Genomic DNA, 72,089 nt, shown 5'->3' with positions numbered 1-72,089 from the left:
TCAAACCCTCTCGCTACGAAGGCCAACATACCATTTGCCTTCTTAACCGCCTGCTGCACCTGCATGCTTACCTTCAGCGACTGCTGCACAAGGACACCCAGGTCTCGTTGCACTTCCCCTTCTCCCAATCTATTGCCATTCAGATAATAATCTGCCTTCCTGTTTTTGCCACCAAAGTGGATAACCTCACATTTATCCACGTTATATTGCATCTGCCATGCTTCTGCCCAATCACCCAACCTGTCCAAATCATCCTGTAGTTTCTCGGCATCCTCCTCACAGCACACACGCCCACCCAGCTTTGTGTCGTCTGCAAATTTGGAGATATTACATCTAGTTCCCTTGCCTAGATCATTAATATATATTGTGAATAGCTGGGGTCCAAGGACCGATCCCTGCAGTACCCCACTAGTCACTGCCTGCCACTCGGAAAAAGACCCATTTATTCCAACTCTTTACTTTCTATCTGCCAACCAGTTTGCTATCCAAGTCAATTACTTGCCCCCAATCCCATGTGCCTTAACTTTACACGCTAATGTCTTATGTGGGACCTTATCGAAAGTCTTCTGAAAGTCCAAATACACCACATCCACTGGTTCTCCCTTATCTATTTTACTAGTTACATCCTCAAAAAATTCCAGTAGATTAGTCGAGCACGATTTACCTTTTGTAAATCCATGTTGACTTTGTCCGATCCTGTTGTTAAATCTGTGAGTTGTTCAAGTAATTAATACTGAGACTTAATCAGTAACAATAAAACAGGTCTTTACTGGTTGGAGGTAGGGACTATACGCAGGTCTTTACTTCATGCCCACAGGCGGGAACTGAGGGGAGATCAGTACCCACAGTACTATTTATACCCCTATGGCCAGGAGTGGTACTGCGTATCACTACGCCCAACAAGTAGTGCAGTCCTGTCCATAGGTTCAAAGTAGCACACATATTACATACACAACACCTGTCAGTTTTCCAAGTGCTCTGCTATTACATCTTTTATAATGGACTCTAGCATTTTCCCCACTACCAATGTCAAGCTTACCGGTCTGTAATTCCCCGTTTTCTCTCTACCACCTTTTTTGAATAGTGGGGTAACATTAGCTACCCTCCAATCCATGGGTACTGTTCCAGATTCCATCACATGTTGGAAGACTATTTCTAGGGCCACTTCCTTAAGTATCCTAGGATGTAGAATATCAGGCCCTGGGGATTTATCGGCCTTCAATCCCATCAATTTCCCTAACACCATTTCCCTACAAATATTGATTTCTATCAGTTCCTCCCTTTCGTCAGACCTTATGTTCCCTGACATCTCTGGGAGGTTATTTGTGTCCTCCTTTGTGAAAACAGAACCAAAATATGTATTTAATTGGTCTGCCATTTCTTTGTTCCCCATTATAAATTCCTCTGATTCTGACCTACGCTTGACTTCACCAATCTTTTACTCTTCACATATCTATAAAAGCTTTTACAGTCAGTTTTTATGTTCCCTGCAAGCTCACTCTCATATTCTATTTTCACTTTCTTAATTAGTCCCTTTGTCCTCCTTTGTTGAATCCTAAACTGCTCCCAGTCCTCTGGTTTACTGCTTTTTCTGGCCAATTTATATGTCCTCTCCTTGGATCTTATGCTATCCCTAATTTCCCTCGTTAGCCACGGTTGAGTCACCTTTTTTGTTTTATTTTTATGCCAAACTGGGATGAACAAATTCTGTAGTTCATCCATGCGGTCTTTGAATGTTTGCCATTGCCTATCCACCGTTAACTCTTTGAGTGACATTCCCCAATCAATCCTACCCAACTCGCGCCTCAGACCATCGTAGTTTCCTACACTTCAAAAAGTACTTCATTGGCTGTAAAGCACTTTGAGACGTCCGGTGGTCATGAAAGGCGCTATATAAATGCAAGTCTTTCTTTCTTTAGAAGCATAAAGGGGTAGGTTAGAAAACAATTTTTCACACAAGGCTATTATTAGAATATGGAATGCATATTCTGAGTTCAAACATTTAAAACAAAATCAGATACGCACCTTAAGAATTTTTTTTAGGAGATAGGGAAACCACAGAGATTAAAGTAGATCGTTCCCATGTGAAGCTAGCACTGGCACAGGCACAGGCACAGTGGGCTAAATGGCTTCCTTCCATCCTGAAAATTTTATGATCTCAGTGAAACAATGGTGCATGGAGCAGGAGAATCTGATAGAAAGGAGATAAAATACATGTAATAATAAAACAGAGCACTGGAGAAGGCAGCGAGTTGGACTTTAACCTTTTACGTCTGGCACCTGGATTCAAATCCAGTGGGCTGACAGATGAAAGTCTCTCGATGCTATCTGTAAGAGCCCTATATAAAATGAGTTTGCATAGGGCTCAACTCAGTCTCAATTCCTACTACATGTGGGCTTACAGTACAAAACTGCCTAATACAGCACGAGTTGGCACAAAATTGACAAGCTCATTCAAAAATGTGTGGGGAAAGGAAAGAACATACTAGTGCAGTCGGTGAGTGCTTTGTTTTTCAGATTGGGATGGAGGTATTTTTATGCAGGCAATTTCAGGGGAGCTTGAATCTACATCGAAGGGGCACTAGCCTGACTTCCAGTGGGGAACCTTGTCCACCGGTAACACAAACCAGAAATATAATCTGGCGAAGAGGGAAAGTGTGGGGAATCATTAGTTTAAAATTGTCACTAAGGAGGGAGGTTAGAAGAAATGTCTTTACTTAGAGAGTTGTTGTCACAGGGAGAGGTTGAGGCAGAGACTGTTGTATCCTGTAAGATAAACTTGGATAAACATTTGAAACCGTTAAAGATACAAAGCTGTGGGAAGAGAGCTGGGCAGTGGTATTCATTTTGGATTGCTCTACTAAAGAGATGGCACAGGCAAGATGGGCCAAATGGCCACCTTCTTTCTTGCTGTAAGCTTTGACGGTTCTGTTGTACCACAGCCATGCCATTAGTGAAATCCAGCCACTTTTTTTTGTAATCACAAAGAATGCTAACTTCTTGAAGTTAACACACTCTACTCAGCAAATAGGTACTTTGTACTCACGTCTTACACATCAGATACCATTGCATTATCCAGCCATCTCACTTATTGTGTAGCATTTGCACGCTGGTTCAAACAATGGAATTTCCTGTGATGTTGTTGCAAAGTTAGTATATTTAGCATACACTCTGACAAATATTGCTGTTATTTTTTTGAATGTGATGCTTGTGTGTGAGCTAGCTGCAAAACCAAGAATTATCTAATTGTTTCCTCCCCCACCCACCCACCACCCCTCAACAAATGTCTCTGGGGGAGAAATTCGGTATATCCCGTTCGGGGCGCAATTATCGGCCGGGCGCAAAGTTTAGCGCCTGGCGCCAATTATCGCCTCCGACTGCAAACTTGGCTTCTATCGCCCCTGGAGGTGATTGCAGTGCTAAATCAGGCGCTACACACCTCTCTTAAGGCGCTAACGCCGAGGAGCGAGGCGCTACCTCAGAGCGCTAGCGAAGCTCATGTGATGTCAGTCAGCAATGGAACACAGACACACTGGCGTCGGCCAGTTCTTAAAGGGGAGGGTCGATCTTGCTCTCCATCCACACCCTGCTCATTGCAGCCTTGAATCTCGGCCTGGAGAGACCTGTACATCAAATCTGTTGGAAAGAACAATGGAGAGGCCCAGGGAAAGAGCTCAGAGTGCAGCCCCCACAGTCTCTTCTAAATCGATGCAAGGAAGGTCAAATCAAAATAAACCTGCAAAGTGCTGCTCAGTACCCAAAACTCCTTCACACAGCGTTGAATCTCTCCAGAAGTCTCTCTCTCTCTCTCTCTCTCTCTCAGAATGCGTGGTGCAAAAATGTCGCCGACAAAAAAAGGCAGGAAGCGGTCGCCTTTAAATAGCGCTCCCCCAGTCCCTTCCCGACTGCAAAACGCTCCCCTCAACCTGTCGTTCCTAGCGGCAGGCGGTAAGGCAGGGGGCGCCACTCAATATCCGGTCTGGGGCGTTGCACGCTCGACTGACGTCACGATCTGCGGGCGCAGGGGATCGAGGCGGTAGTGTTTAGCGCCGCCGCAAAATGTCTGGTCAATTTCGCGAGCGGTGCAAACATCACCGCGCCCGAGCGCTAGTTGCTTTGCGCCCCATTAGTGCCCTCTTAGGGCGTTAACAGGAGGCGCAAAGCAACCAAATTTTTTCCCCTCTGGGTCTCAAGCACAGACCAGCGGACGTCTCAAAGTGCTTTATAGCCAATGAAGTACTTTTGAGGTGGAGTCACTGCTGTAATGTGGGAAACGTGGCAGCCAATTTGTGCACAACAAGCTCCCACAAACAGCAATGTGATAATGATCAGATCGTCTGTTTTTGTTATGTTGGTTGAGGGATAAATCTACCATCTCCCCTCATGCCCTCTGAGCTTATAATGTCCATGAGACCCACCTCCTGCTCCATTGACCCCATTCCCAATAAACTGCTGACCACCTAACTTTTCTTCCTGGTCCAGCTCTGGAATTCCTACATTAAATTCCTGTGCCTCGCCAAATCTCTCTCGTCCTTCCTTAAAACCCATCTCCTTTTCACCCCTGGTAATGTCTCTTTCTTAGCCTCAACATGCATTTTTAAAAATTAATTAAGCCTCTGTGAAGTGCCTTGGGACATTTTAATGTGTTAAAGGTGCTATGTAAATGTTGTTTAAGTTGCTGCTGCTGGTGGCGGTAGGGGTTGTACTCTCCCATGAGTGCTGGGCATCCTTCTGCACCTCACCCAAGTGGCCATCCTTCATGTGTGAGTCCAGGCACTGAAGGTTGGCAGATTATTCCACTGTGACGTGCATCGCCGTTGAGCCAAACTCGTCTTCATTTGGCAACCACACGCATACATTTCCAGCAGGATTTACTGGCTGGCAGTCACGTGCGGGAACACTGGTTGATTTCCTTCTCTGTAAGCCAGCCGTGCAGAGGCCAAATGTAGCGGCCCTAGTACACCACAGCTGAAACAAGCCAACTGACACTGCAAATTGCACTTGATCAGCAGAAAACAACTACCCACTGGATAAACGCACTGAACCACACGGGGAGCTCTGCTTTTTTTTCTATCATTGATTCTCTCAGTTCTGTCGGGCAGTCTTTTGGAGTTGCCATGGTTACAGCTGGTGTTCCCTGCTGGTGAGTGCACACTTTGTGGATTAACTTTAAACTGGCAGTGGCTTAAGAAAGTGATTCTGGCTGTGTTGCTATCTTCCAGACATGGAATAAATTCCATATTTCGTATACGGGAGATGACAAACATATATCGGGTTTTTCTGGCTCCCACACATTGGCCCAGAACTTGCTGGAGCGGGGCCATCTTGCGGCGTGCCCCATTAGTTAGACTTTTTCCATCGCCCTTCGGCTCAAAAGTTCTTTGCCTCGTAAATTGCCAGAAGTGCGAGCTGGTAACGGCACGGCGAGGTCGCCGAGGCATCTGGGACCTTGGTGAACGACGGGACCGACAGTCTATCTCCTCAACCAACGAGATTTAAGGATAAACAGAAGAACGACGGGGAAGGAAATAGGATGAATTAGTGTCAAATTAGGTACACAAAGAGAAATAAAGAGAGGGAAACAAGTAAAAAGATTGGATTAAGAGAGAGAGAGAAAGGAAAAGTAAGAAAAATAATTTAAAATGTTAAATTAGAAATGTTTTAAATCTCCGAAGAACAAGTTACTACCTACAGGAATGAGACTCCTCAGTTTCAATTATTCCCATTTTGGCTGGAGAGGTTGAGTGTCAATGCAGGAACATAAATCTCGTCATTAAAAGGTACTTACGCTGTTAAGTACCAGTCCTAACTTTCTGCGGCGCGTTTAGTTCATATTTACTGCGTAACAGCAGGAATTTCTTGAGACTCATCGGGCGGTTGAAGGCAAGCCGTTGTTTTCACAAGGCTAATGGCGGTGTGGCGCAAATCGCCCAGCAATTTGTGGTGGTTCTCAACTTACGGTGTATCTCGTCCTCGCCACAAATCGCTGGACGATTTATACACTAATAATGGCGGGCACATTAAACTCGTCATCGTTGTCCCAGCAAATTCTGGGCCAATATGTAAAAAAAAAATTTAAATGAATAAAAATTGTCCACCTATTCCGAAGCCATACCTCATTTACGTTGAGATTTGATGCCATAATCAAACTCAGTGTACGTATGTTTGGCATGTGGTAGCCCTTTTTATACTGCCCTGCGGATCCGCAGCCAACTGTGATTTATATTCATATATCCTCAAAGGCACGACCTGTATGTTACCTGCCATATATTGCCTGTTGTACCCAATGTACATGGCAGTATACAGTCGATGGGTGGGTGATTGGAGTCAACAGGTGGTAAAAGGAAAGGTGCTGACTGGGAGATGAAGGATTGTATCAGCTGGCATGGATGGAGGCATTCAGGTCACAAGTCATAGAATTGTAGAATGGTTACAGCACAGTAGGAGGCCATTTAGCCCATGCCGGCTCTCTGCAAGAGCACTTCAGCTAGTCCCACACCCCCGCCCTTTTCCCTGTAGCCCGCAAATTTTTTTCCTTCAGGTACTAATCTAATTCCCTTTTGAAAGCCGTGATTGAATCTGCCTCCACCACCCTTTCAGGCAGTGCATTCCAGGTCCTAACCACTCGCAGCGTAAAAAAGTTTTTCCTCGTGTCGCCTTTGCATCTTCTGCCAATCATTTAAAATCGGTGTCCTCTGGTTCTCAACCCTTCCACCAATGGGAACAGTTTCTCTCTATCTACTCTGTTTAGACCCCTCATGATTTTGAACGCCTCTATCAAAAGTCCTTTCAATCTTCTCTGCTCTAAGGAGAAAATCCCCAACTTCTCCAGTCTATCCACGTAACTGAAGTCCCACATCCCTGGAACCATTCTTGCAAATCTTTTCTGCAGCCTCTCTAAAGCCTTCACATCCTTCCTGAAGTGCGGTGCCCAGAATTGGACACAGTACTCCAGTTGTGGCCGAACCAGTGTTTTATAAAGGTTCATCATAACTTCCTTGCTTTTGTACTCCATGCCTCTATTTATGAAGCCCGGGGTCCCATATGCTTTTTTAACCGCTTTCTCAACCTGCCCTGCCACCTTCAACGATTTGTGCACATATACCCCCAGGTTTCTCTTCCTGCACCCACTTTAGGATTGTACCCTTTAGTTTATATTGCCTCTCCTCGTTCTTCCTACCAAAATGTATCACTTTGCACTTTACTGCGTTAAATTTCATCTGCCACATGTCCACCCATTTCACCAGCCTGTCTGTGTCCTCTTGAAGTCTATTACTGTCCTCACTGTTCACTATACTTACATGTTTTGCGTTGTCTGCAAATTTTGAAATTGTGCCCTGTACGCCTAAGTCCAAATCATTAATATATATCAAGAAAAACAGTGGTCCTGGTCCCAACCCCTGGGGAACACCATTGTATACCTTCCTCCAGTCCGAAAAATAACCATTCACCACTACTCTCTGTTTCCTGTCACTTAGCCAATTTCATATCCATGCTGCCACTGTCCTTTTTATTCCATGGGCTTCAACTTTGCTGACAAGCCTGTAATGTGGCACTTTATCAAATGCCTTTTGGAAGTCCATGTACACCACATCAACCGCATTGCCCTCGTCAACCCTCTGTTACCTCATCAAAAATTCAATAAGTTAGTTAGACACGATTTGCCTTTAACAAATCTGTGCTGGCTTCCCTTAATTAATTCACACTTGTCCAAATGTCTGTTAATTTAGTCCTGGATTATCGTTTCTAAAAGCTGAGGTTAAGCTGACTGGCCTGTAGTTGCTGGGTTTATCCTTGCACCCTTTTTTGAACAAGGGTGTAACATTTGCAATTTTCCAGTCCTCTGGCACCACCCCCGTATCCAAGGAGATTTGGAAGATTATGGCCAGCACCTCCGCAATTTCCACCTTTACTTCCCTCAGCATCCTAGGATGCATCCCATCTGGTCCTGGTGACTTAACTACTTTAAGTACAGCCAGCCTTTCTAGTACCTCCTCTTTAATTTTTATCCCATCCAATATCTCAACTACCTCCTCTTTTTCACTATGACTTTGGCAGCATCTTCTTGGTAAAGACGGATGCAAAGTACTCATTTAGTACCTCAGCTATGCCCTCTGCCTCCATGCGTAGGGCTCCTTTTTCATCCCTAATCGGCCCCAACGCTCCTCTTACTACCCGTTTTCTATTTATATGCCTATAGAAGACTTTTGGATTCCCTTTTATGTTAGCTGCCAGTCTGTTCTCATCCTCCCTCATTTCACTTCCCCTCTGAACTTTCTGTATTCAGCCTGGTTCTCACTTGTTTGCTCAACCTGTCATCTGTCATACGCCCCTTTTTTCTGCTTTATCTTATTCTCTATCTCTTTCGTCATCCAGGGAGCTCTGGCTTTGGTTGCCCTATCTTTCTCCCTCATGGGAATGTACCTTGACTGTACCCGAACCATCTCATCTTTAAAGGCAGCCCATTGTTCAATTACAGTTTAGCCTGCTAATCTTTGATTCCAATTTACCCGTGCCAGGTCCATTCTCAACTCACTGAAATTGGCCCTCCTCCAATTAAGTGTTTTGGGGGGAAAATTGAGTCGCGCCCCCTTTGGGGCGCTAACTTCGCCGGGGTGCTACTTTTAGCGTCCCGAAAAAATTAGCACCCCCGCGGCCAAAATTCATCAGTAGCGCCCCAAGATGGAAGCGGGACGCTACTGGAAGTGGCCCGCCTCCCTCTTGGGGCGCTGCGAGGGAATATTGCAGCGCTACGTGCCGCGGTACTGCAGGCCTTTCTTCCCTTCTTAAAGGGGAGGGGCCTTGCGCAGCGCGACCCGGAGCCTAGCTGGTCCACCAGGGATCGGAGTGCCGGAAAAAGAGCCCGGAACTCAAAAGAAGTGCTGGGCTCACGGAGCGCAGCCGGCACTCTGCGGGGCGGGTGGTGGGGGTGCTGAAGAGGAGACCGGGGACGGCAACGGGGGCAGGTGCTGGCAGCCGGCCAGCAACAAAAATGGTCGCCCAGCACCTCGCCTTTAATTAGTGCTGTCCCGGCCGCAGGTAGGCCCCCCTGACCCCATCGGACATAGCGTCCGGCGGTAAGTCAGGGGGCGCTACCGAAGATCATGGCGGGGCGCGAGCGGGACGCTGCACATGGCGATGATGTCATCGCCGGCGGCGCAGTGCCGCAGGGCGCTAACAGTTACCGCCGCCGCTAACCTCCTGCTGAATTTCGCGGGAGGCATTGGCAGCGCCGTGACCGGCTGCTAGTTGCTTTGCGCCCCATTAGCGCCCTCTTAGGGCACTAACGGGAGGCGCAAAGCAACCAAATTTTTCCCCCTTTGACTCCAGATTGCTCTTTGTCCTTTTTCATAGCTAACCTAAACCTTATTATTCTATGATCACTGTTCCCTAAATGTTCACCTACTGAAACTTAATCCACCTGACCCACCTAATTTCCCAGAACCAGATCCAGCAATGCCTCTTTCCTTGTTGGGCCGGAAATGTACTGATCAAGAAAGTTCTCCTGAACACATTTCAGAAATTCTTCCCCCTCTCTGCCCTTTAAACTATTACTATCCCAGTCTATATTAGGATAGTTGAAGTTCCCCATTATCACTACTCTATAGTTCTTGCACCACTCTCTAATTTCCCTGCAAATTTGCTCCTCTATATCCTTCCCACTCGTAGGTGGCCTATAGAATACACCCAGTAGTGTAATGGCACCTCTATTGTTTCTCAACTCTAACCAAATAGATTCTGTCCTTGACCCTCCAGGACATCCTCTCTCTCCAGCACTGTAACATTCTCCTTAATCAATGCTGCCACCCCATTTCCTTTCTTTCCTTCCCTATCTTTGCTGAACACTTTATATCCACGAATATTTAGTACCCAATCCTGCCCTTTTTTAAGCCAGGTCTCCGTTATTGCCACAACATCATATTCCCATGTGTCTATTTGCACCTGCAGCTCACCAACCTTATTTACCACGCTTTGTGCGTTTACATACATGCACTGTAAACCTATCTTAGACCTTCTTGTACTTTCTCTTAGACAGTACGGTGTTAGGTGGGGTCAGACTCTTACTCTAGTGCTATCTGTCTCTCCCACTCTTGTGCACCATGTTTCTCCTTTTTAATGCTACATCCTGGTGCCCATCCCCCTGCCAAATTAGCTTAAACCCTTCCCAACAGCACTAGCAAACCTCCCCCCTCCCCCCCGCGAGGATATTGGTCCCGGCTCTGTTGAGGTGCAACCCGTCCGGCCTGTACAGGTCCCACCTCCCCCAGAACCGGTCCCAATGTCCCGGGAATCTAAAGCCCTCCCTCCTGCACCATCTCACCAGCCGCACATTCATCTGCTCTATCCTCCTATTTCTAATCTCACTAGTGCATGGCACCGGGAGTAATCTGGAGATTACTACCTTTGAGGTCCTGCTTTTTAATCTCTTTCCTAGCTCCCTAAAATCTGCCTGCAGGACCTCCTCCCTCTTTCTACCTATGTCATTGATACCGATATGGACCACGACCTCTGGCTGTTCACCCTCTCCCCTCAGAATGTTCTGCAGCCACTCAGTGACATCCTTGACCCTGGCACCAGGGAGGCAACATACCATCCTGGAATCACATCTACGGTCGCAGAAATGCCTGTCTGTTCCCCTAACTATTGAATCCCCTATCACTATTGCTATTGGGTTTTTTATCTGGTTTTTCGCCTCTCCCAGGAGATCACGTGGGTTCGGGTGGGATGGAGAGTGATAGAAGATTTGAGGTTAGGATCAGATCAGCCATGATCTTATTGAATGGTGGAGCAGGCTCGAGGGGCCGATTGGCCTACTCCTGCTCCTATTTCTTATGTTCTCAATCTTCCTCTCCCCCCCCACCCTCGTACAGCTGAGCCACCCGTGGTGCCGTGGACTTGGCTCTGCTGGAACTCCCCAGAGGAACCATCGCCCTCCAATATTCAAATACCGGTTAGAGAGTGGGATGCATTCAGGGGAGCCCTGCACTACCTGCCTGGTCCTCCTTTTCTGTCTGGCGGTCACCCATTCCCTCTCTGCCTGTACACCCTTACGCTGTGGGGTGACCACCTCCTGAAACGTGCTATCCACGTAGCACTCAGCCTCACGGATGCACCGCAGTGACACCAGCTGCTGCTCAAGCTCCGAAACCCGGAGCTCGAGCTCCTCCAGCCGACGACACTTCCTGCACACGTGGTTGTCCAGGACACAGGAAGCATCCTGGAGTTCCCACATGGCACAGGATGTGCATTCCACGGGACTGAGGTGCCCTGCCCTGCCTCTATTTAATAGACTATTAACTAACTTATCAAAAATAAACTTAAGACAATGAAAAAACACTCACCAGCTTCTCACCAATCAACTCCTTCCCCTGTGCTGACGTCCCTCTAGGTTTCTTTACTCTGACGTCACTCTTTCAAATTCTGCCTGTGTTGAGTTGCTCCCAGCTCTGCTCTTGCTCCGCTCCCGCTCAGGTCCACTCCTTCTGGTCACCACCAATTTACACAGTTGTGTCTCAAAGACTCCTATTGTATTCTAGCCCTATATACAAAGCCCTGGTTAGACTACACCTGGAGTACTGTGAGCAGTTCTGGGCACCACACCTTAGGAAGGATATATTGGTCTTGGAGGGAGTGCAGCGTAGGTTTACCAGAATGATACCCGGACTCCAAGGGTTAAATTATGAGGAGAGATTACACAGACTAGGGTTGTATTCCCTGGAATTTAAAGGTTAGGGGTGAATTGATTGAAGTTTTCAAGATATTAAGGGGAACTGATAGGGTAGAAAGAAACTATTTCCGCTGGTTGGGGAGTCTAGGACTGGGAGCATAGTCTAAAAATTAGAGCCAGACCTTTCAGGAGTGAAGTTAGGAAACACTTAGACACACAAAGGGTGGTAGAAGTTTGGAACTCTCTTCCGCAAACGGCAATTGATGCTGGATCAATTGTTAATTTAAAATCTGAAATTGATGGATTGTTATTAACCAAAGGTATTAAAGGATATGGGGCAAAGTCAGGCATATGGAGTTAGGTCACAGATCAGCCATGATCTCATTGAATGGAGGAACAGGCTCGAGGGGCTAAGTGGCCTCCTCCTGTTCCTATGTCCCAAAGTTCCTAAGCTTCGGTATCATATTCATGTTGATGCAGTCATAAAATGTGATTATAGGCCTGCCAGTGTCAACAGGACTGGCACCCAGATCCGAAGTGATTTTGTACTAGTTGTACCATTGCAACAACTATATTATAAGATTAATGCATCCAATTAGCACAGAGAAAGAAGATGAGAGGGAAAGAGAGGTGACAACTTCAAACCATCTGCACGAACCCAAACCCTAGACACAACTTCATCTCTGATCCGCTAGTCCCAGAATGCTGCTTGGAGCCAGGTTGTTTGATGTGCACATATCGCTAGGATTTTTGACTGCTGCTGCAAGGTATTATTTGACTCCACTTCTATAAAGCCACCTCTATGCACCTGCTCAGTTAACAACAGTCACGCCAGTTCATTGTGTGTGAAGAGCCTTAGAGCATTTCTGAAAGATATGATAAGGCGCTATATAAATGCAAGTCTTTCTTATAGATTCAGCAACAGGGATCGGTATTGTCATTCCCCGTGTATAACAGGTTCCTGAATATGTCCAAATTGACAACATCATGGATTTTGCCCTGGGATTGGTCTGATTTACACCAATGCCAATTAAGAACTCATAATTCAGATGATTTATAATAGCAGACATATTCTTACGTACCAATTAAATAATGAATTTTGAAAGATTATTTTTACACTTTTTTATGCTTGCATCTAGATTCAGTGTAGCATATTATCATAGTGCTAAGGCGTATGTAGTTCCACTTAGTATGAAGCATTACTCCAAGTCACTTCGCACCACTAGAATGTACAACAACTAATAGAATGGTGCAGTTGTTTTGGCAATAAACAAATGGGATGTGGGTCAGTGTAGCTGCCGAGGCTTGCCCAGCATTTAGATGCTTGTTGGCCAGAAATTTAATTAATTTAGCTCATTAAAAAAAACAAATAACAAAAAAGACCATTGTAATTCTCGGGTTGTAACATTGTCCTGTTATGTAAATCCTTGCATTCATTGCGTAACGTTTTATTCAACTGCTTACGACCGTGTTACCAATTTGTAACTCTCTGTGACTGACAGACAAGTGTATGTATGCAAATGTGACGAAAGGTCATCGACCTGAACCGTTAACTCTGTTTCTCTCTCTCCACAGATGCTGCCTGACCTGCTGAGTATTTCCAGTTTTTATTTCAGAGGCCTGGACTAATGGTCCAGAGACGTGAGTTCAAATCCCACCACGGCAACTGGGGAATTTAAATTCAGTTAATTAAGCAAATCTGGAATAAAAAGTTAGCGCCAGTATTGGTAACCATGAAACTATCGGATTGTCGTAAAAACCCATCAGGTTCACTAATGTCCTTTAGGGAAGGAAATCTGCCGTCCTTACCTGGTCTGGCCTATATGTGACTCCAGACCCACAGCAATGTGGTTGACTCTTAACTGCCCTCTGAAATGGCCTAGCAAGCCACTCAGTTGTAACAAACTGCTGCAAGAAACAATAATAAGAATAAAACAGGACGGACCGCCCGGCATCGACCTCGGCACCGGCTACGGACACGACAACGGCACACCCAGCCCAGTCGACCCTGCAAAGTCCTCCTCCACCAACATCTGGGGACTTGTGCCAAAATTGGGAGAGCTGTCCCACAGACTAGTCAAGCAATAGCCTGACATAGTCACACTCACAGAATCATACCTTTCAGCTAATGTCCCAAACTCCTCCATCACTATCCCTGGGTATGTCCTGTCCCACTGGCAGGACAGACCCACCAGAGGTGGGGGCACAGTGGTATACAGTCGGGAAGGAGTGGCCCTGGGAGTCCTCAACATCGACTCCAGACCTCATGAAGTCTCATGGCTTCAGGTCAAACATAGGCAAGGAAACCTCCTACTGATTACCACCTACTGCACTCCCTCAGCTGATGAATCAGTACTCCTCCATGTTGAACACCACTTGGAAAAAGCACTGAGAGTAGCAAGGGCACAGAATGTACTCTGGGTGGGGGGACTTCAATGTCCATCACCAAGAGTGGCTCGGTAGCACCACTACTGACCGAGCTGGCCGAGTCCTGAAGGACATAACCGCCAGTCTGGGCCGGCGACAGGTGGTGAGAGAACCAACACGAGGGAAAAACCTACTTGACCTCATCCTCACCAATCTACCTGTCGCAGATGCATCTGTCCATGATAGCATTGGTAGCAGTGACCACCACACAGTCATTGTGGAGACAAAGTCCCATCTTCACACTGAGGACACCCTCCATCGTGTAGTGTGGCACTACCACCGTGCTAAATGGGATAGATTCAGAACAGATCTAGCAGCTCAAAACTGGGCATCTATGAGGGGCTGTGGGCCATCAACAGCAGCAGAATCTGTAACCTCATGGCCCGGCATTTCCCTCATTCTACAATTACCATCAAGCCAGGGGACCAACCCTGGTTCAATAAGGAGTGTAGAAGAGCATACCAGGAGTAGCACCAGGTATACCTAAAAATGCAGTGCCAAACTGTAGAAGCTGCAACACAGGACTACATGCATGCTAAAAAGCAGAAGCAGCATGCTATGGACAGCGCTAAGCGGTCCCACAATCAACGGATCAGATCAAAGCTCTGCAGTCCTGCCACATCCAGTCGTTAATGGTGGTGGACCATTAAACAACTAACGGGAGGAGGAGGCTTCATGAATATCCCCACCCTCAATGATAGTGGAGCCCAGCACGTGAGTGCAAAAGACAAGGCTGAAGCGTTTCCAACCATCTTCAGCCAGAAGTGCCGAGTGGATGATCCATATCGGCCTCCTCCTGAGGTCCCCACCATCACAGAAGCCAGTCTTCAGCCAATTCGATTCACTCCACGTGATATAAAGAAACGGCTGAGCGCGCTGGATACAGCAAAGGCTATGGGCCCCGACAACATCCCGGCTGTCGTGCTGAAGACTTGTGCTCCAGAACTAGCCGTACCTCTAGCCAAGCTGTTCCAGTACAACTACAACCCTGGCATCTATCCGACAATGTGGAAAACTGCCCAGGTATGTCCTGTCCACAAAAAGCAGGACAAATCCCATCCGGCCAATTACCGCACCATTGGTCTTCTCTCAATCATCAGCAAAGTGATGGAAGGTGTCATTGACAGTGCTATCAAGCAGCACTTACTCACTAATAACCTGCTCACTGATGCCCAGTTTGGGTTCTGTCAAGACCACTCAGCTCCAGACCTCATTACAGCCTTGGTCCAAACATGGACAAAGGAGCTGAATTCCAGAGGTGAGGTGAGAGTGACTGCCCTTGACATCAAGGCAGCATTTGACCGAGTCTGGCATCAAGGAGCCCGAGTAAAACTGAAGTCAATGGGAATCGGGGGGGAAAACGCTCCACTGGCTGGAGTCATACCTAGCACAAAGGAGGATGGTTGTAGTGGTTGTAGGTCAATCATCACAGCCCCAGGACATCGCTGCAGGAGTTCCTCAGGGCAGTATCCTAGGCCCAACCATCTTCAGCTGCTTCATCAATGACCTTCCCTCCAACATAAGGTCAGAAATGGGGATGTTCGCTGATGACTGCACAGTGTTCAGTGCCATTCACAACTCCTCAGATAATGAATCAGTCCATGCCTGCATGCAACAAGACCTGGACGACATTCAGGCTTGGGCTGATAAGTGGCAGGTAACATTCGCGCCACACAAGTGCCAGGCAATGATTATCTCCAACAAACGAGAGTCTAACCACCACCCCTTGACATTCAACGGCGAATCCCCCACCATCAACATCCTGGGGGTCACCATTGACCAGAAACTTAACTGGACCAGCCACATAAATACTGTGGCAACAAGAGCAGGTCAGAGGCTGGGTATTCTGCGGCGAGTGTCTCATCTTCTGACTCCCCAAAACCTTTCCACCATCTACAAGGCACAAGTAAGGAGTGTGATGGAATAATCTCCACTTGCCTGGATGAGCGCAGCTCCAACAACACTCAAGAAGCTCGACACCATCCAGGACAAAGCAGCCCGCTTGATTGGCACCCCATCCACCACCTTAAACATTCACTCCCTCCACCACCGGTGTACCATGGCTGCAGTGTGCAAGTTCCTCTCCAAGTCACACACCATCCTGACTTGGAAGTATATCGCAGTTACCCCCAACAACAAAACTTTTTTTTTTGCTGCCCTTTTCTGATCAATAAAAATGGTCTACTTTAGAGAAGTGCTTAATGGAGAAGGAAAAAAGCACCACTAAAGTTTCCCTTTGAAACCCTCCAACTTCTATCGTTTCTGACTTGTGTTTGTTTCAAGGCACAGTGGAACGGTTCAACTCTTTAAAGTTAGGCAAATTTCAAAATAATGAACAAAAAGCATGTTAAATAAAATTACGCGTCAGCTATTTGATTTATTTCACACATATACAACTCGTGGAGCTCTCGTGACACTGATAAACGTGACTCATAAGGACATCAGAATTAGGAGCAGGAGTCGGCCATACGGCCCCTCGAGCCTGCTCTGCCATTCAATAAGATCATGGCTGATCTTCAACCTCAACCTCACTTTCCCTCCCGATCCCCCTATCCCTTGATTCCTCTAGAGTCCAAAAATAATTTGCCTTGAATATACTCAGTGATTCAGCATCCACAGCCCTTTGGGGTAGAGAATTCCAAAGATTCACCACCCTCTGAGTGAAGAAATTCCTCATCTTAAATAGCCGGCCCCCTATGCTGAGACTATGCCCCCTAGTTCTAGACTCTCCAGCCAGAAGAGACAACCTCTCAGCATCTACCCTGTCAATCCCCCTCAGAATCTTATATGTTTCAATGAGATCACCGCTCATTGTTCTAAACTCCAGATAGTAGGCTTCTTCGACAGCACCTCCCAAACCCGCGACCTCTACCACCTAGAAGGACAAGGGCAGCAGGCTCATGGGAACACCACCACCTCCAAGTCACACACCATCCTGACTTGGAAATATATCGGCCGTTCCTTCATCGTCGCTGGGTCAAAATCCTGGAACTCCCTCCCTAACAGCACTGTGGGAGCACCTTCACCACACGGACTGCATCGGTTCAAGAAGGTGGCTCACCACCACCTTCTCGAGGGCAATTAGGGATGGGCAATAAATGCTGGCCTTGCCAGCAACGCCCACACCCCATGAACGAATTTTTAAAAAAGTATTGGCTCAATCTAATCAAACTCTCGGAGGAATCACTCCCACTCAATAGAACCACAGATGCCCCTGCCCGCCCCCAACACTATAACAGGGTTTCTCTCCCCCTCCCCCTAAACAGGGTCTTCCCAATGGCATTTAAGACATGAGGAAATATTCCTGTTCTGTTCAGAATATCACTAACACACCAGAGGAAAGTATAGCGCAATAGTGAAAATGATGGTTCACATCAGTTTCTTTACAAAACAAGATGTGCACCCCAGACAATTGAGTATTTGAAAGCCATTTGAACAGGCATCCTCAATGTACAGATAGATCCACAGAGATAACAACAGGAAATGCTGGAAATACTCAGTATTTCAAATGCTGAGTATTTCCAGCATTTTCTGTTGTTATTTCAGATTTCCAGCATCCGCAGTATTTTGCTATTGTATTAGATCCACAGAGAACTCTGTTAGCCAGAAAACAGCCGAGCTAACCAGGAAAGTTTAGCGAGCTATCCATATTCATTATCAGGGCGTGTCTGGGAACGCCCACGGGTTTGATAAGGTCGCGATGTCAGTACAGAAAGCCCCCCTTGACTCTGGCTTGACATGGACGCACTCTTAACTGATCCATTATTTCAGCAGCAATCGATTTGGGGGGAGTTAAGGCCAACAACGGCCGAGCCTCACTCGGACGATCCAAGTTTCACTTTCGTCCAAAGTTTTTGTTTTTAAGTGTTTGTATTGCAAGAGGTCCCTCCCCACCACCACCACCACCACTCCTCTCCTTGCGAGACTAGCCATGGCTTCCGCGGGGGCTGCCTGCCTGCCCGCAGTCCGCAGGATCGCTATATTCGGTGGCACCCACGGCAATGAACTGTCGGGGGTATTTTTAGTCAGGCACTGGCTTAAGCACAGGTCGGAGATCCAGCGCTCGACCTTCGAGGTGCAGCCCTTCCTCAGCAATCCGGCCGCTGTGTTGAGATGCACCCGCTACGTGGACTGTGATTTGAACCGAGTCTTCACCGCCGAGAATCTCAGGTAAGAGGTCCCCGAGCTCAGCTGGGCAGCACCCTCGCCCCCGGAGTCAGCAGGTTGTGCGGGGCTCAAGTGCCAACAACTCCAGAGACTTGAGCACAGAAATTTAGGCTGACGCTCTCCATCCATCCAGCGCAGTGCCGAGGGAGCGCCGCACTGTCGCAGGTGCCGTCTTTCGGATGAGACGTTAAACAGCGGTCTTGTCTGCTCTCTCCGGTGGACGTAAAAGATCCCGCGGCCACTATTTTGAAGAAGGGCAGGGGAGTTATCCCCCCACCCCCCTGTCCTGGGCCAATGTTTATCCCTCAACATCACAAAAACATTTTGTCTCCACTGTCCTATTACCATCTCGTCTGGTTTTGAATACCTCTTAATGTCTCTTTTACTTCTTTTGTTCTATCGCAGCCCTGCCTTCGATCTATTTCATTTCCTTTCCAGTTTTGAAAAAGGGTTTCGACCCGAAACGTCGACTCTAATTTCTCTCCACGGATGTTGCCTGGCCTGCTGAGTTTTTCCAGCATTTTCTGTTGTTATTTCACAAAAAACATTATCTGGGTCATTATCACATTGCTGTTTTGTGGGAGCTTGCTGTGCGCAAATTGGCTGCCGCGTTTCCCATATTACAACAGTGACTCCACTTCAAAAAGTACTTCATTGGCTGTAAAACGCTTTGGGACGTTCGGTGGTCGTGAAAGGCGCTATAGAAATGCAAGACTTTTTAATTTGGTGGCTATATTAAGAGCCCTGGAATGAAGGAAAGCAATGCACAGACTTTGAAAGATCGGTTTTACAGGTGGCTCTACCAGGATTGCAGAGTTATGGACATATACCCAGGAAGTGATTGCCAGACAGTAATTTTATCAAGGGCTCCATATGGCATTGTAAGTCATCAAGCCAGGCTCCAGTTGTTTATAACCCTTGTATGACATAAAATGGCTGTCTGGAAATCACATCTGTTACCTTGCAAGGTATACCCCACGGCATTCCTCACAGTAAATGGGCGGGTCCAGTGTTTATAAGGATAGGAGTGATGTGGTGTAATACACGATGTATTACAGTGGTGGTGTGCTTGAACCAGCCTGTTCCTTTTAAGGCAAACTGAGTCTAATTGCTGTGAACATGCACGACCAGCCGGAGATTGGTACTGCTGGCGAGGGAAATTTGCTTGTGAATTTCTGGCTCTGGGTTAGAAGAAACAGGCAGGAAACAAACTGGCTTACTTTCTCTTCTTTACATTTACTTTTGGCAGTTTGAAATATGACACGCAAAGTGTGATCAAATCATGCTAGACTTGTATACAGGTAGACTATCCTTTATCCGAACTTCCGAAAACCGAAACCCTCTAAAAACCGAAAGTTTTTTCGTTCAGCGTAAGTCGTGCACACGACATGACCAGAGTGGCGCACGACTTACGCTGAGCAGGGCAGAGGGTCACTGAGTTCCCTCCTGGGTAGGAGATTGCAGGCCGAGCCGGGCAGTGTGAAGGAGGTATACCGGGAGAGTGAACCCAACAATACAGCGGCCCGTCCGATATTCTTTTCTCCCCCCGCGACCCCCACCCTTTCGGATAAGGGATAGTGTATCATTTATCCGCACTTCCGAAAACCGAAATCCTCTGAAAACCGAAAGTTTTTTCGTTCAGCTTAAGTCGTGCGCACGACCCCGACCCCCGCCAACCCAACCCCCCGCCGACCCCCACCCCCGACAAATTTCCCAGTCTTATAAAATACCTTCTGAAATCCGAAATTTTCCGAAAACCGAAACACGGCTGGTCCTGAGGTTTTCGGATAAAGGATAGTCTACCTGTATCTGCACACCCACCTACACCTGTCCAACAAAGATAGACTCGAAGTTTACAGGATATTAAGGGGAACACATATGGTAGATAGAGAGAAACTATTTCCGCTGGTTGGGGATTCTAGGACTAGGGGGTATAGTCTAAGAACATAAGAAATAGGAGCAGGAGTAGGCCAATCGGCCCCTCGAGCCTGCTCCACCATTCAATAAGATCATGGCTGATCTGATCCTAACCGCCAATCCACTATCACAGAACCATCTCCTGAATCTAACAGAATTAGACACACGAAATATGAGCAGGATCAGGCTACACGGCCCCTGGGCCCGCTCCGCTACCCACAGGGCCATGACCGATCCGAACCTAGACTCATGTCCAAATTCCTGCCCGCTCCCCGTAACCCTTAATTCCCTTTACTTCTAGGAAACTGTCTATTTCTGTTTTAAATTTATGTAATGATGTAGCTTCTACAGCTTTTTGGGGCAGCATATTCCATGGACCTACCACCCTCTGAGTGAAGTAGTTCCTCCTCATCTCAGTTTTGAAAGAGCAGCCCCTTATTCTAAGACTATGCCCCCTAGTTCTAGTTTCACCCATCATCGGGAACATCTTCCCCGCATCCACCCGATCCGACCCCTTCACAATCTTATATGTTTCAATAAGATCGCCTCTCATTCTTCTGAACTCCAATGAGTAGAGTCCCAATCTACTCAACCTCTCCTCATATGTCCATCCCCTCATCCCCGGGATTAACCGAGTGAACCTTCTTTGTACTGACTCGAGAGCAAGTATGTCCTTTCTTAAGTATGGACACCAAAACTGTACGCAGTATTCCAGGTGCAGCCTCACCAATACCTTGTACAACTGAAGCAATACCTCACTATTTTTATATTCTATCCCCCTAGCAATGAAAGCCAACATTCCATTGGCCTTCTTAATCACTTGCTGCACCTGCATACTAACCTTTTGAGTTTCGTGCACCAGGACCCCCAGATCCCTTTGTACTTCAGTACTTTCCAGTTTCTTGCCATTAAGATAATAACTTGCTCTACGATTTTTCCTGCCAAAGTGCATAACCTCACACTTTCCAGTATTGTATTCCATCTGCCAAATCTCTGCCCACTTACTTAGCCTGTCGATGTCCCCTTGCAGGTTTTTTATGTCCTCCTCACTCACTACTTTCCCTCCCATCTTAGTATCATCTGCAAACTTTGATATGTTACACTCGGTCCCCTCCTCCAAATCGTTAATATAGATTGTAAAGAGTTGGGGACCCAGCACTGACCCCTGCGGAACACCACTAGTTACTGATTGCCAGTCTGAGAATGAACCATTTATCCCAACTCTCTGCCTTCTGTTAGATAGCCAATCCTCTATCCATGCCAGAATATTACCCCCAATCCCGTGATTTTTTATCTTAAGCAATAATCTTTTGTGTGGCACCTTGTCAAATGCCTTTTGGAAGTCTAAATACACTACGTCCACTGGTTCCCCCTTATCCACCCTATACGTTACTTCCTCAAAGAACTCCAGCAAACTTGTCAAACATGACTTCCCCTTCATAAAACCATGCTGACTTTGTCCTATTAAATTATGATTATCCAAATGTCCTGTTACTGTCTCCTTGATAATGGACTCCAAAATTTTACCTACCACAGATGTTAGGCTAACCGGTCTATAGTTTCCAGCCTTCTGTCTACTGCCCTTTTTAAATAAGGGTGTTACATTAGCAGTTTTCCAGTCTGCCGGGACCTTTGCCGAGTCCAGGGAGTTTTGGAAAATTATTACCAATGCATCCACAATCTCTACCGCCACTTCCCTCAAGACCCTAGGATGTAAGCCATCAGGTCCAGGTGATTTATCCGCCTTGAGTCCCATTATTTTACCGAGTACCACTTCCTTAGTGATTTTGATCGTGTTTAGCTCCTCCCCCCCCTTTAGCCCCCTGTTTGTCCAGTGTTGGGATATTCTTAGTGTCTTCTACTGTAAAGACTGATGTAAAATATTCATTCAGTGTTTTTGCCATCTCCATATTTCCCACCATTAATTTCCCGGTCTCATCCTCTAAGGGACCAACATTTACTTTAGCCACCCTTTTTCTTTTTATATAACTATAAAAACTCTTACTATCTGTTTTTATATTTTTTGCTAATTTACTTTCATAATCTATCTTCCCTTTCTTAATCAATCTTTTTGTTATTTTTTGCTGTCTTTTAAAGTTTTCCCAATCCTCTATCCTCCCACTAGATTTGGCTACCTTATATGCCCTTGTTTTTAGTCGAATACTATCCTTAATTTCTTTACTTAGCCACGGATGGCTGTCTTTTTTCTTTTACACCCTTTTCTTCTCAGTGGAATATATTTTTTTTGGAAGTTGTGAAATAACTCCTTGAATGTACACCACTGATCATGTATCGTCTTACCCTTTAATCTATTTTCCCAATCCACTCTACTCAATTCCGCTCTCACACCTTCATAGTCTCCTTTATTCAAGCTTAGCATGCTTGTTTGAGATCCAACCTTCTCACCCTCTAATTGAATATGGAATTCAACCATGTTATGGTCACTCATTCCAAGGGGATCCTTTACTAGGACATTTTTAATTAATCCCGTCTCGTTACACAGGACCAGATCTAAGGTTGCTTGCCCCCTGGTCGGTTCAGTTACATACTGCTCAAGAAACCCATCCCTAATACACTCAATGAACTCATCCTCAAGGCTGCTCTGCCCAATTTGATTTGTCCAATTAATATGATAGTTGAAATCCCCCATAATTATAGATGTTCCCTTATTACAAGCCTCAACTATTTCCTGATTGATACTCCGTCCAACAGAGTTGCCACTGTTCGGAGGCCTATAGACTACGCCCACTAGTGTTTTTTTTCCCCTTATTATTCCTTACCTCCACCCAAACTGTTTCATTATCCTGATCTTTTGACCCAATATCATTTCTCTGTATTACAGTGATTCCTTCCTTTATTAACATAGCCACCCCACCTCCCCTTCCTTCCTGCCTGTCCTTCCTGATCGTTAAATAACCTGGTATGTTTAATTCCCAGGCATTGTCACCCTGCAGCCATGTTTCTGTAATGGCCACAAGATCATACCCATATGTAGTTATTTGTGCCATTAACGCGTCTATTTTGTTACGAATGCTACGTGCATTCAGATAGAGAACTTTCAAAGATGTTTTGTGACACTTAGTTCCTGCTTTTGCCCTTTTTATTACTTTACCTTTTACTCCATACCTTCTGCCCCTTCCTGACATGCTCTGGTTTTTAATTTCCCCACTGCTACCTAAGTCTATTACCTTCTCTGTTGTCATTTTTATTATTTGCTCTCTAGGAACCTCCCCCCCCCCACTAGTTAGTTTAAAGCCCTCTCTACAGCCCTAGTTATATGATCCGCCAGGACTCTAGTCCCAGCACTGGCCAAGTGAAGCCCGTCCCAACGGAACAGCTCCCTCCTGCCCCAGTACTGGTGCCAGTGTCCCAGGAAGCAAAACCCATTTCTCCCACACCAGTCTTTGAGCCACGCATTTAACGCAAAAAATTAGAGCCAGACCTTTCAGGAGTGAAATTAGGAAACACTTCTACACACAAAGGGTGGTAGAAGTGTGGAACTCTCTTCCGCAAACGGCAATTGATGCTGGATCAATTGTTAATTTTAAATCGGAGATTGATGGATTTTTGTTCACCAGGATATGAGCCAAAGTCAGGTATATGGAGTTAGGTCACAGATCAGCCATGATCTCATTGAATGGTGAGACAGGCTCGAGGGGCTGAATGGCCTCCTCCTGCTCCTATGTTCCTGCTGCTTTCAGTAGTTGGCAAGAATGTAACCAGATGGCACACAAAGTTCTTTACACAGAGGGTATTTTACAAGATGGATTCTCTGCCACAAACCATCATTGAAGCAGTGCCCATAAATCGTTTTTAAAAGGGATTTAAATAGTTGCTTGAAAAATATGAATGTGAAAACGGTTGGGGAAGGAGTAGGAGGCGGGTTTCGACTAAGGTAGCTCGCATGATGTAAAACACGGACAGACTGATGGGCCAAAAGGCCTGTTTCTCTGCTGCAACTTTCTGTAAATCTATGCGGGTAATTTTCAACTTCACTGCCTGGGTGATAATCCGGCAGAGAGCATCGCCTGCCTGTTATAAAACCTGCCCGATTTTCATTCCATTGAAATCAATGGGTTGCATATGGGGTGGGTTCTACAACAGACAGGTGATCAGGTTACTGGCTAGGCAGTGAAGCTGAAAATTATTCCCCATGATTCTATATATATATAATATAAAACGTGTGTGGATATTGTGTGTATATTTATAATATATATGTGTATGTGTGTATGACTATATACATGTAAATTGGGCAGTTGGTGAGGAGAGTTTTATTTTATTTTTATTGTCCGCGGCTAAGCAACTGTGCTTATGTCTTCCTGCAAGCCATCAACAATTACAACATAATCACTGCAGGCTTATTGTGTGATAATCTACCGCTTTCATCGCAGTCAGGGAGTAGTTAGGATTCTGAAAGATAAGAGTGTCACTGAATAGGAAGAAGATAAAACTGTTAAATATTAAACTTGCTGATCAAGTTTTGCCGTACACCCAAAGTCCTATAGAGGGTATTGAAATCTGTGTGGCAGAGGTACTTAATAAATGAAAGGGATAAATCCCTTCAGGTTTTGAAGGAAACTAGGGATGAAATCTGTCGGATACTGGCCATCATCATGAAGGAATCACTGGACAGTCAGGTGAGGTTCCACAGGACTGGAAGTAAGCAATCATGGTGCCAATTTTAAAAAAGGGCAACATATTCGCTCCAGGTAACTATAGGCCCATTAGCAGAACACCAATACCAGGTAAAATAAAGGAAACTATTCTGGGTAGCAATAACTTAATTCAAAACACCCAGTGTGGACGTAGAAGGAGAATATCCTGTCTCTGATCACTTTGTAGTTGCTACAGCTGAAGTAGATAGTGGGAATCTTTGATATTCTTTGTTTGGACTATCAGACCAACTTTGACAACAGGAAAGATTTCTAATTGTATTAAAAGCCACATAAAACCAGGGTGGAATGTGGGGCTAGATAAGAAGATAGTTTTTAAAAAAGAATGAGAAAGTGCTCCTGCAAGGCGTGTTAAGTAGAGTCCTTTGGGAGTTGGTGTTTGAACGCTGTTGTTTTTAATTTACATTAGTGGCCTGGATATCAAAACTAACAATAGAAAGATCAGTAGAGGCAGAGCATGCAACTAAAGACTCACTGCCAGATCTGGCTGGACCACATAAAGCATTATCGGGTCCTGCTCTCATCTGCCAAAATTGCTCACTATTCCAGAATCATTCTGGAATGCAAAGATAAACCCCGGCTTTTATTCTCCACTGCTAACCGTCTTCTTAAACCCCTCTTCCCTGTCTCCGCCATCCTCACCTCCGACAACAAGTGTGAGGAGCTCATGGACTTCTTTGTCTCTAAGATCGAGACCATCCGTTCAGCTGCCTCTGCCACCTCCCTTCCTTCCCCTAGCCCACCAGGCCAAACTTTTCTTCTAAGGTTCCCCCCTGCCCTAGCCCTGAACTCACATCTTTCTCTAGTTTCTCTCCGATCTCCCCTCATGACCTCTTTGCACTCATCTTGTCCATGAGACCCACCTCCTGCTCCCTTGACCCGATTCCCACCAAACTGCTGACCACCCAATTTCCTTTTCTGGCTCCCATGTTCGCTGACATTGTTAATGGTTCTCTCCTCAGGTACTGTCCCCCTCTCCCTCAAATCTGCCGTCATCACCCCTCTCAAAAAAACAACCCTTGACCCTTCCGTCCTTGCAAACTACTGCCCCATCTCCAACCTCCCTTTCCTCGCCATAGTCCTTGAACGTGTTGTCGCCTCCCAAATCCGTGCCCATCTTTCCCGCAACTCCATGTTTGAATCCCTCCAATCAGGTTTCCGCCCTTGCCACAATACTGAAACGGCTCTCATCAAAGTCACAAATAACATCCTTTGCGACTGTGACAAAGATAAACTATCCCTCCTCATCTTTCTTGACTTATCTGCAGCCCTTGACATGGTTGACCACTCCATCCTTCTCCAACGCCTCTTCATCGTCGTCCAGCTGGGTGGGACTGCACTCGCCTGGTTCCATACTTATCTATCTAATCGTAGCCAGAGAATCACCTGCAATGGCTTCGCTTCCCGCTCCCTCATCGTTACGTCTGGTGTCCCCCAAGGATCTATCCTTGGCCCCCTCCTATTTCTCATCTACATGCTGCCCCTTGGCGACATCAACTGAAAACACAGCGTCAGTTTCCACATGTACGCTGACGACACCCAGCTCTACCTCACTACCACTTCTCTCGACCCCTCCACGGTCTCTAAATTGTCAGACTGCTTGTCCGACATCCAGTTCTGGAGGAGCAGAAATTTTCTCCAATTAAATATTGGGAAGACCGAAGCCATTGTTTCCGGTCCCCGCCACAAACTCCGTTCCCTAACCACTGACTCCATCCCTCTCCCTAACATCTGTCTGAGGCTGAAACACACTGTTCGCAACCTTCGTGTCATATTTGACTCTGAAATGAGCTTCCGACCACATATCCGCAGCATAACTAAGACCGTCTACTTCCACCTCCGTAACATTGCCCGTCTCCGCCCTTGCCTCAGCTCAACGGCTGCTGAAACCCTCATCCATGCCTTAGTTACCTCTAGACTTGACTATTCCAACGCACTCCTGGCTGGCCTCCCACATTCTACCCTACGTAAACTGGAGGTCATCCAAAACACGGCTGCCCGTGTGCTAACTCGCACCAAGTCCTGTTCGCCCATCACCCCTGTGCTCGCTGACCTACATTGGCTCCCGGTTAAGCAACACCTCAATTTCAAAATTCTCAACCTTGTTTTGAAATCCTTCCATGGCCTCGCCCCTCCCTATCTCCGTAATCTCCTCCAGCCCCACAACCACCACCCCCCTCCCCCACCGAGATATCTGCGCTCCTCTAATTCTGCCCTCTTGAGCATCCCTGATTATAATTGCTCAACCACTGGTGGCCGTGCCTGCAGCTGCCTAGACCCTAAGCTCTGGAATTCCCTGCCTAAACCTCTCCGCCTCGCTACCTCTCTTGCCTCCTTTAAGACGCTCCTTAAAACCACCTACTTTGACCAAGCTTTTGGTCACCCACCCTAATTTCTCCTTATGTGGCTCGGTGTCAAATTTTTTGTCTTCTAATACTCCTGTGCAGCGCCTTGGGATGTTTTACTACGTTAAAGGCGCTATATAAATACAAGTTGTTGTTGCTGCAGGATTTAAATCTATTATGCAGGTTAGCAGTCAAATAGCAAATTAAATTTACCACTTTTAAAAGCAAAATATAGCACAGTGGTCAAAAACTGTGCATCAAAGGAATTGAATTGACGGGGAGAAACATCATTGAATCGGACAGCACAGAAAGAGGCCATTCGCCCCTCCTGTAACCGGCTCTTTAAAAGCGCTATCCAATTAGTCCCACTCCCCAATGGTGTTCTTTCCCCCAGAGCCCTGCAATTTTTTTCCTTTTCAAGTATATATCCGATTCCCTTGTGAATGTTACTGCTGTACCTGCTTCCACCGCCCTTTCAGGCAGTGCATTACAGAACATAACAACTCGCCGCTTAAAAATTTGAAGTCAATGGTAAAAGAAATTGGGAGAGGCGTAAAACGGGCTGCCGACTCGCTATCGCCCGTTTAACACTATCGCACAAAGTAAAAATTACCCCCAGTATATTCGAATACTATTGTGTCATCTCTGCGATCTGGTTTCAATTATCTTTGCTGGCTGCAGAGACTTTGTACATAGCGCCAAACTGCCCCTAATTTGACATGATTGGCAATCAGGCAGGTACAGATGCCCAAAGGTACATGTTGCAGCGGAGGAAACGTTACCTTGCACTTGGTTGCCCTGCAAGTTGCTTGGTTGTTGTAAACATAGAAAGATGTTCAGCGTCTCCGTATTGACATCCCTTGTCTTGAAGAACACAAATACCGAAGCCCCAAAAAAATGGCGACATGTATAAAAATGAACATAAAACCATCAGGTAAATTTTGCGAGGCCTTGCACCGCGTGCGGGGCCTCGCATGCAGCCAGCACATAGCAGAAAGTCACATGCCCGCTGCTCGCGATTGTCCATCCATTGAAATCAGTGCATTCAAATATTCGGGTAAAGATTACAGCAACATCATAGAATCATAGAAATTTATAGCACAGGAGGAGGCCACTCAGCCCATCTTGTCCGTGCCGGCCAACAGAGAGCTCTCCGGCCTAATCCCACTTCCCAGCTCTTGGCCCGTAGCACTGTAGGTTACAGCACTTCAAGTGGCATATCCAAGTACTTTTTAAATGTGATGAGGGTTTCTGCCTCGACCACCCTTTCAGGCAGTGAGTTCCAGACCCCCGCCACCCTCTGGCTGAAAACATTTCTCCTCAAATCCCCTCTAAACTTCCGACCAATTACTTTAAATCTATGCCGCCTGATTATTGACCTCTCTGCTAAGGGAAATAGGTCCTTCCTATCCACTCTTATCTAGGCCCCTCATAATTTTATACACCTCAATTACATCTCCCCTCAGCCTCCTCTGTTCCAAAGAAAACAACCCTAGCCTATTGAATCTTTCCTCATAGCTATAATTCCCCAGCCCAGGCAACATCCTCGTAAATCTCCTCTGCACCCACTCGAGTGCAATCACATCTTTCCTGTAATGCGGTGACCAGAACTGCACGCAGTACTCTAGCTGCGGCCTAACTAGTGTTTTATACAGTTTAAGCATAACCTCCCTGCATTGGGGCCTTGCAAAATTTACCTTAATATTTCAATACTTTACCCTACATTAGAATCTAGCACTTCCACCACAAGGCAACATGCTGACTCTAAAGTGGTGGTTTTTAGAGCAAGCACAACGGATGACCACAACAAAGCCCTTTTAAATCCGAGCCACCTTTATCTGTTTGCATGTGCGTTCAGTGGAAATCATCAGCTGAATTTACCTTTCCCCTCCCATCTCAATTTTTGCCTCATTTCTCCCCTTCTGCCCTGTTCTGGGGTGCAATTGCACAGGCCCCAGCACTTCGCCCAAGTAGCCAGTGTTCCCGTGCGAGCTCAGACGGCGCGCATTGGCGGAACGTGTCACCATGGGGCACGACAGCCAAGCACAATTCTGTTTACACTCGATGTCCACGCCTGGTAACCGGATAGCCGTTAGGAACGGGAATGTACCCCTCCCTGGCCCACGGGTTCTGAGGGCCTACTGTTGCCTGGCTGCGGTCAGCTGGCTCAACACACACGTTAGGAATTGAACGAGGAATAGACGAGGGAACTAGATGTAATATCTCCAAGTTTGCAGATGACACAAAGCTGGGTGGGCGTGTGTGCTGTGAGGAGGATGCCGAGAAACTCCAGTCTGATTTGAACAGGTTGGGTGATTGGGCAGATGCATGGCAGATGCCGTATAATGTGGATAAATGCGAGGTTATCCACTTTGGTGGCAAAAACAGGAAGGCAGATTATTATCTGAATGGCAATAGATTGGGAGAAGAGGAAGTGCAACGAGACCTGGGTGTCCTTGTGCACCAGTCGCTGAAGGTAAACATGCAGGTGCAGCAGGCGGTTAAGAAGGCCTTCGTAGTGAGAGGATTTGAGTACAGGAGCAAGGGTGTCTTACTGCAGTTATACAGGGCCTTGGTGAGACCACACCTTGAGTATTGTGTGCAGTTTTGGTCGCCTTATCTGAGGAAGGATGTTCTTGCCATGGAGTGCAGCGAAGATTCACCAGACTGATACCTGGGATGGCAGGAATGACGTATGAGGAGAGATTGGGTCGACTGGGCTTATACTCGCTGGAGTTTAGAAGAATGAGAGGGGATCTCATTAAAACTTATAGGCCTAGAAATTCGGTGGAGCCCCAAACGGGGCGCCAAGCTCGCCTGGGCGCCGGAATTACCGCTGCGAACGGAGCAGTTGCGCCCGCCGGAAATTCAGCTTGACCACCCCAAGAGGGACGCAGGGCGCTGATCGAGGCACCCCGCGTCCCTCTTGGGGCGCTGAAACTGAATATCGCACGCTGCGGCACGGCGCGCTGCGGTACTGCAGGCCTTCCTCCCCTTCTTAAGGGGGAGGGGCCTGCACCAGCGCGATGAACGATCGCGAGTGCCGGCAAAAGAGCCCGGCACCGAAGAGAAGTTCCAGGCTCTCGGGACACAGCCGGCACTGCCCGGGGGGGGTTCAGGAGGCCGGGGACGGAGGTGCTGGCAGGCGGCCACCGAAAAAATTGCCGCCCCGCACCTCCACCTTAATTTGCGCCATTACCACCACAGGTAGGCCCCGTGTACCGGGTGCGATTTGCGATCGGCGTTAACATAGAAACATAGAAGATAGGAGCAGGAGTAGGCCATTCAGCCCCTCGAGCCTGCTCCGCCATTCGATGAGATCATGGCTGATCATCCAAACTCAGTACCCCGTACCTGCCTTCTCCCCATATCCCTTGATACCTTTAGCTCTAAGAAATATATCTAACTCCTTCTTGAATATATTTAAAGACTTGGCCTCAACCGCCTTCTGTGGTAGAGAATTCCACAGGTTCACCACTCTCTGGGTGAAGAAATTCTTCCTCATCTCTGTCCGAAATGGCTTACCCCTTATCCTTAGACTGTGACCCCTGGTTCTGGACTCTCCGACCATTGGGAACATTCTACCTGCATCTAGTTTGTCCAGACCTGTCAGAATTTTATACGTTTCGATGAGATCCCCTCTCATTCTTCTAAACTCCAGCGAGTATAAGCCCAATCGACCCAATCTCTCCTCATACGTTGTGATAAAAATAATAACTTCCGGGAAGTTATGTCATCACTTCCTGTGAACTGTGAACTATGAACTGTGTACATACCTCACTTCCTGTCATGTGTCACTTCCTGTTGGACTGGTATAAATACTGGTCTGTTCAATATTGTAAGAGGCTTCTACCAGAGGCATGGTAAAGACCTCTCTTGTATATAGTGTGTTTATAAGTTACTTAAAGCTTACTTTAAAGTTACTTGATGGTAAGTCTCCTTTTTCTTACATCATACGTCATTCCTGCCATCCCAGGGATCAGCCTTCTGAATCTTCGCTGAACTCCTTCCATGGCAAGAACATCCTTCCTCCGATAAGGCGACCAAAACTGCACACCGTACTCAAGGTGTGGTCTCACCAAGGCCCTGTACAACTGCAGCAGGACATCCTTGCTCCTGTAGTCAAACCCTTTCGCTATGAAGGCCAACATACCATTTGCCTTCTTCACCGCCTGCTGCACCTGCATGCTTACCTTCAGCGACTGGTGCACAAAAACACCCAGGTCTCGTTGCACTTCCCCTTCTCCCAATCTATTGCCATTCAGATAATAGTCTGCCTTTCTGTTTTTGACACCAAAGTGGATAACCTTGCATTTATCCACGTTATATTGCATCTGCCACGCTTCTGCCCAATCACACAACCTGTCCAAATCATCCTGAAGTTTCTCGGTATCCTCCTCGCAACACACACGCCCACCCAGCTTTGTGTCATCTGCAAACTTGGAGATATTACATCTAGTTCCCTTATCTAGATCATTAATGTATATTGTGAATAGCTGGGGTCCAAGGACCGATCCCTGCGGTACCCCACTAGTCACAGCCTGCCACTCGGAAAAAGACCCGTTAATTCCTACTCTGCTTTCTGTCCGCCAACCAGTTCTCTATCCAAGTCAATACCTTGCCCCCAATCCCATGTGCCTTAACTTTACATGCTAATGTCTTATGTGGGACCTTATCAAAAGCCTTCTGAAAGTCCAAATACAACACATCCACTGGTTCTCCCTTATCTATTTTACTAGTTACATCCTCAAAAAATTCCAGTAGATTAGTCAAGCACGATTTACCTTTTGTAAATCCATGTTGACTTTATCCGATCCTGTAGTGTATGTAACTGTTCTACCTTTAAGAGAACTATTGTATGTAACCGTTCACCTTTAAGAGAACTATTTTAGGTGTGGCACTACTTTATCTTGGCTGCTGTATACTGTAATACCGACGGTGACCACACCGGTATATAAGTGCTGTGTCAGGATTTATTGGGCAGATTCGCCCTGACCTTCGAATAGTAAAGTCCTGTTAAAGTTACTCTTGTAGTCTGTGTATTAATTCGCCATAATACCTACAGACTTTACAGATCCTGTCACTGTTTTCCAAGTGCTCAGCTATTACATCCTTTATAATGGACTCTAGCATTTTCCCCACTACCGATGTCAGGCTTACCGGTCTGTAATTCCCCGCTTTCTCTCTACCACCCTTTTTGAATAGTGGGGTAACATTAGCTACCCTCCAATCCATGGGTACAGTTCCAGATTCCAGCGAATTTTGGAAGATGATCAGCAATGCATCTACTATTTCTAGGGCCACCTCCTTAAGTACCCTAGGATGTAGATTATCAGGCCCTGGGGATTTATCGGCCTTCAATCCCGTCAATTTCCCTAACACCATTTCCCTACAAATACTGATTTCTTTCAGTTCCTCCCTCTCATCAGACCCTATGTTCTCCAACATCTCTGGGAGGTTATTTGTGTCCTCCTTTGTGAAGACAGAACCAAAATATGCATTTAATTGGTCGGCCATTTCTTTGGTCCCCATTATAACTTCCCCTGCTTCTGACTGCAAGGGACCTACACTTGATTTCACTAATCTTTTTCTCTTCACATATCTATAAAAGCTCTTACAGTCAGTTTTTATGTTCCCTGCAAGCTTACTTTCATATTCTATTTTCCCCTTCTTAATTAATCCCTTTGTCCTCCTTTGTTGAATCCTAAACTGCTCCCAATCCTCAGGGTTACCGCTTTTTCTGGCCAATTTATATGCCCTCTCCTTGGATCTTATGCTATCCCTAATTTCCCTTGTTAGCCACGGTTGAGTCACCCTTTTTGTTTTATTCTTATCCCAAACTGGGATGAACAACTTCTGTAGTTCATCCATGCGGTCTTTGAATGTTTGCCATTGCCTATCCACCGTCAACCCTTTGAGTGACATTCCCCAATCAATCCTACCCAATTCGCGTCACATACCATCGTAGTTTCCTTTATTTAAATTCAGGACCCTAGTCTCCGAGTCAACTACTTCACTCTCCATCCTAATGAAGAATTCTATCATATTATGATCGCTCTGACCCAAGGGGCCTCGTACAACAAGACCAAATATCGCGATCGGGGCGGTAGCGGGGCGCTGCGCACACCGATGACGTCATTGGTGGCGGCGCAGCGCTACAGGCTAACGCCGCCATTAGCGCCCCGCTAAACATGCGGGAGGCGCGTCCAGTGGCGCTAAAACCACTGAGCGCCCTCTTTAGGCGCTAACTGGTGGCGCAGCACACCGAATTTCTAGGCCATAAAATTCTAACAGGACCAGACAGACTAGATGCAGGAAGGATGTTCCCGATAGCAGTGGAGTCCAGAACCAGGGGTCACAGCCTATAGATAAGGGGTAAGCCATTTAGGACAGAGATGAGGAGGAATTTCTTCACCCAGAGAGTGGTGAACCTGTGGAATTCTCTACCACAGAAGGTAGTTGAGGCCAATTCATTAAATATATTCAAGAAGGAGTTAGATATATTTCTTAAGGCTAAAGGGATCAAGGGATATAGGGAGAAAGCAGGGACAAGGTACTGAATTTGGATGACCAGCCATGATCTCATTAAATGGCGGAGCAGGCTCGAGGGGCCGAATGGCCTACTCCTGCTCCTATCTTCTATGTTTCTATGAACCATGGGGCTTTCCTGCTCTGTATGTGTCAGCTGTGGCTCAGTGGGTAGCACACTTGCCTCTGAGTCAGAAGGTTGTGGGTTCAAATCCCACTCCAGGGACTTGAGCACATAAAGCTAGGCTGACACTCCAGTGCAGTGCTGAGAGAGTGCTGCACTGTTGGATGGTGCTGTCTTTCGGATGAGATGTTAAACTGAGGCCTCGTCTGCTCTCTCAGGTGGATGTAAAAGATCACATGGCACTATTTCGAAGAAGAGCAGCGAAGTTATCCCTGGTGTCCTGGCCAATATTTATCCCACAACCAACATAACAAAAACAGATTATCTGGTCATTGTCACAGTGCTGTTTGTGGGAGCTTGCTGTGCGCAAATTGGCTGCCACGTTTCCCACATTACAACAGTAATGCTGTAAACTGCTTTGAGACGTCCGGTGGTAGTGAAAGGCGCTATATAAATGCAAGTCTTTCTTTCTTTCTATGCCAGTGTTCCCCACCAGGCAGTGGAATCACCGTCATGAGGCGTCCACCGTGTTTTTTTTAACACATTGTGCGTCTTCTCGTCGACTATGGGATGAGGCAGAAATGAATGAGAGAATTGTGGAATCTGTACTCAGGTCTTAACTATGACCAGTCATTGTGGCTCTTTGTAATTCTTAACAGTTTCTGCCCCCTCCCCCCCACCCCGTGTGAAGCCAGGAGGTCGTAGAAAATGCTTGGTGTGTTTAACCAAATGAGCTCTCCTGTGAGACTGACTGTTGCAATGGAAATAAATTCACAAACTAAATCCGGCCCTTCAGGTCACACCAGAATCACCAGCACAGAGCTGGATCTTAAACACAGCTGCTTCATATTAGCTTACCATGGGTCACAAGCATGGGATCCCAGCCATTCCTTACAAAACGGGTGTAATTGATCAGGGTGCCCTGGGAGCGCAGGGAGGAACAGCAACTGACTCTGAAGTCAAGTAACTACAAAAACACACGACATTACATTTAATCAGAATAGAAATTAAGTCTGGTGTTTCACCATCGTTCTATTTCAGTCTGTTCAGCAGTGCTGGCTTTGTGAAAGCATCAATATTTACACAATTTATGAATATTTAATTTCTAGATCTTGTATGTAATGATGTGTGTGTGTGATGTGTGTGAGAGACATAACAGTGAATAATGAACGACAGTGACACAGAGCTAGGGTTTTTACACGGGCTCAATGTTCCTACTGAGTCCAGTAAGAGCATTGAGTATTCCCAGATTAGCTGTGATGTAGCTCTGCTTCAAACTCCTTCGATAATCTGCCCCTACCCGCCGTATCTTGTTTGTTTCTCTTGCCAGTTATCATTAAGGCATTTCTGGGTAAGCAGCCCAAAGTGTACACCATACAGCTCTCCCCCATCTATCCCTATCAGCTAACCTGCGCCAGCGCACAACTCCCGATACTGCAAGCAAAGCTCCCGACTGCTCTACTCCACTGGCTCAATCTAATGCAGTGCAGTCAGGACGTTTGCCAGCTACGTAAGGAGTCGGCAGACTGGTATAGATCCTGGTACCTGGTAAATGCATCACATGGCAAATGCGTCACATTTGAAGGCAGTTTTTGGTACCGGTATCCCCTTGCCTACCAAGAATTGTTTACTTTTTAAAAATAAAACCAGGTCACTAACATAATGACCTAGCACGTTGGAGGTCCAGTGAACCGCACCACAGAGTGAAAGAAGGCAGTTTGCGTCTGACAATCCTCTCCTAGTGAGTTCCCAATCTCAACTGTGTCGTTATACAGACACCGAGAGCAAGAATAGAGCTTTTCCCCACAGGAAGGGGGGCCAAATCAGTGCAAATCACCACATTGCTGTATCTGTTCCCCTTCTGCACTGCACACGGCAATAGAGATGGCCCATGGCGAATTGTTGGGGCAGGATAGATTACTTCATTCACTTTGTAGCAAACTGTATTTGCGGTGCAGATTGGGATGCACACCTATGAGCCCTGACATCAAATGGAACAAGACCTAGCTGATTATTATTATTTTATTAACTTGCTTTTTAAAAAAAAACTTTGCACACAACAGCATGCCGCAGAGTGACTCCATGCCTTATGAAGTTAAAATAGCCCAGGAGATAAACCGTTTGTTTGGACCAAAAGACAGCGAGAATGCCTATGATCTTGCTTTAGATCTTCACAACACTACCTCCAACATGGGAAACTGTCTGATTATGAAGACTTCCGAGGATGACTTTACCATCCAGATGATTCATTATATTAAGGTAGGTGCTCTCAGTGGGACAACCCTGATTACGCTGTGCATGCTTTCTTCTTTGTCAATTAAAATTGGCTATTTTCCCACTTTATTTTCTTACATGAGCCACCTGCCTTAAGCTGACTTCCCTCAGCCAATTGGCACAGATCAGTGTGGCCAAATACCTGTTTCTGTGCTGTAAATTCTATGTAAGATATCCCCTCAGTTATATCGTTAGGGCTGTGGGTTTAATGACCACAATCAGATCATGAATTTGGGAGGAAAAATTGGATGAAAAGATGGGTTTTAAGAAAGTTTTTAAAGGTAGAGAGAAAGGCAGGGCCAGAGTGGTTTAGGGTGGGAATTCCAGAGGACAGGGCTGTCGGCAGCTGAAGGCTCTGCCACCAGTGGTGGGACAAAAAGTACAGGGATTCACAAAGGCCAGAGTCAGAGCGCTGGAGCATCCAGGAGAGGTTTCAGGGTTGGAGGAGATTATAGCGATAGGGTGGGGTAAGCCAATGGAGGGATTTGAAGATAGAGGACAAGGATTTTAAATTTGAATCCATTAATGGACAGGGAGCCCATGTAGGTCAGGTAGGAGAGGGTGACGGATGAGCAAGGTAAGATACAGGCAGCAGAGCATTGGATCAGTTAGAGTGTGTGAATGACCAGTTGGAGTTGTGTATTCGAGTCCAGGAGCATTCAAGTCTGGGGCTGACAAAAAACATGTATACGGTTTGAATAGTGGAGGAGCTGAGGTAGGAGCGGAGATTGGAGACATTGTGGGGGTGGTTCAGTTCACAAGCCAGCATTTTCATTGCCTCTGGGAATGTCTTTGCAAAACTGTGTTACTTGGGCAGCAAATCATGCTGCACCGATAGAAATTTGTGAGCATTTCTGTGGGACATTGCAAAGTGACCAACACTTTACAGAGTCATTACCTCGCTGTGTTACCTTTATCTCTTGGGGAAAGAGCTTGAACAAAGAAAAATTACTTTTTTTAATGCAGTATATCTCCACCACAAGTATGCTTTCAGTTATATTTTTAGGAAAAAACGGTCAAACTCATATCCACCACCCTCTATAAACTTCAGCTCATCCAGAACTCTGCTGCCTGTATCCTACCTCACACTCTACCATCGCCCTGTGCTCGGTGACCTACATTGGCCTGCAGTACCCCAGTACCTCTCTAAATCTCCTCATGGCCTGCCTCGCTCTAGCTCTGTAACCTCCTCCAGCCTTAAAACTATCCGAGAACTCTCCGTTCTTCCAACTCTGGCCCCTTGTGTATTTCCCCACTTCCTTCGCCTCACCATTGGCAGCCTTGACTTCAGCCATCTAGACCCGAAGCTCAGGAATTCTCTCTTTAAACCTCTCTGCCTCTCTCAATCTCCTCCTTTAAGATGCCACTTAAAACCAACCTCTTTGAACAATCTGTAAGTCACCTGTCCTATTGGGCCTGAATTTGCGATTGGAGGCTCCGATCATCAAGTTTTCTACGCATTTACCTGGTGGTCCGGGAGATACAGAGGCTTGCGATCCTGGGCCTCTCTGGGTAGAAATGCGAAGAGGCCCACATATCCCAGAGGCGCATGTGGTTCGCAAGCGCCCCTGGGATCACGTGGGCCAGCCCAACCAATGAAAGAAGCGAATCCCCATTCATACTTACGGAGATTCCGAACGTATGGAACTGTCATAAGTATGAATGGGGATGACTTAAAAAATACACGAACACATGAAATAATTTTTTTTTATTACATATATAAAATTAATTAAAGTGGCATTTAATTAAATATTTCAAACATAAATTTAATTCTTTGAAAACATTTTTATTTGTTTTAATGGGGCTAAAAATAAACTTACCTTATTGGATAGGGTTTTTAATGTGTAAGTGAGTGATAACATTTTATTTTTCTATTTTTTTAAACTCTTATGCTGGTAAAAGCAGGCCTTACGCCCACTTTTACCAGACGTATGAATTCCACGGCCTTTCGGCGGGCGGAAGTTGTGCAAATAGCGCAACTCTCCAGCCACAGAGGCCCGTCTCCTGGGGATGCGGAGGATCAGTCAAGAAGATTCTTGATAGATCGCAAGTACTGTACCGGGTTTCAGCGCATGTGCTTCGCAGGCCTAAACCTGGCACTGGCGCGAACCCCCCTGGGCGCATGCGCACCTCGTACACACCCGTAGGGGTCGCAAAATACGGCTCAATACCTAGGTGTCAATTTTTATCTGATTACACTTCTGTGATGCCTCTTAGGACTTTTTTTTACATTACATGCAAGTTGCTGTTACTGATATTACACAGCTACATTGGCAAGACCTAGCAGTAGTTTCTCCACCACCAGTGAGTTGGAGGACAGTGCATATCATAAGGAACCTTCACACGGAGAAAAAAAACTTTTAAAATTGGATCAAAAAACTTCATTAAATGAATTAATAAAACTGTTTTACTTCTGTATATTATGATATATTTTCTCCATAGAGAACTAGAATGAATTTAACTGATTTAAACGATATTGATAACTTCTGTGATCTTTCCTATCCAGAATACTTTGACACCTGGTACTTGTAACGTGCTGCTGCTCGAAAACCCTGCGGTCCAATACGGTGCAATACGAACTGTTGCGAAGCACTCTGTCGGTAAGCATCAAGCTCGGGCGTGTGAGAATACCTCAGTAAGAAAGATGGTGACTCCAGTTTGGGAAAGCTGTCCTTTACTTAAGAGCAGAAACTCCATCATTTTACTGGTAATCAGTCAGGCGATCCACACATCAGATCTGGCAGTCTAAGTATGTTGAAGCCTGCGTTATGAGAAGATAAGTGGATTCAAATGGCAGGTTTAGTGCCCACAACACAGAGTCTCTCGCTCTGAGAGTGTACATTGGGAATTCGGGCATGTGCCCATTTCATGATGTCCTATCCATTCATTTTAATGGACCTGGTAAAAATGCAATAGGGAACTGTAATAAACATCTTATAATTCATATAATATTGCTGAGTTTTTCCAGCGTTTTCTGTTATTTTGGATTTCCAGCATCCGCAGTATTTTGCTATCATATTATAATTCATATTTTTTACAGAGAAATGCTTACATTTATGTAGTTCCTTATCGCATTTTCAGAGCCTCTCTAAGTGCTTCATGCAATGAATTACTTTTGAAGTCCAGCGACTGACATGTAAAAGAAAAGAGCTTGCATTTATAGAGTGCCTTTCACAACCACATGACGTCCCCAAAACATTTCACAGCCAATTAAGTACTACTTTTTTTGAAGGGTAGTCACTGTTATAATGTAGGAAAAGATGGCAGCCAATTAGCTCACAACAAGCTCCCATGCACAGATTTTTTTAAGTGATGTTCATACTTTTTGGTAGGAAGAACAAGGAGAGGCAATATAAACTAAAGGGTACAATTCTAAAGGGGGTGCATGAACAGAGAGACCTGGGGGTATATGTGCACAAATCGTTGAAGGTGGCAGGGCAGGTTGAGAAAGCGATTTAAAAAGCATACGGGATACTGGGCTTCATAAATAGAGGCATAGAGTACAAAAGCAAGGAAGTTATGATGAACCTTTATAAAACACTGGTTCGGCCTCAACTGGAGTATTGTGTCCAATTCTGGGCACCGCACTTTAGGAAGGATGTGAAGGCCTTAGAGAGGGTGCAGAAAAGATTTACGAGAATGATTCCAGGGTTGTTCTCCTTAGAGCAGAGAAGGTTGGGAGGAGATTTGATCAAGGTGTTCAAAATCATGAGGGGTCTGGACAGAGTAGAGAGAGAGAAACTGTTCCCATTGGCGGAGGTGTCGAGAACCAGAGGACACAGATTTAAGGTGATTGGTAAAAGAACCAAAGGCGACATGAGGAAAAACTTTTTTACTCAGCAAGTGGTTAGGATCTGGAATGCACTGCCTGAAAGGGTGGTGGAGGCAGACTTAATCATGGCTTTCGAAAGGGAATTGGATAAGTACCTGAAGGGGAAAAAAATTGCAGGGTTACAGGGAAAGGGTGAGGGAGTGGGGCGAGCTGAAGTGGTCTTGCAGAAAGCCAGTACGGGCTCGACGGGCCGAATGGCCTCTTTCTGTGCTGTAACCATTCTCTGATCCTATTTTATGATTCATTGAGGCCAGGACACTGGGAAAACTCTCCTTTTGTTCATCAAATAATGTCATGGGATCTTTAACATCTACTTGAGAGGGCCTCGATTTCTAAACGGCAGCATTCCCTCAGTACTACACTGAAGTGTCAGCATGGTCAGTGCTGAAGTCTCTGGAGTGGGATTTGAACCCACAACCTTCTGAGAGTGAGAGGACTACCACTGAGCCGAGACTGATATCTGGAGGCAAGCAGGGTAGCCACTCTGTACCAGCAACATTCCGCAAACAGCAATGAGGTCAGTCACTTGGTTTTTGATGGTGGTGGAAGTAATGATAGCAGGACACTGGGAGAATTCCCTGCCCTTCCTCGAACAGTGCCACAGGATCTTTAACATCCACGCGAACAGGCAGATGGGACTGCAGCTTAATGTCCCATCTGAAAGTGGATGCCTCCAGCAATGCAGCACTCCCTCAGTACTGCAGCGGAGTGTCAGCCCCGATCACAAGCTCAAATCCTGGATTGGGACTTGTGGTACTGGAAGCTTTTAAAATTTGTGCTTGATTTCAAGAACGGTCCGAGCCCACCCGTCATTCAGCAGCACCTTATTGGCAGTGAGATGGTACAGCACGTCGGACCACTACATAGGCCTTGAAGTGAACGAATGTGGGTTCATGCTCACAAAGGCTGGGTTGCTACGAGGGAACTGCTGAACAGAAACTGGGCAAATCCACATAGGAAGAGTAAGGAATGACGTATGAGGAGAGATTGGGTCAATTGGGCTTATACTCGCTGGAGTTTAGAAGAATGAGAGGGGATCTCATTGAAACTTAAAAAATTCTATCAGAACTAGACAGACTAGATGCAGGAAGGATGTTCCCGATGGCGGGGGAGTCCAGAACCAGGGGTCACAGTCTAAAGATAAGGGGTAAGCCATTTAGGTCAGAGATGAGGAGGAATTTCTTCACCCAGAGAGTGGTGAACCTGTGGAATTCTCTACCACAGAAGGCAGTTGAGGCCAATTCATTAAATATATTCAAGAAGGAGTTAGATATATTTCTTAAGGCTAAGGGGATCAAGGGATATGGGGAGAAAGCAGGAACAGGGTACTGAATTTGGATGATCAGCCATGATCTCATTGAATGGCGAAGCAGGCTCGAGGAGCCAAATGGCCTACGCCTGCTCCTATCTTCTATGTTTCTATGTAAGGAAAGAAACGAAGAGAGCCAATCACCAGGCCACACTCCTCCTTGCTGCTAATTCTTGATGACACTGGCAGAGGGCAGGGAGCAAGTTGTCCTGCCTCTTAGCCCTAGATGGTGCATAGCTCATGGGGGATGTGGTTATGTAAGGAGAGAAGACATAGAAAGAGACAATGTTGACGTCATCCGCCCCCCTCCCCACCACCCCCCAAAAAAAAGTACCTTTTCTACAGACAGGCGGTCTTCTGAGCTTGCCTGCTGGCCACACACGACAGAAATTGCAGGCAGCAGCCTATCGTTTCCCAGTATAGATGTTTCCACTTGTCGGGGGGTGGGGGAGGAGACCAAAGCTAGGTGTCATCAATATAAGACAAGTCACCAATAAGGAATTCGGGAGAAATTTCTTTACCCAGAGAGTGGTTAGAATGTGGAACTCGCTACCACAGCGAGTGGTTGAGGCGAATAGCACGGATGCGAAGCTGGATAAGTACACGAGAGAGAGAGAGAAAGGAATAGAAGAATGTGCTGATAGGGTGAAATAGTGTGGGAGGCGGCTCGTGTGGAGCATAAACACCAGCACCGACCAGTTGGGCCAAATGGCCTGTTTTCTGCATTGTAAATACTAGTAATTCTAAGTACTGTTGGCTTTTGAAGCTACCCACCAAAGTTATGCACTCTGAAAATTGGGCTTCAGAAGCACTGCTGAGTGGAAAAGTGCTCATTGCTTTTCTTTTTCAGGTAGTACCTGCAGAAAAAACATAAAGTAAGCCCTCTGACTAGCAGTAATTATACTGCCCTGCACTGGTCACGACTGTACAAAACCTCTTCAGTTCAGCCAATCCCCTCTGAACCGCCCTGACGCTACCCGTGTTTTTTTTCTCTCTTCCTAAAGCCAAGCCCCGATAACATAGTGCGCCTGCAAGGTAAATGGATCAGCGCGCACCGAGGCTGCAGCTTGTCCTCTGAAAAGGCACCATTCCAAATCTAGTTCGCCGAAGCCAGTGAGGAGTGAGCGCGTCTGTTTTAATGACCGGGGGGGGGGAAGTCGGACAGCCCCTCCGCGGGAAATCCACTGCCGTGTAGCTGTGCTGTGGCTGCATCTGTTTAAAGTCAATCCTCTGTCACAAACCAGTCACCTCACAAGAGTTTAAACAGGAGACGGGCGGGGAGTCCAGGGTACAGTGTTAAGAAATGGGATCTCTGCAGTTAGTCAAATGCCGACTCCTGTACTGTAACAGGAAGGGTTGGGGAACTGACTTACACCAGCTGATTATAACTAGGGCAGGAGATTTCTGAGCACATGCATCTGCTCAGAAAGGCAGTGTGCCACAGGCTCTCTGACTTCCCCAACAATTCAAACAAGCAGCATTACTCTTTATTGGAGGAAATACAGATGATGTCGGGATTGAGTTTGGCTGCAGTGAAAAGGTCTTGTGTAATAACTGGTGCAGGGCATCCCTCGATAATATACAACCACTGCCAATTAGAGTTCTCGTCCAGGCTTCTCTGCATCCACATGGTGAAAATAACTCGAGCAGTTTGTCGAGAGAGAGAGAGAGCTTCTGTAGACAGTGTGCTTTTTTTTGCCTCCTTTTCCCAATAAGGCACCATCCAGAACTGATAGGGTGGAGAACCTCTTTCTCAGACCTCTGTGGAAACAGAAATAGGGGGAATTGAGGATTCTGCCAATATAATACGATAAAATGTGATCAGTTGATATCACAATGTAGTTCACTCTGAATGCACTGGCAATTGGACTTAGAGCCTGATTATTCCCTCCACTTGTGCCAGTGTATATGTTATATTTTGTACAAATATACACAATTCCTTAACTCACTTTGCATAGCCAGCTCTATGAACCTTTGTTAAAACTCCACATTAATTGATTTTTTGATGGAAACTGTGGCTGAATTCTGAAAGCGTTTAACATTTCCATCCCTTTCTCAGTACTAATTAGGATCCCCCAAGTGAATTAACGCTTTTTTATGGCAGCAATTTCCCAGTTTGTCAACTGTGATAATGAGCAAAGGTTCCTTTAATTCATGTTTGCACTATCATTGCAAATGCAACATTTAACCTTTGTAATTCACCTTTTCTCACAACATCTCGGGTGCTGAAAAGACAGCACAGCATAAAATAGTACAAACAATCAAAAATAAAGATAAAGGAAAGATTTGCAATCACGGTCGCTGGGTCAAAATCCTGGAACTCCCTCCCCAACAGCATTGTGGGAGTACCTTCACCACACTGACTGCAGCGGTTCAAGAAGGCGGCTCACCACCACCTTCTCGAGGGCAATTAGGGATGGGCAATAATTGCTGGCCTGGCCAGCGACACCCACATCCCATAAAAATGAATTTTAAAAAAAAAGACCTGCACCCTCTCTAGCTACTTTTACAATGGTCTTAATGCAATTTCCAATTGCTGTCACGTGCAAGTATTCTGGCTGAGATGCCTGAAAACTGCAGGCGAGAGATGAGTCTAACCCAGGCCATTATTCGACTTCCACCAAGATGTTACATTGCTAAGACTCTTGTTTGCCAAGGTCAATCTTAAGAGAAATTGCTTTCAACTTCAAAGAGGAAAGTTTCCTTAAAACATAGGAATTTTGTCAGCGGTCAGTCATTCTAGCATTCGACACATTCAGGAGTGCACAGAATTCTGTAAGTAAATAGTACAAACAATCGAAAATAAAGAAAAAGGAAAGATTTGCAATCACAGTCGCCGGGTCAAAATCCTGGAACTCCCTAACAGCACTGTGGGAGCACCTTCACCACACGGACTGCAGAGGTTCAAGAAGGCAACTCACCACCACCTTCTCGAGGGCAATTAGGGATGGGCAATAAATGTCAGCCTTGCCAGCGATGCCCACATCCTGCAAATGAATTTTTAAAAATATAGCGCCTTTCACGGCCTCGGCTCGTCCTAAAGCGCTTTACAGACAATTAAGTATAAAAAAAGTATTGGGGATGGGGAAAAAGGGCTCTTTGTGAGCAGGGCAGTTGGAGGAAGGAGGTCACATGATGAACCCTCCAGGAATATGTCCAATCAGAGTTGGTAACCCTAAACCCACTGGATTTTCCCCATTCCGATGTGGAAACAGCCAATGATACAACTAACAGGTCATATACATAACTGTGCATTTGCACCTGATTCAATGACATTCTATCTCTCCAGAAATCACATTTTGCAAACCTAAGGCCAGATTTTCCTATCGGGCAGGAGTCACTGACAGGGCCAGCTTTGCACCCTCCTGTTCTCCTGCGCTCTGGCCCCAATGGATCTTCTCAGGCTCATTTCGATGTTTGTGGCAGGCTCCAGGTGGTTTTTTGCACTGCTGCCAGGTCACCCATGGAGGGTAGTGCCCCATGGGCGATAGTGCGGGTTGGTGTGGCACCAGACAATGTGGCCTAATGCCAGCATTGCCAAAGCAATAATGATGGGAGATGATGCCCACCAAATATGGGTGGGAATATTTAGTGCCCGCTGTCATTTCCAGCACAAAATTCCTGGAAGTGGCAACAGGGGTTGGTAAAGCTGCTGAAATGGAGCCTGCCACATTTCCCACTCCCATCTTCCCAGAAACTGCCTTTAAAGCCGTCGGAAAATTCAGCCTCTAGTCTTTTGAAATGTTACAGGATCTCAAAATTTCAAAACGTGCCTTGCCTCTAATCCCCATCACTTACCTGTTTGTTTTATTTTTTGTCTCCCTCCTACAGGTCTTGAAATAGGTCCTCAACCTCAAGGAGTGATCAGGGCCAATATTTTAGAAAACATGCGGAAGCTGGTTAATACTGCCTTGGATTTCACACATTTCTACAATGAAGGTGGGACTTAACTCAGCACGTGCGTGTAACGCAGGCACCATGGCATCCTCATTGACCAGCCGGATAATGACCGCTTTTAAAATGCTGATTACTCACAGTGCGCAAACCCTTCACTCTTTGCTCCAGCGCTCATATATTTTCATATAGTTACTCAGTCCTGGAACGGTGGCCGGGCTCTGACACAAGTTGGCACTTTGCCCTTCCCAGAACCAGCAATGCCTTTGTCCGACCATAAGAGGAGCTGACTGATCATTATTGCGCCGCAAATATTTGTCTGAAAAGGCCACCATGGTAAGCCGGCTCTTTGACAGGGGCCAGATTATCCCCGTCCTACAGCTGGCAGACAAAATTCACCCCACCCAGTGTGACTTCTAAGGGTAGATGTTCGGAGTCCTTACCCATGGATAGGTAGCTGGCCTGCTGCAAGTGCGGATCACAGAATTACAGGCAGCGGCCCACGATTTTCTGACCTGCGCACGTGGCGGGCCAGGTACCCTCACCACAGGAATGGAGCTAGAAAACGGGGTTGACGTATGACGAAAGGTTGAGCAGGTTGGGCCTATATTCATTGGAGTTTAGGAGAATGAGAGGGGACCTTATTGAAACATATAAGATTCTGAAGGGGCTCGACAAGGTAGATGCAGAGAGGATGTTTCCCCTCATGGGGGAATCTAGAACTAGGGGGCACAGTTTCAGAATAAGGGGGCACCCATTTAAGACGGAGATGAGGAGGAACTTCTTCTCTCAGAGGGTCGTGAATCTTTGAAATTCTCTACCCCAGAGAGCTGTGGAGGCGGAGTCATTGAATATATTCAAGGTGGAGATTGACAGATTTTTGAACTACAGGGGAGTCGAGGGGTATGGGGAGAGAGCGGGAAAGTGGCCAAGATTGGATCAGCCATGATCTTATTGAATGGCGGAGCAGGCTCGAGGGGCCAATTGGCCGACTCCTGCTCCTGTTTCTTATGCTCTTATGACTTGCATTTCTATAGCCCCTTTCATAGCCTCAGGACGCCCCAAAGCGTTTTACAGCCAATGAAGTATTTTTGATGTGTAGTCGCTGTTGTAATGTAGGAAATCAATCCTGTACTGTTATTGGCAAACTAAACACTCCCTCCATGTCTTAGCCAGGCTCTAAAAGCCCGGCTGTGAGGCAACCTCCTCTCCCCTTCCCCCCACCACCACCCCCCCCCAGCCGCCCACCTACCCCCAGAACTATATCTTTTTCCACAACAAAACCCTGTACATACATTCATACATTCCCCTCACCCCCTTTGAACCATATTTGCCACTAGACCAAAGAAACCTACAAAAAGCTCAGAAATACCCCTACGTTCCGCTGTTTTGAACTGTAGTCTGGTAGGTCACAGCGAACATGAGAGGCTTCATAATTCCTATAGACATAAGTCTGTGCCTATTTGGCCTTCCCACTTGAGAGCGAGCCTCCCTGCCCCCGCCACCCCCCCCCCCCCCAACAACATGTAGTCTTGTTCAACTGTTGCCGCTTGCTGCAACAATATGTATTACTCCACTGTGGTGAGATGCAACCATCCCCACAACAAACCTCTGGTTGAAACGACTGTGGGACGTATGCCAGTCATAATGGGTAATGTAACGACTCCACCTGGAGATCTGAAGGTTACCAGGCCGGCTGGAGTCCTCTACAGAAACCCTACAGGATGTGGTTTCCCCTCTATGATTCCCAATAAAGTTCCCAGTCTTGAATGTGTCATCAAGGAGTGGCTCAGCAAAACTCAGAATGGAAGACTGAGGAGATACTAATCCCAGACAGCCCCGTCCTACCTATTGTCAGTCTTGGATCAGTGGTACCGCTTTCACCTCGGAAGGTTGTGAGTTTAACCCCACTCCAGAGATTTGAGCACATAATCCAGGCTGACACAGTATTGAGGGAGTGCTGCAGTGTGAAAGGTTTCCATCTTTCAGATGAGATGTTAAACCAATATCCCATCTATCTACTCAGGTAGACATAAAGGGGGAAACATTCAGCTGTTTGCACCTCCCATTAGCGCCTTAAGAGGGCGCTAATGGGGCACAAAGCAACTAGCGCCCCGGCACGGCGATGTTTGCGCCGCTCGCAAAATTAACTAGACATTTTGCGGCGGCGCTAAACACTACCGCCACGATCTCCTACACCCGCAGATTATGACGTCATTCGAGTGCGCAACGCCCCGTTAGCGTCCCGGACTGGATATTGAGTGGCGCCCCCTGCCTTACCGCCTGCCGCTAGCAACGACAGGTTGAGGGGAGCGTTTTGCAGTCAGAAAGGGACTGAGGGAGCGCTCTTTAAAGGCGACCGCTTCCTGCCTTTTTTTGTCGGTGACATTTTTGCACCACGCATTCTGAGAGAGAGAGAGAGAGAGAGACTTCTGGAGAGATTCAACGCTGTGTGAAGGAGTTTTGAGTACTGAGCAGCACTTTGCAGGTTTATTTTGATTTGACCTTCCTTGCTTCGCCAGCACTCTGAGTTAGCGCCTCGTTCCTCGGCCTTTGCGCCTTAAGACAGGTGTGAAGCACCTGATTGAGCGCTCCAATCACCTCCAGAGGTGATAATTAGCGCCAGGTGCTAAACTTTGCGCATGGCCGATAATGGCGCCCCAAATGGGTCGATACCGAATTTTTCCCCCAAAAGGTCCTGTACCACTATTTGAAGAAGAGCACGGGGTTATCCTGGTGTCCTGGGCAACACTTTTCCCTTAACTAACACCAGTAAAACAGATTATCTAGTTAGTTATCCCCTCCTCTGCCCCCTGCTTAAAATCTGTTACATCTCTAACTTTTTCCAGTTCTGATGAAGGGTCATCGACCTGAAACGTTAACTCTGTTTCTCTCTCCACAGATGCTGCCTGACCTGCTGAGTATTTCCAGCGTTTGCTGGTTTTATTTCAGATTTCCAGCATCCGCAGTATTTTGCTTTTGTATTAGTTATTTATCTCATTGTTGTTCGTATGACCTTACTGTGTACAAATTGGCAGCGGTGTGTCCTTACATGGCAACAGTGACTATTCACTGTGAAGTGTGTCCGGGGTGTCCTGAGGACGTAACAGGCACAATATAAATACTTTTTTCTTTAAGCAGCCAATTTAAGAATGGCATTGGTCCAGGGTGCAGGTTGTCTCTCTGCCCTCTCAAATGGAAAATGGTAGATAAAGTGGGAAATCTAAAATGAAGGGGAGAAAAGGTAAATTGCCAGCATAAGAGACTCTGGGGGAAAAATTCCGTTGTTTGCGCCTCCCGTTAGCGCCTTAAAAGGGCGCTAATGGGGCGCAAAACAACGAGCGCCCGTGCGCGGCGATGTTTGCGCCGCTCACGAAATTAACTAGACATTTTGCGGCGGCGCTAAACACTACCGCCGCGATCGCCTACACCGGCAGATCGCGACGTCAGTCGCGTGCGCAACGCCCCGGTAGCGCACTGGACTGGATATTGAGTGGCGCCCCCTGCCTTATCACCTGCCGCTAGCAACGACAGGTTGAGGGGAGCGTTTTGCAGTCGGGAAGGGACTGGGGGAGCGCTATTTAAAGGCGACCGCTTCCTGCCTTTTTTTGTTGGTGACATTTTTGCACCACGCATTGAGAGAGAGAGAGACTTCTGGAGAGATTCAACGCTGTATGAAGGAGTTTTGGGTACTGAGCAGCACTTTGCAGGTTCATTTTGATTTGACCTTCCTTGTATCGATTTAGAAGAGACTGTGGGGGCTGCACTCTGAGCTCTTTCCCTGGGCCTCTCCATTGTCCTTTCCCGCAGATTTGATGTACAGGTCTCTCCAGGCCGAGATTCAAGGCTGCAATGAGCAGGGTGTGGCTGGAGAGTAAGATCGACCCACCCCTTTAAGAACTGGCCGGTGCCAGTGTGTCTGTGTTCCATTGCTGACTGACATCACATGAGCTTCACCAGGGCTCTGAGGTAGCGCCTCACTCCTCAGCCTTTGCGCCTTAAGACAGTTTTGAAATGCCTGATTTAGCGCTCCAATCAGCTCCAGGGGTGATAAAAGCCAAGTTTGCAGTCGGAGGCAATAATTAGCGCCAGGCGCTAATCTTTGCGCCCGGCCGATAATTGTGCCCCATTGACTTCAATGGAAAAGAGAATTGGGCAAAGTGTAAAATGCGCTGCCCATTTGCTATCGCCCATTTTGCACAACCGCCAGTCGAGTTTCACCTCGCAGTGTCCCGTAGAGTAAAGAGTCTCGATTTACTCTGCTCCTATTCTCAACCAGATACTTGTCCAGTTGCTTTTTTAACGGGGTTCATCGGGGAAAGATGGTGAGAACACTGGCCGACCCCGTCAACCTGATCCAACCTCCGAGGTCATCCTTGTAGCTCTTAACGGCTTGTGAGATTCAAGAGCCCGCTCACCCAATATTTATTTACATCTAGGCAAGGAATTCCCTCCATGCACCCTTGACGTTTACAGAGCTTTTGAGAAAGTCAATTTCCCCAGGGATTCAGAAGGACAGATTAATGCGGTCATTCACCCTCAGCTGCAGGTAAGTGATTTTTTTGTTGTTGTTGTTTGGATACAGCAAGTATTGATTTTCTTCCTGCCTTCCTCACTTGAAGGTTGGGTTTGGTTCTATGGGTTTCAATCACCCACTGATACTTTGCTCAAATGGCCATAAGTCATTTGTGGGACTCAGAGTGAAGGTCAGCAAGCTATCTTACCGTGGAGGCCGCTACAGCAGAACGCAATCCTGTCCTTGCCCAACATTCCACACAACACGTACGTCCAGTGGAAGTTGCACATAAAGCAATCGGGAGCCGGAACCCTGGTCAATATTTCTTCTCTCGACCCCAGTAGTGGTCCAATTGACACTCTGGCTGAGATCAGCTAACTCATTACAGACCAGAGATTGAACAAAGGAGCTTCCTAATCCTTGTGGTTCAGCTGCTCACTAGGAGTGAGCCTTCGGGGCAGTGGTAGCATTCCTGTCTCTGGGCCAGAAAGTGCAGGGTTTGAACCCCACCCCAGACAGTCCTGGCAAATGGAGTCGGAGCTCTGGCTTTGAATTCTGGATACTTGTATCCGATGGCCCCCCACCCTCATCGTATGGTTTGTGAGAGCCCATAAACCCTCTCGCTGTATAGGACTAACCACCCTACCAGCTGGTATAAAGATGATTACGGCCATGGAAGCAGCGTTAACGCAGACTGTTAATCATCCTGCAGTCCTTCCACTACTTCACACTGTTCCCCAAAGGGAACAGCAGGAAGACACGAAAAGAAGAACTGCATAAATTTGCTCAGCCATATTGGGGAGGGCGGTGGGGGCTAGACTTTTGCAGGGTGTTAGAGGTACCTAGTAGCTGTCTGGGTGACCTAACTGTGACCTAATCAGAAGATCGAATGTTTGAGTTCTGGGGCTGCCTGTTGCTTATTTGTCCCTTCCTTAGTGAGATGAGATAGGGCCCTGGTGAGACCCCACCTGGAGTATTGTGTATAGTTTTGGTCTCCTTACCTAACGAAGAATATACTTGCCATAGAGGGAGTTCAACCAATGTTCACCAGACTGGTTCCTGGGATGGGGGGGATTGTCCTATGAGGAGAGATTGAGTAGACTAGGCCTATATTCTCTAGAGTTTAGAAGAATGAGAGGTGATCTCATTGAAATATACAAAATTCTTACAGGGCTTGACAGGGTAGATGCAGGGAGGATGTTTCCCCTGGCTGAGGTGTCTAGAACCAGGGGTCACAGTCTCAGAATAAGGGGTCGGCCATTTAGGACTGAGATGAGGAGAAATTTCTTCACTCAGAGGGTGGTGAATCTTTGGAATTCTCTACCCCAGAGGGCTGTGGAGGCTCCGTCGCTGAGTATATTCAAGACAGAGATTGATAGATTTTTTAATACTAAGGGAATTAAGGGATATGGGGATAGTGCAGGAAAGTGGAGATGAGGTAGAAGATCAGCCATAATCTCATTGAATGGCGGAGCGGGCTCGAAGGGCCGAATGGCCGACTCCTGCTCCTATTTCTTATGTTCTTATGTTCTTGTGTTATGCAGTGTTTGGGCCAGACCAGTCAATATGATGCCGCATTTGAACTATTGTTGTATAAACCCCAAAGCCGCAGTATATTAAGACTCTGATACATGTCCTACGACACAAAAGGTGCCATGATTCATTGCTGGTCTATGCAGCATTAGCTGATCTTAGTTTTTGCCGTTCTCTTAGTCCCCTTGGGCTGAGAAGGGGAGAAAGCAGGGAGGCTTCCTTCTTTTGATTGTTATCTAGTAACTTCTGTGTTGTGTGCTTGTGGATGCCATGGGGCATTTTCCTATGTTAAAGGCACTATATAAATGCAATTTGCTGTTGTGATCTGATGAGAACAGGAACAGGGTTGGCTGTGATGCTCTCCATGTTTGAATAGCCTGCCAGTATTAATTATCTAGGCTCACATATGAAGCATGGCCCCTTGGGCGAGGTACCTGAGCGTTACTGTTGCTTGTACTCCAGCATAAATCAGCACATTCGGGAGAGGAAGGTGAGAAAGGCAGAAAGCCAAGTTTTATTTTAAATCCTCCCTTGTATGGTGTCTTTCAAATCTCATCTGAACTGACTTAAGAGATTGATTAGAGAACACTGAACAGAGACCTTTCAACTCAGGGTTGAACGTCTGTATGTGACTTATTGCACCTCACCCACTGCTACCCCCTACCCTTAGAACCACGTCCACCCACCCCTGACAACATTTCCATTGCTTTGGACAAAAAAAATTAACCTCCTCTTAAAAAGTATAGTTTATCAGATCACCGGGTCGGAGTCTACACATACAGGTGTGAGCAAACCAATGCAGCAGGTTAGACATTGCGCTTTCACCCGTAGGACATTGTTTTTTTTATTTGTTTATGGGATGTGGGCGCAGCTGGCAAGGCCAGCATTTATTGCCCATCCGTAATTGCCCTCGAGAAGGTGGTGGTGAGCCGCTTTCTTGAACCACTGCAGTCTGTGTGGTGAAGGTACTCCCACAGTGCTGTTCCTAGGTAGGGAGTTCCAGGATTTTGACCCAGCGACCATGAAGGAATGGCCGATATACTTCTAAGTCAGGATGGTTTGTGACTTGGAGGTGGTGGTGTTCCCATGCGCCTGCTGCCCTTGTCCTTCTAGGTGGAAGAGGTCGCGGGTTTGGGAGGTGCTGCTGAAGAAACCTTGGCGAGTTGCTGCAGTGCATCTTGAAGATGGTACACACAGGTTTAACCTCAGTCCTGAGGGGATGTGGGTCTTCTCACTCTCCGAGCTATAAGAATCCTAAGTGAACAGCCTAAATCCAGTTCCTAATAGGCATGGGCTGACAGCAGAAAAGCTGCCATTAATTTAGCAATAACATGACCAAATGCGAGAATGTCACACTGGTGGATTAGGATTTGCTGTTCTGCAGTTGAGACTGAAGCACGTTGCTGGGCAGAGTAGAGGGAGCTTCACTCTGCATTTAATTGTGGAGTGCCTGACTTGGGAGTGCTTGCTGCTGACTTGAAACATACAAAATTGTCGGCCATGGTGTGATCAGAAGTCTCCATGTAACACAAATACCACAAAGAAAATGTTACTCTTGAAGTATTTCATTGTCCTTTTTTGTCTTGCAGGACAGTGACTGGAAACAACTGAAGCCAGGTGACCCCTCGTTCCTAACCCTGGATGGAAAGACGATCCCGTACAATGGAAGCAGCACTGTGTACCCAGTGTTTGTGAATGAAGCCGCTTATTACGAGAAAGAGTCGGCCTTTCTGTTAACTCAGAAAGTAACTCTGAGGGCAAACAGTGTGAAGGTTTCCAAAGCTTAATGTAAAGGATTCTCCAGGAGGTCTTAACTGCTGTTTATCAGACCAAAGACTAATTCCACCAACACTATGCATTAGAAGAGAACAAGTGTTGCTGCTTTTAATTATTTTTCTCTTTTATAAAAAAAAAAAAAAGTTTACCAGTCTGTTTTGAGCAGCAAGTATCTCATTCGAATTACTGTCAGCTGATGGGAGGCACGGATTGCAGGGTGAGATAAGTCTTCCTTTCTCCTAATCCCTGTGGCACAAGATGTTCTATCTACAGGAAACATTCGATTTACCGGCACCTAAATAACCGGAAATCTCGGTTAACCGGCAAAATTCAGGAGTAGGTTCAGGTAAGTTTTACTTCTGCCTTCCTCGATCTGTTGCTGTGCAAGGGTGTGGCTGCAGCTGTTGCTAAGCTACAGAGATGCTTGGAACTTGTGGCCATTGTTCTGAACCTGTTGCTTTATACGGAGCTCTCATCCGTATCTTTTACTATAACTTTCGGTTAGCCGGAATTTTTGATGAACTGGCACCACGTCGGTCCCGTCGGTGCCGGATAAAAAAAAGTTTCCTGTATGTACTCAGCTGAGAATGTGAAAAACTTGCTCTTTTGAGTAGTTGCTCTCGCTTGTCCTGGGCACCAACAAGACCAAGGTCACCGGCTTGAGAATGCAGTGCTGACACCAACGTTCCATCAGCCAAGTCTTTTCTTTTTTTAATTGAATGGAAATAAATTTTCCCTTGACCCACTGAGCACTACAAAAATGTGAAATGCAGATTAATTTTAGATTAATACCATAGAGTGACTTTACAACAACTTGTACTGTATTTATATAGCGTCTTTAACGTAGTGAAAAGCCCCAAGGTGCTTCACAGGAGTATTGTAAGACAAAAATTTTTTTGACACCGAGCCACATAAGGAGAAATTAGGGCAGGTGACCAAAGCTTAAGTTTACAACAGTACAAGGGTTCATTTTGCTCTGATTTCCTACGCCGCACTGTGATGTGATAAGCCGTTACGTATATGCAAGATACTTAAAAAAAAACACACACCACTGAATGAATGGTTAAAAATCTTTGAAATAACAATTAGGTTATTTTGTTGGGATCCATCCAGAAGTGATACCTTCGACATATAAATTATGCATAATGGCATGCAAAAGAATGCACAACTTTATAACGCTATTTAGACAGTGTCCAGTATGATCTTAAGTGGTAAAACTAATGGGAAGCCTCAGGGATACGTTCTGGCTGCATTCCTTTTCATCTACATGGTGTGTACACCAGAGCCTAAAGCAACAGTCACCATCTGAAATGGTAGCATCTTCAATTCTTAGACAGATAACCTAGAAACAAGAGATGAGCATTTTACAGGAAACTTTGGTTTATCCGGAGGTTAACTGTCCAGAATGCTCGAGCCACCAGCAAAAATCAGGAGCCGTTTCGTTAAATTTTTTTTCTTTTCGTTGCTTTTTTTTCACCAGTCAGGCTCTGCAAGGTCTCACTGAAGCTGTTGCTAAGCTACAGAGACGCTTGCAAGGTACGGCCAACTGTTTAGAAGCTGTTGCTAAGCAACAGGGTTTGTTGCCAGATACGGAGCTGAAAATCTCCGTATGTTTCAACATTAGCGCTGGTTTGTCCGGCAGTTTTGATGGGACGGCAACAGCTCGGTCCCGTCGGTGCCGGATATCACAAAGTTTCCTGTATCATCTATACTATCTACCAACCTTCCAATAGAAGAGGTGGAAATGAATATCAAAGTTTCACTACCCTTCAGACACCTCAGGCAAAGCAACAGGACAACCGAGGAGCTCCCTTGTGAAGATCTTAATGCCTTTGTGACCATATCCAAATGATAACAGAATATGGGAGTTTTATGTGAGGTGTAACACAACTTAGGTAGCCAGCATAACATTGAACACAGAAAACTATTGAGTGGACGTTCCAGACCAAGCTGGAAATTGAAAAGCTATTGTTAGAAAGATGCGTTGATGGGGTGAGATGAAGAAGGGTGGGAGGAGGCTTGTGTGGAGCATAAACCCCAGTGTGGACCTGTTGAACTGAATGGCCTGTTTCTGTGCTGTAAATACATTGTAATACTTTGGCCGTGATTTTGCCGACCGAGGTGGGTCTGGGGCGGGTGTCGCGGTCCCAACCCGCTGCCTACTGCAGCCTGCACTCTCCAAGTGATTTTTTATTGATTGGGCTTGTTAAGCCTGTCCTGAGAGATTCCCGGCCAATTAAAAGGAAGCGGGTCTGATGATGTCATTTGATGACGTGTCATCAGCCGATTTCCTTAAAGGGGCCATGTCCAAACTGATTTGGGCAGTTCTGCTGTCAGTGTTCTACAGCATTGAGGTACTGCAAACACTGACGAGCACTGCACAAAGGTGCATGGCTGCACCCAGGCTCTCCCATGACTCCCTCCATATGCTTATGGAGGGAGACACAGCACGCAGGGAGGTTCTCTTCCCTTCCCATGGGTGGAAGAGACCTCCCCAGGAGACCGATGCAGCCTGGTTGCACATTGCACAGGAGGACACAAGCAGGGATGTCGTCAGGAGGACCAGGCTGCAGTGGCGCAAACCTTTCAATGATAGGAGCAGATCACGAAACATTACTGCCAAGCCACACTCAGCCTCATCCTGCTGTGCCACTCATCACATCCCCATCACTCTGCCTTCCCTACCCTACTCCTGCACATCCTTACTCACACCAACTTACCTTGCACCTACCTCCACCCATCCCTCTCTATCTACATTATCACTTCCCCATCTCACTAGCCACCCCTCACACTCATCCTCATCCTACTGCAAGCATACCAACTAACAACACACAAGGGTAGGCACTTGGGTGGTTTAGCCAATGTTCATGTGAAGTTTCTGCTAATGTGTTGTCAAAAATTGAAATCTGTATTTTCAACACTTTACTTTATTGGAGAGATCTGTGCTCGCCTTTGGAATGGTGAGCACAGGTCTGTCCAATAAGGTAAAGTGAGTTCTCTGAGCGGCGGCAAAATTCAGCCCTTTGTTTCTGCAGAGACCTGGAGGTGGGAACAGCATCAAGTAGGCAGAATGCTAATGGATAAATAGGAAATACTTGGAAACATCTGAGAGAGTGCAAAGGCCAAAGATCGTTATGTTTAAAAAAAAGGCTTACTTGCCCTAAAGACCCTAAAGAGAACGATGGCAGTGCTTTTGACTTGTGTCAGGGTTGGACTAAACATCACACATGCCATATTATACTTTGTGTATCTACATGAAAATTCTCCGGAGACTGTTTTATCCCTTGCTTCACAAGGCACACTTGAATTCACCACATGTGAATCCTTGTAACATCTTCCCCGTGTAGGAGCATAAATTGGTGACAACCATACTCTCCTATAACGCTTTGAGGTGAGAAGCAAGTTTAAATCTGATGCATCTCTTTAAACTTGATATGAGGAATTGCAGATAACCGGCAGACAGCAGCTGGATTAACTACATTCCAATCGAGCGTAGTGAAATTGATGGTTTAATATTATTTGTGAAACAATTCTTTCCTCCCATTAGATCCCCACCGCCACACGTTCTATTTTCGTTAAGAGGGTTGCAATAGACTGGGCTGCAGACTTGTGCACAGCCTGGTGTCAATCCTAATATAAGTCGTGTTTCAGCAGGGTTGGTCGGGCTTTTCATCCTTTGGGATGGCAGGTTGTGTTACTATAATGAGCTCCATTTAGATGAGCTGAGAGCTACCAGGACTTGAGCACTGGGTTGGAAATGAGTTTGAAGGTCAAGCAATACTGAAGTTCAAAGTTATGTCCTCTGACTAGAGAAGGGATGCCCAATTACTGGGACCTTCCCCAATTTATTTCTGAGTTTCTGTATTCAAAATACAATTCTGAACTTTGGCCTTGTGTTTACCTTGTGTGACTGAAGTATAAATTTTTTTAAAGGTATCTTTTGAAGGTATGAAGTGATTTGTCCACCTTATATCTATACGACCAGATAGCTTCTTTTTTTCTATTTTAAATCTAACTCACGGGCAAGTCCTTCAAAAGTAATAATCTCAGAAATTCCCAGAGTAGCTGGATATTTCCTTTATGAATAACTGAAGTTTATATTTCAACTAATCTCAGGGCAAAGATTAACATTAAACACCTTATTTCCCGACAGAAGAACTCAAATTATTTTGGGCAGTATCTTTTAAACCAGTTTTCCCATGTAATCCCAGATAGAGAATTTTCCTAAATATTGCGCTAATTTTACTCATGCTTATTATAACTATCACAAATGTCTATAAATTTAATATATTTATGTTTTGAATGTACCCATGCTTTAATTATGTGTTTTTAGAAGATCAACATTAGTTATTGGCGTACCATGGCTAACTATGCAAACTCTAGCCAATCAGGGAGCCTTCTGGGGTAAAAATGGCAGCCATGTTGTTTTTTTTTAAGTGGTATGCAAGTCTCCTGTAGGAAATCTACTAGCTTGTGTCGGCTGAAACTTTGTCTTTTGTTTAATAGTTTCTTCATTAAAGATAGTTTTTTTGAACCACTGTTGTGTTTCGGAGTCCATTTTAACAACATTAAAAAATATTTAGATAAAACTTTTTAAAATGAAGTGCGAACAAAAAATTTGATTGACTCTCATGTTAGAAACATAGAAACATAGAAGATAGGAGCAGGAGTAGGCCATTCAGCCACTCGAGCCTGTTCCGCCATTTAATGAGATCATGGCTGATCATCCAAATTCAGTATCCTGTCCCTGCTTTCTCCCCATATCCCTTGATCCCTTCAGCCTTAAGAAATATATCTAACACTTTCTTGAATAAGTTGGCCTCAACGGCCTTCTGTGGTAGAGAATTCCACAGGTTCACCACTCTCTGGGTGAAGAAATTCCTCCTCATCTCAGTCCTAAATGGCTTACCCCTTATCCTTAGACTGTGACCCCTGGTTCTGGACTCCCCCGCCATCGGGAACATCCTTCCTGCATCTAGTCTGTCTAGTCCTGTTAGAATTAAAAAAGTTTCAATGAGATCCCCTCTCATTCTTCTAAACTCTAGCGAATATAAGCCTAATCGACCCAATCTCTCTTCATACGTCATATGTTCTTTATCTTGCTTTGTTTTCTGTTTTATTTTAACCCGTGAACTATTTTGGTTTAAATGTATTGAGTGCCGGATGAGATTATCCGGCCTGGTTAAAGTAGTTACTGAACCTAGCAACACAAAGGAACTGATTTAACATCCATCATTAATTCAGGGTTCATCAGAAATTCCAATATTTTAGCTCTGTATATGAATTCAACGGTTCCACATGTTGCTTTTCCCAGTGATGTCATTGCATAAAATTTTAATTGAAGGAAATGAGAGAAAGAAGATATTCAAGTTAACAGCAGGCTTGACAGGTGGGATGATGTTAGCTGCTAGAATTCCCACCTCTGGTGCCCCCCATGTACTGTACGCCTACATGAAGCAGGTGTACCGCACTCAAAGCTAGCAGAAGTGGAACTCGCTAAATGCTGCTAGGCCAGTTTCTTTAAAACAATCGGCTGCAGTAAATTTACAGGCCTTCTGGAAAGAGGTCCATTTTTTTGAGAATTGATCACTGTTCTGCTGGCTCTTACCTTCAGCGACTTGTCAACGCTGTGAAATGCGACCCCTCCTGAGTAGGCTCATCCACAGTGCAGATACCAATGTGAGCACTCACCCACTATATGAAAATTGCCTGACCCTGGAATAAATGGATGGCAGAAGGGACGTCCTGCTCTTCACACTGTAAACTTTATTCTAAGATGACTCTGACTCTCCAGTTTCCCCCGCCTATGTATCTCCTTTCAGTCACAAGATGAAGGTTCGGATGAAGGAAGCTCTCTGGCCCATTTGATTTCATTCAGAATATCGGATCTAATATCTTCCCATCCAAATATCTTACTGTTTCTTAAATGAGTCCAGTGTCCTGGCCTCAACCACCCTTGCTGGCAACTTATTCCATCTGTGAAGTCCAATCCCAAACTTACTCTTCACAACGTTGAATTGTCTTGTCCTGCAGCCCCATCTTAGCTGAAAGGATTATTTCTGGTTTACTTTCTCTGTCCTATTAAGCATTACATACCTCTGTAAGTTGTCACTTTTCAACGCTGAGAGCCCTAGCCTACCAAATCATTCCCTTTTGGTCTTCCCTCTGACACTTGTTGGTCTCCCCATTGTAGGGTCTGGGTGGTCCCCCTATTGCCATGGCAACCAAAACTGTCTGGGTTCAGCCAAGACATTGTACACTGGTTGCAGCTTCAGTATGGGGGCTTGAACTCAGTTGATTGGGCAGCGTAACCCAGCTTTCTTAATTACTACCTCATGCTGTTTAGATAGGGTGAGCAATGCTGCAGCTAACACCTCTCGGTCTCTCTCTACTTCCTGCTGGGCAAGTTCTATCCCACCCATGGAGTACACATGCCCCCTATTCTCCTATTCTTCCAGCATGCAATATGATGACTACTGCCAATTGTATTCTAACAGACCCACATCACCAAATAAACGGTGCAAAGCACCTAACATCACGTGAAGGAAAGTGAGCCGGTGGTCACAGTGGGGGGAACATAGTGCATGGCCAGTCCCTTGAAATTGGCATTGCCAAAGTTCTTGGAAGTTATCTATTGCCTGCTTGTCAGCTGAGAGATGGTGTGAACCATGAGAGGACCTAAACCTAGAGAAAATAACAACTGTTGTTATGTAGGCAACTGAGGCAACTAGCTTGCACACAGCAAGAAAATGAAATGAATGGTAAGTTAATCTGATTGTAGTGGTGTGGTTGAGAGAAGAATGCTGGAAGCACTCTCTGCTCATCTTCACATTGTACCCAGGGATCTTTCAATCCCCCTAATCAGGGCCTCAATTTAACATCTCATCTGAAAGACAGTACCTTTGACAAGACAGCACTCCATCAGTACTGCACTTTAGTGTCAGTCCAGATTATGTGCTCAAGTCCTGGAGCACAGTTTGAACTGAGAATGTTCAGACTCGGTGTTGAAAGTTTTACCATCTGTGCTAAAGTGACATTTGATTCCAATCGAACCACCTTCTCATTACAGCTTTAGCATCCATGTGAACAGGCAGTAAAAAATGTTTATTCATTCACAGGATGTGGCAAGGCCAGCATTTATTGCCCATCCCTAATTGCCTTGCTAGGCCATTCAGAATCAACCACATTGCTGTGGGTCTGGAGTCACATCTAGGCCAGACCGGGTAAGGATGGCAGATTTCCTTCCCTGAAGGACATTAGTGAACCAGATAGGTTTTTACAACAATCCAGTAGTTTTATGGTCACCATTAGCTTTTTATTCCAAATTTATTTAATTAATATTCCCCAGCTACCGTGGTGGGATTTGAACTCTTCCTTCCAGGATTATTAGGCTAGGCTTCTGCATTACTAGTCCAGGAAAATTACCACTATGCTACCCTTCCCGTGTAATAATTTTCCACATTGTGACACATGAGTAATTTTCTTAACTTTATACGATATTTGTCCTTCCTCCCTTTCCCCCACACACAGAATACTGACTCCCACATGTGTATTCCCTTTTGCCATCAGGATAGTTGATGATGGCCCTACCCACCCCAGCCACAGTCTGTTCGTCCTCCTACCATCTGGAAGACGCTACAGATGCATTCGCACCCGTACGACCAGATTTAGGAACAGCTTCTTTCCCAGGGCTGTCATCCTACTGAACTCCACAAATAAACACTAAAGCCTGCACATCTGCCAATGCACTTTATTATGGTCATATTTATGCTAATATATATGTACAAATGTATGTTGAAATGTTTAAGTGTCCTAATCCAAATTGTACACTCTCGGGAGCCGCAAGCCTACATTTCGTTGTACTGCACTTGTGCACTAACAATGACAATAAAAGTTGATTTGATTTGGATTTGAAGCCATGAATCTCACAGGTGGCAGTGTCAATGCTGCTCCTTGGATCACGTACTTTCCTACAGGAATTTCTCCCTTGGACTCCACATATTGCAGAGAAGCACAAATTGATTCCCCGGGAAAGTTTGAACATAAATGTCAATTAAAAACTGGGATTAAAACTCAAAATCTCCATTACAGATTTGTTTCTAACCACAAAGCTACATAAAGCTAGGCTGTCACTCCAGTGCAGTGCTGAGGGAGTGCTGCGCTGTCTTTCGGAAGAGACGTTAAACCGAGGCCCCGTCTGCTCTCTCAGGTGGATGTAAAAGATCCCACAGCACTATTTCAAAGAAGAGCAGGGGAGTTATCCCCAGTGTCCTGGCCAATATTTATCCCTCAACCAGCATAACAAAAACATTATCTGGTTATTATCGCATTGCTGTTTGTGGGAGCTTGCTGTGCGCAAATTGGCTGCTGCGTTTCCCACATTACAACAGTGACTCCACTTCCAAAGTACTTCATTGACTGTAAAGCGCTTTGAGACGTCTGGTGGTCGTGAAAGGCGCTATAGAAAGCTACTTATTTCCGTGAGTTTTGCGATCAACAGAAAGGATTGGTAATGGGATGCTAACATTTATATCAAAAAAATAATTTTTAAAGATTCGAAACAATTAGGATTGTGGGAAGGCCCAGCAATAATTTTTATTGTGCTTCAATTATGTACAAGTGTGTTTACGGTGCAGTTTTGTACTGTTGGTTAAATTATCATCTGTGCAGATGTACAAGCAAGAGTGCAGTACCATCTTCTGTCCTGGAGAGGGTGGTCTCTCCCCTGCATGCTCTGGTGGAGCACGAATTGCACTGACACAGAAATCCAAGTGCAGACCTGTCACAGGGGGAGGAGGGAGGGCTTCAGTCCAACTCTTCACATGATCCACTGTCACTTAATTGAGAGGTTGAGCGTAAAGTGGAATCAATCAGCTTGCCGAACTCAAAAGGCTTCCAGCCCCACTGTGACCGTACAAATATTCAGACACTTCTCAGATCTTGTACTGTGCCCCCGGACCGCAGTAGATTTCCCTCTTAAGCAAACCATGGGATCAAGGTTGAAATGTGGTCAACCGTGTCACTGGAAGCTCACGGGCATGAGTAAAAGCCAAATTGGATTCCTGCCAAACTATAGAACATCCGATCATATCTTCACCCTACAGACCCTAATTGACAAACACGTTCACCATAACAAAAGCAAAATCTACGCATGCTTTGTAGATTTCCAGAAGGCTTTCGACTCCATCTGGCATGACGGTTTATTCCTGAAACTTATCGAAAGCGGGGTAGGAGGTAAAACATATGATGTAATTAAATCAATGTATACAAACAATAAATGTGCAGTTAAAATTGGAGACAAACAAACAAAATACTTCCCACAGGGGCGGGGGGTGACGCAGGGCTCGCCAATCTCACCGACACTCTTTAATATTTACATTAATGGATTGGCAAAACTACTTGAACAATCTACAGCACCCGGCCTCACCCTATATGAATCCAAGGTTAAATTCCTCCTCTATGCCGACGACCTGGTTCTGCTGTCACCAACTAAGGAGGGTCTACAGCAGAACCTGGACCTGCTGGAGTCGTACTGCCAGACTTGGGCCCTGACAATAAATCCCCAAAAAACCAAAGTCCTTGTGTTCCAGCAAAGATCCAAACAACATGGACCCACAATAAATTTCACAGTAGGAACAACCAAAATTGAACAAACCACTCACTACACATACTTGGGCTTAAAAATCAGTTCTACGGGAAACTTCAAACTGGCTGTGAATGAACTGAAAGAGAAAGCAAGAAGGGCTTTCTATGCCATCAAAAAATCAATCCAAATAGAAATCCCAATTAGCATTTGGCTCAAAATTTTCAAATCAGTAATTGAACCAATTGCACTCTAAGGCAGTGAGGTCTGGGGACCACTAACACAACAAGATTTTGCAAAATGGGACAAACACCCAATTGAGATCCTACATGCGGAATTCTGTAAAAGTATCCTCCGGACTCAAAGGAAAACAGTAAACAACGCATGCAGGGCGGAACTAGGCCAATACCCATTAATAATCACTATCCAAAAAAGAGCCACCAAATTTTGGAATCACCTACAAATGAGCAACCCCCAATGCTATCACTACGACGCCCTGAAATGCCAAGAGCTGACCATAAAGAAGAATACCCTCAGTCAACTAGTCCTGGGACTCAATAAAGTAACTAATAACAATACTAACAATAACCAGCCCCAGGACAGTGACAGGGTAACACAAAGAATTCGACCCAACACAATCGTCGCTAAGCAAAAGGAAAAATATCTGTCATATTGGGCAGAAACAACAAAAACCCAAAGCAAACTCAATTGCTACTTGGCCCTAAACAGACAATACAACATAGCTGATTACCTGACCATGGTAAAGGATAACAAACTGAGAAGAACCTTGACAAGGTACAGACTTAGCGAACATAGCCTAGCGATCGAAAAAGGCAGACACAGGCAGACCAGGCTGCCAAGAGAAGACAGGATATGCTCTCACTGCAGTCAGGGAGTAGTTGAGACAGAGATGCACTTCCTCACAGCCTGTGGAAAATATCAGGGCATCAGAGAGAATTTCTATCAAAAATTCTCACAAATATGCCCTGAATTCAGAAATCTGACTGACAACCAAAAACTCCCATTCCTACTGGGGGAGGAGAGAAGCTGTGTAACACTGGCGGCACACTATGTTACAGCTTGCCATGAACAGAGGGACAACCAGTAAACTAAGACAAGAGTATATATAAACAAGGCGAAAATATATTTATAAACTCAGGGATATACCTGTTTATACACTGTATGAATGGAACCGCGTTTATGTGTTCAACCATAAATGTATTTTGATGCTTTGGCAACATAAGATGTACCTTATCATGCCAATAAAGCGATTTGTATTGTATTGTATTGTATGCACACACGGACTAGCATTCCACGGCAGGGGCCATTGCAACTCGGATGCAGTAAAGCAACAGTTCACTTCTATCATGATTCATGCCAGAGGTGGCCTTGACGTTAAATTGCAAAGACTAAAATATTGGAGTGTGAACTGATTACGTTGCCAATTATTCCGCGAGGTTCTACTCAATGTTCCCTGCGAGTTGCGCTTTGCTGTTTCCTTTAATGCGCGGTCCCTTTAAATTTCTGCGCATGCACGGTATTTACAGTGTAAAAGCCGGTGAGCGGCCTGCACGGGACCTTCCCGATTACTGCGCGGCTGCGCGCGCGCACCTTAGTGGGAACATTGGCTATATCGATCAGGAAAGACTGAACAGGCTGGGGCTCTTTTTCTAGAAAAGAGAAGACTGAGGGGTGACCTGATAGAGGTCTTTAAGATTATGAAGGGGTTCAATAGGGCAGAGGTAGAGAAAATGTTTCTGCTTGCGGGAGAGACCAGAACTAGAAGTCCATAAATATAAGATAGTCACTAATAAATCCAATTGGGAATGCAGGAGAAACTTCTTTACCCAGAGAGTGATGAGAATGTGGAACTCGCTACCACAGGGAGTGGTTGAAGCGAATAGTACAGATGCATTTAACGAGAAGCTAGATAAATACACGAGGGAGAAAGGAATAGAGGGATATGTTGCTGGGGTGAGATGAAGAGGGGTGTGAGGAGATTCAAATGGAGCATAATGTGATTGGCATCCCATCCACCACCTTAAACATTCACTCCCTCCACCACTGGCGTACCGTGGCTGCAGTGTGTGCCATCTACAAGATGCACTGCAGCAACTCGCCAAGGCTTCTTCGGCAGCACCTCCCAAACCCGCGACCTCTTCCACCTAGAAGGACAAGGGCAGCAGGCGCATGGGAACACCACCACCTCCAAGTTCCCCTCCAATCACACACCATCCTGGCTTAGAAGTATATCGCCGATCCTTCATTGTCGCTGGGTCAAAATCCTGGAACTCCCTCCCTAACAGCACTGTGGGCGTACTTTCACCACACGGACAGCAGCGGTTCAAGAAGGTGGCTCACCACCACCTTCTCAAGGGCAATTAGGGATGGGCAATAAATGCTGGCCTTGCCAGCGACGCCCACATTCCATAAATGAATTTAAAAAAAATAAACACCAGCACGGACTTCAAACTAGTAAGAGGTGGGGGGGGGCTACAAGAAACATAAGCAGCCTACATATAAACAAAACAGGAAAAGTGAGCATAGGAAGAAATAAAGTAAGTGAGGACATTGACGGCAAGGGAGCAAATAGAGTTATGGAACAGGAGTCTAAAAAGATGGTTAAACATAAAGTGAGAGGTAATCTTATTAAAAATGAGTTAAACTGTCTGTACAGCAATGCACACAGTGGCCTAGAAATTCAGTTGCGTTCGCCAGCCGTTAGCGCCATAAGAGGGGTAGATTTCGAGCGCTAGGCACTTAGCGCCCGGGCACAGACCGATCTGCGCCTACGCCCAACTTCAGTTGACATTTAGCGCCGGCGCAAAGTGTTTGCGCCCGCTCAGCTGCGCGCGCAGCTTATGACGTCATTTCGTCGTGCAACGCTGTTTGTGCGCCCCAAACCGGAACTTCAGTGGCGCCCGCCCAATGTGGGCGTGGCGCTGTTAAGAACTGTGAAGTGGAACGCAGCAGAGGCCCTGCGGGCCTCGGGGAGCGCTAATTAAAGGGCACTTAGACTGAACTATAAAGGCCAGCCATTTTGCTGCAATGACTTTAGTGCTTTGGATTTCTGGACAGAGACCAAGGAACAGACCTTACTGATTTGGGACAACATAGGAGAGGTATTTTTGGCTTCTGGCCAGAGCTTGGAAATTTGACTCATTGTGATTTCACTGTTTGCAAGTTTATTATGGGGGCTGCATGGGGTTCCAACCCTCAGTTCCAGCATTATGTGCGAAGGGCTCGCAGACGCCGTGTGAGAGGGCCAGCCATGCCTAGACGCAGAGGGGCCATCAGGCGTCGGCAACGTAGGCCTTACCCACTCAGGGAATACCGGCAGCAGGTGTCCTATCTCACCATGACTGCCGCGCATTGTGTTAAGAGGCTGCGCTTCAGAAGGGAGGTGGTTGCAGAGATCTGCCAGCTGCTTCACAGAGATCTGCGTCCACAGCTGATGTGCAGGACGTCTCTGTCGGTGGAAGTGAAGGTCACGGTGGCTCTGAACTTTTATGCAAGCGGATCCTTCCAAGCCGCTGCTGGGGACATAGCGAACATCTCCCAGTTCGCCGTGCATCGCTGCATCCGGCAGGTCACCGATGCCCTTTTCGCAAGGAGACACCAATTCATCTCCTTCCCCATGACCCTAGAGAGGCAGGAGCAGCGTGCAGTCGGATTTGCCAGGATCGCCGACTTCCCCATGGTGCAGGGCGCCATTGACTGCACGCATGTGGCTATGCGGGCACCTATCGACAATGCCGAGGATTACCGCAACCGGAAGGGCTACCATTCCCTCAATGTACAGCTGGTGTGTGACCACAGGCAGCGCATCCTAGCTGTCAATGCCCGCTTTCCAGGAAGCAGCCACGATGCATTTATCCTGCGCCAGACTACTGTGGCTGACATGTTCGAGGCACAGCCTCCACCAAGGGGATGGCTTATTGGGGACAAGGGCTACCCTTTGTGTACATGGCTCATGACCCCGCTCCGCGCGCCCAGGACCCCTGCTGAGGAGGCATACAACGAAAGCCATCAAGCCACAAGGAACATCATAGAGCAAACGATTGGCGTCCTCAAGCAACGGTTCCGCTGCCTGGATCGTTCCGGCGGATCTCTACAGTATTCGCCGGATAGAGTCTCCCAGTTCGTCATCGTTTGCTGCATGCTGCACAACCTGGCTATCCGCAGGACTCAGGCACTGCCACCTCACGTTGGACCACCACCTCAGGAGGACGAGGAGGAGGAGGAGGAGGAGGAGTACCAGCCCAGGAGGGAGCCACAAGGTCCAAGGGCCGTCCGCCGGCGGCTTATTGAACGACACTTCTAGGCCCCCTGTCAGGGAATGGCTTGTGGCAATGAACGCATCTGAATGCAGCCGCTCCGCAAGCCCTCAGCCGGTTAACGCAACAACCACTTGAAACATGACACCTGGACAAGCTGAATAAATAAAAAGCTTTATTTAACAAACTCCGGGCCCTTCCTACATGAAACAGAAAAACAGACAAGACCCCCAAAAAACAGTCAAAAACATATCTCACTCCCACAACCTGGGGAGGAATAACAAAACTTGTCCATCCAACTGGCCTTCATCCTCGGCCTAACCAAGACAAACCCCCCCATACAGAACACAAACACCCCCATATAAAAAAACAGTTGGCAACACACTCTACTTGGTGTGCCGAGAGGGCGAGTCCTTGTGCAGGCTTCTCCGGCCCCTGCCCGACCTGTTGCTCCGCCTCAACCTGGGCCCTGTGGGTGTTGCAAGGCTGGGGGAAGGCTCCTGAGGGGCACAATGCGTGACGGCAGATGCCCTTGGGGGTCGGCCTAGACGAGGTCCGGCCCTGGAGGGGCCGGCTGCTGACTGCTGCAGCTGTGGCTGGGCAGCATCAGTCTCACCAGCAGCTCGTCGCAGCTTGGCTGGGGGAGTCGCAGTGGCGGCTGCAGCAATGGGGGCAAGCTGGCTGATGCCAGGCGCTCGCTGGTCGCCAGAGACACTGGCACTCGGCCGGGCTGGCACTGCAGCAAGCGCAGCAATCTGGTGAAGGCCAGACCGCTGTGCTGCAGCAGGGCGGCGGGTGCCCTGGCGATGCGTCCGTGACACAGCGAGTGTGGCAGAAGTGAGTGCCCGAACTGCCCTGGTCTGTGCCCGCATCAGACCAGCCAGTGTCTGCACGGCACCACTCAGGAACTCTCGACTCGCGTCCTGTGCTGCCGTGAGTTGGTCGACACCCCTGGCCTGTGAGTCCCCGAAATCGGCCACACTATGAGCCAGGGACTCAATGGCCTGAGGCAACTGTCCCACAACCCCCATGAACTCGGTGTGGCGACGCTCCGAGTCCGCGGACATTTCATCAAGGAGGCGCACCTCCTGGGCGAGGACCGTCTCTGGACTGGAGGCCGGACTCTCCCTCTGGGGAGAAGGCCGCCGAGCTGCCCGACCCTTCCCGCGTGCCTGGACGCCACTGGGCCTAGCAACTGCCCTCCCCTGCAACACTTCCCCCCTCTGGGGAGAAGGCAGCCGTGCTGCCCGACCCTTCCCGCGTGCCTGGACGCCACTGGGCCCAGCAACTGCCCTCCCCTGCAACACTTCCCCCCTCTGGGGAGAAGGCAGCCGTGCTGCCCGACCCTTCCCGCGTGCCTGGACGCCACCGGGCCCAGGAGCTACACCCCCCTGCAACACTTCCCCCTGGCTCTCCTCCAGGCAAGACGTGTCCCCTCCATTGCCATCCCCTGGTGCGGATGAGGGTTCCCCCAATGTGCCGCCTTCCTCTTGGTCCTCGTCGTCCTCCTCTTCCGAGGGACTGGCACTCTCAGCTTCAGGGACCTCCTCCTCACCAGCTGAAAGCAGGAAGGCACAAGAGTAGCTTTAGAGTGAGGACAGGGCGTCAGCGAGGGAGGCATGAGTGTTGGCATTATGCGCATTGGTGGGACAGTGGCAAAGGATGTAGATCTGAAGCGCAAGGGGAACGAGAGAGGTCCAAACGGTCATGTCCTTACCATTGGGGCCCAGCACAGGGTCGGCATCTCCAATAGCTACGGGGCCAACCACCCGGGCACGCATGAGTCGAGCCACGCGCTCCTCCAGGTCACTGAGCTCCTGGAACTGGACACGGCCTCCCCCGGTGACAGTCCGGCTCTTCAGATTCTGCGCCAGCTTGGCCTGCAAGAGAAAGGACGGCCTCTAAGTACAGTGTGGTGCCCTGTTGTTGTGTGCACTGCCTCCCATGGTCGAATAGCTTGGCCAGTGTGGTGCCCTGTTGTTGTGTGCACTGCCTCCCATGGTCGAATAGCTTGGCCCGTGTGTAAAGTGCAGAAAGTGCTATTGATGATCATGCCAGTGCCATAGCTGCGGGAGGAGGGCTGGCCATTAGGCCTTTGAGGTCCCTTTGCCCATAATGTGAGGTGCACATGCAAGGATGAGGAGGACACTGGAAAGGGTACTCACCCTGACCAACCGAGTGAGGTCGTTGTACTTCTTGCGGCATTGGTCACCAGTCCTGCGGACATCGCTGTTGGCTGAGACCCTCTGGGCGATTTCCCTCCAGGCTCTCCTGTACTGCCTCCTGGGAGCCTTCTTGCCACTGTCTGGGCACAAGATCTCTCTTTTCTTTTCCAAACCCCTAAGCAGCACCCTCAAAGCATGCTCTGAGAAGCGTTGCGCTCATTCACGGGCCTTCTGCATGGCTTCAGGCGCTATTTGGGTCCACCAGCAGTGTTCAGGCCTAGCTGCAGGGCTCCACTATCCAGGGCGTGGCAGCAGACAAAGTCGACCCTTCCCCCTTTAAGAGCTGGCCGGCGTCAGGGTGTCTGCTGTCAATCAAAACATGACCGCACCTGCGCTGCGCCCGGCCTCGGCGTTATCAGTCTGCACCGCCGGCTTAGCGCCTAAAGATAGGGGTGCAACGCCAGTTTTAGCGCTCGCCCAAACTCCTTGGCCAAAGCTACTGAATATCGGCGAAGTGGCCTCCACTTTCCGGCGGGCGCAAACTTTAGCGAACGCCCGACTTTAACGCCCCAAAAGTGTCTATACTGAATTTCTAGGCCAGTGTCCGTAATAAAACAGGGGAGCTGGAGGCAATCATGCATTGGGAGGAACCAGACATGGTATGGATTACTGAGACATGGCTACAGAAAAATCAGGACTGGGAATTAAACATTGCAGGGTATAACATATTTAGAAAAGATAGAGAGGGAAAAAGGGGAGGTGGAGTAGCTGTACTTATTAGGGATAATGTAATTGCAGTAGAAAAAAGGGACGTAGATATCAGCAAGACAAAAATACAATCCATATGGATAGAGATAAATGATAATAAAGGACCAATCACACTAATAGGCATAGTCTACAGACCACCTAATAGTGGAAGGGAGGTGGAGGAAGAAATATACAGACAAATTAAAGAAATGAGTAAAAAACATAGAATAATATTCATGGGGGATTTCAACTACCCCAATATTAATTGGACAGAGAGTTAGGTAAAGGGGATAAGGGAATGCAGTTCCTATAATGTCCACAGGACTCCTTTCGAACCCAATACGTAAAAAGCCCAACAAGGGAGGATTCGCTGTTGGATCTAGTTATGGGGAATGAGTCAGAGCAGATAAGAGAAGTAAAAGTAGGGGAACATATAGGCAATAGTGACCATAACATAATACGTTTTAAGATGAAGATAGAGAAGGACATAAGTATGACAAAAACCAGGTTAATAGATTGGAGAAAAGCTGATTTTGAGGGGCTGAGAATAGAACTTGGGAAGATAAAATGGGCAACGATATTGGCAAACAACAATGTAGAATGGGAAAAATTTTAAACGGTGTTCAACAGAGTTCAGGAAAAATATATTACGCTAAAAGGAAAGAACAAGCTAAACACGAATGAAACTCCATGGATGAATAAAGACATAAGGGAACAATTGAGAATAAAGAAAGAGGCATACATTAAGTACATAGACAGCAGAGGAGTGCATGATAAGAGAGAATACAAAGGGATTAGGAGAGAAGTCAAAAAAACAATTAGGAAGGCAAAGAGGAACTATGAAATTTAATTATCAAAGAACATAAAACAAAATAGTAAAATATTTTACAGGCACATCAATAAAAAAGGAAGGTTGGGATGGGAATAGGGCCATTAAGGGATAGACAGGACAATACCACAGGTGACGATAGGGAGATGGCAGAAATATTAAATCATTATTTTGATTTGGTATTTACCAGGGAGAGAGAACATGTGGACATGACATTGGATGATGAGATGAGTAATGAGCTAAGTGCATTTAAAATACAAAAGGGGATATATTAAATAAACTAATCAAACTCAAAGAGGATAAAACCCCTGGTCCAAATGGAATGCATCCACGCATTTTAAAAGAATCTAGGGAAGAGATAGCAGAGGCATTACTACGCATATTTAATAATTCATTAGAAAAAGGTGTAGTGCCAGAGGACTGGCAGACAGCTAACGTAATACAGATATTTAAGAAGGGAGATAGAATATGTCCAGGGAATTATGGATCAGTCAGCTTAATATCGGCAGTAGGAAAAATAATGGAATCTGTACTAAAGGAGCGAAATGAAGAGCATTTAGAAATGAAAAGTATAATAATGAATAGTCAGTATGGATTTCCAAAGGGAAAATTTTGCTTGACCAACCTTATTGAATTTTTTGAGGAGGTAACAGAGAGAGTAGACAATGGTAATGCAGTGGATGTAATTTATCTAGGTTTTCAAAAGGCCTTCAATAAGGTACTCCAAAATAGACTAATGAATAAGGCCAGAGAATGCGGATTCAGGGGACAAGTAGCAGAATGGATTGCTAGCTGGCTTCAGGACAGAAAGCAGAGAGTAGGAATAAAGGGTAGCTATTCACAGTGGCAGAAGGTGGGTAGTGGTGTTCCACAAGGATCAGTGCTGGGACCACTGTTGTTCACAATTTACATTAACGATTTAGACTTTAGAATCAAAAACACGATTTCTAAATTTGCGGATGATACCAAATTTGGGGGGGGGGGGATACTGAGGAGGACTGCAACAAATTACAGGAGGACATTAATAAACTTGCAGAATGGGCAAATAATTGGCAAATGAAGTTCAACACAGATAAATGTGAGGTATTACATTTTGGTAGGAAGAATAGGGAGGTCACTTATCAATTGGAGGGTGCGAGTCTAGGTGGGGTAGAGGAACAAAGGGATCTGGGAGTACAAATACACAAATCACTGAAAGTTGCACCACAGGTTAGCAAGGCCATAAAAAAAGCAAACCAAGCACTAGGGTTTATTCCTAGAGGGATAGAATTGAAAAGTAGGGAAGTTATGCTAAACCTGTATCGAACCTTGGTTAGATCACACTTAGAGTACTGCGTGCAGTTCTGGTCGCCTTGTTATAAAAAGGATAGAATTATAGATCATAGAAATTTACAGCACAGAAGGAGGCTATTCGGCCCATCTTGTCCGCGCCGGCCGACAAAGAGCTATCCACCCTAATCCCACTTTCCAACACTTGGTCCATAGCCTTGTAGGTTACAACACTT

The 72,089-nt window shown here is 46.4% G+C and overlaps 1 protein-coding gene across 2 annotated transcripts; it reads left to right on the top strand.

Annotated features, from left to right (window-relative positions):
• Positions 1-17,715: 17,715 nt before the first annotated feature.
• aspa (aspartoacylase) lies at positions 17,716-62,221 on the top strand. 2 transcript variants are annotated; one of them, XR_015073257.1, is made up of 7 exons: positions 17,716-18,265; positions 35,913-36,108; positions 38,630-38,723; positions 45,096-45,203; positions 49,598-49,707; positions 52,797-53,329; positions 60,553-62,221. XR_015073257.1 is itself a non-coding variant. In XM_085964854.1 (6 exons), the coding sequence occupies exons 1-6, from the start codon at positions 18,027-18,029 to the stop codon at positions 52,992-52,994; spliced, it is 945 nt and encodes a 314-aa protein (XP_085820980.1). In that variant the 5' UTR covers positions 17,716-18,026; the 3' UTR covers positions 52,995-57,522. The 2 variants fall into 2 exon arrangements, 1 of the variants encoding a protein (XP_085820980.1); XM_085964854.1 differs by lacking the exon at positions 60,553-62,221 and having other exon boundaries at positions 52,797-57,522.
• The last annotated feature ends 9,868 nt before the right edge of the window (positions 62,222-72,089 follow it).

Source organism: Somniosus microcephalus, chromosome 22, assembly GCF_052327205.1.
Source record: "Somniosus microcephalus isolate GS21.2 chromosome 22, FLI_Smic_1.0, whole genome shotgun sequence".
Taxonomy (NCBI): Eukaryota; Metazoa; Chordata; class Chondrichthyes; order Squaliformes; family Somniosidae; genus Somniosus; species Somniosus microcephalus.
Note: the sequence above shows the minus strand (reverse complement) of the source record. Positions and strands in the feature narration are given on the sequence as shown.

Bases quoted from the DNA above. Each gene is read 5' to 3' on its own strand.
- aspa (XM_085964854.1), top strand. From the start codon at position 18,027: ATGGCTTCCGCGGGGGCTGCCTGCCTGCCCGCAGTCCGCAGGATCGCT. The intron at 36,109-38,629 runs GTAGGTGCTCTC...TTTCCTATCCAG, and splicing joins AGATGATTCATTATATTAAG to AATACTTTGACACCTGGTAC. The intron at 45,204-49,597 runs GTGGGACTTAAC...ATTTACATCTAG, and splicing joins CACACATTTCTACAATGAAG to GCAAGGAATTCCCTCCATGC.